The following is a 55,138-nucleotide window of genomic DNA, read 5'->3' as shown; positions in this document are numbered from 1 at the left end:
AATGGCGCCACTAACTAAAGGGTTGATAATTATTGCTAGATTAAATAAGTTTTCATAGAAAATGATAAATTTAATATTAAAATTTATATATTGTAGTGTTAGAAAGCAAAGAATCATATTAATTATGCATTGATATGAATAATTGATTAAAATGTTTCTGTGGCGCCATCTTACAGAAACGTCGGAAATTATTTTCGCTAGAAAGTTGGGCGTTTTCCCATCGATGGCGCGATCGGTACTAAAACCCGCTCAACGAGCGGCTTAGCGAGCGGTGATCTTTTTGAATGGACTCGTTGTTGTTAGAAGTCTCGTAGCGATGTAATCGAGGAACGTCGTCGCAAAGATCAGAGAAGTTGTACCATCTATTGTTTCTGGGTCGCCGCGACGAATGTAGTCACGAGCAAAAACAGCAAAAAGGCAATGGCGGCTATTCTTTAGACGGTCACCGAATTTATTATGAAAAATTTTGGAAAAATGTGATCTACGCGTCGTATTCAACGAAAAGAAATTCGAGGTACGTGTCGGTCGGTCCCTTGTGAAATGTGGTTTTGTTTAACGTTGCACTTGGTACATTCCGACGGATGTCACATGCAACCACATGTGGATTTAGAATTAACGGACACTTTATTAGAAAAAATATAAGTAACTATGGATTATGGTTTTATTTACTTTCACGTGTGTTTTATGCAATTGGTATCGTATGTACAATTGACAGCTTGGTGGAAAATCTTCTCGTTAATTTTGCTTCAGTTGTATTCAATTTTTTTTCCTGATCGAACAATGATATGTTACGTGTATAATTACTTACAGTTCGTTTATCATTTATATTTATAATAATACTCCAATTTAGTTTATTATACATTCGTGTACGCATATTTATTTTAAATTAATAGCGTAGCTAAGAATGAATGTTTCTAGGCATACATCACGAAATTTATGTTAGTACCGGAAAAATTCTTTCACCTTTTACAAAACACAATTGATATTTACAAATGTATATTATACACGTATGGAGTAGGTTAAATATGCACTTCGTGATTATTTATACGCACCAATTTATATTTTCTGTAATTTCTCAAGTTCATGCGTTTATGTTATCGCTAATATGTTAAATTATAATTTTTATTTATTTTAAGCAACAGTTTTATTTTTAGTTTAATCAAGTTTACTTTTATTTATCACTTTGTTGTTATGTTATTATGCAAAATAAATTATTTTTATTTACAACTGTATTCGTTTGTTTATTTGATTTAAACATTTAATCCCTATTCTTATGTACGCATGCCATAGCATCGAAGAACCTACAATTGTATGCAATTCTTTGCGTCGTATTGTTGTTAGACAACATTAAATTGATTCCTGTAGGTGTGGTGCGAAGGTGGAGGGGTGGTATTGGCTGCAGGAACAGAATGGCACACAGTATGTGCACACAATGGCTAACAAACAAATGGAGCAACTATTAAGTTCGATGAGTAATGAATGGTGGTTAATAGTGGAGCAAATAGAGAAGATTGTCGGCAGGCAGGAAGGAGTAAACAATCGAGTGTGCCTAAGTAATGAACGAGACTCGGCATCATCTTCACTCGGTCTCGGACTTATATGCAGCCGACGAGATAGAGGTGCTTCTCTTAGAGGAGATTCGTGACCTGGAATTACCACCCTCTGCGTATTCTAGACCTGAGGATATTCAAGACTTTGAAATCGGTACGATAACAATGAAAAGTAAATGATAGTTAATAGATTTTGATTTGTTGCTAATAACAGTTGTCGAAAACGTTTTAAAGCGATATGAATGTGTACATTGTTCGATATTGTATTAATAGCAGGCAGTAGGACAGGGGGGCAAATTAGCTCCCAACCTTTGGAGCTGGATTCACCAGGGGTCCATTCGACAGTCCATTCATGGGACTCGCATGCTAATTATCATGGTCAATACGACTATGGCGATCACCATGGCTCTTCCTCTAATCCTTTGGCTTGGCCAAGAGCAAGCCACTTGGTTCTTTATTGCGACATACAGGGACACTTTAAAACAGCTATCGGTGTTGTTAGACTCTTACTACTTGTAAGTAACATTGCAGTTAACGATTCGTCGTTTATCGATCTCTAGAATAATATTAAAGTAAATTGTTTGCGTAGATATCATCTGCAGCGTGTTTGGCAACGTTATGCAGCTCCGGCACTGCCAAGGTCAGCTTATTTATGTTGCCTTTAGTCGGACGGCTGCGTTTCATGATCTTTGTAGCAGTTTTCTGTTTTTTGGTCACTGCGTTGCTCCTCTTCCTTGATATTTCGCACGTTGTCTATGTTTTCCCTCTTAATTGGGCTAAATTGGTGAGTAGCAGATAATATGCATAATATATATTTTATTTTTTTTTGCAATGTTAATACCGTACAACTAAACGTATACATTTTTTAATTGGTATTATTAGCTATCTCGTATCTTGACTGATGTATCTGATAGAATCCACCTCTTATAGAATGCTTGGGTATTCACTGGTATAGGCTTATCTTATGCCTTGAGTAGTGCGTTATTGGCATGCTCTATATGGGAATACCACAGTGGAGGCTGGGTGCCAAAACGCACTCGTTCTCAGTTATCTGCTGCGGCAGCACTCGGTCTGTCATGTGCTATTTTAGCATTCTTACTTTCATGGATACACGGTCGCAGCGGCTCTAGTTGTAGGAGTCCGGATAGTCGTAATCATACACCAACGCAACTTTACAAACCTGTTGATAATTCTTCCTCTTCTGGAGTAAGTAGTTTCAATTATCCTCAATTGCTTGTAAATAGATTTGGAATCGTTGCTAACAATTTGCATTCTGACAGGTAACTCTGAAAGAACGTAGCCCTAAGAGGCCTACTTCGTGGGTGGTGAAAAATCAACAGTCAAAGAAACAAAATGCGGATAGTGATACAAATACGAATAACGGTCATCACGACAATGATAATCACGCAAAATATAAACAAGGTGTTAATAGGAAAGATCATTGGGCTTCTGCGAGGCAACATTTTTTACCTTCCGAGGAGAATACAGAAGATAATCAAAGGGACGATGTTGACATTGAAAGGAGAAGAAGAAGGCGAAGAAGAGATGGTGATACTAGTTCGACGGGCGATGGGAATTTAATAAGTACCAAAACTGATAGTGGTCATATTACGGACGATAATAAAACTAGACGGGTACCGCGAAAATTACCTCTGCAATCGGTGGAGCAATCTAGGCCTTGGCCTGGCGCCGAGCATAGAGGCAGTGGTTCTATGCAAGTTAGGAATAAAAGTTCGCAAATGCCAGTTTACGGTAACGTACAGGGCTATTGCGGCATAAATGAATCTAGTTCGATGCAAGTGACTCAAAATGGTTTCCACTGGGAGATGGAATGCACGTCCACTAACAGCATTGAAAAAGCGGAAACAACCATGGCTCGTACAGCCATGTGGTCTGGACAATGGCAACCACCACCCGACGACGTTCAACCTTGTTCTAGCAAAACTATCGATCCTTACGACTTTGCCTGACTGAATTTGAAACTGTGCGTATACATCTTAGAAAATATTGGACTCATCGCAGCGGACAACCTTTGGGAACAGTTATATAATATAGAAGCTTTCCTGGCAACAATAGTTTTGCAATATCACACTGAATATTTTTTCTCTTTTTACGTTAGAATGGAGAACATCTTGTTCTCCAAATGAGAACTATTAGGCCGAACTATTGATCGAGTGAATTATTATGTTTTCGTATCGTTCTAATAACAATAAAATCACATTTATTTCATTATTTTACGTCCCGAGCAAAACTAGAAATTATCGATTTATTTCGCATTTGAAGTTGCACCGACGTCAAAGTAATGCACAATAAGTATGGAAAACTATCTGTGTCCCTGTTCTATCATCTTGTATGTATATGATCTTGTCCCCGTGCATAAAACTGAATGAAATTTGAAATTAAATCATTGAACGATTACTCAACGCATAGAGAGTACATGTAATGATCGAGTTTGCGGAACAAAATCGTCATGTCCAAACATTTAGGAATTCTGTATAAAGTTATTGCTGCCTTGTATATTATGCTGCCAAAAAGATGATTTCTCCTTAGTTGTTTGGGTCCTGACGGTTTGCACGGTGAAACCAGACTGCCCGACTTCGACGTACGGACAACATTGTCTCATTCCAATTACTATATACAAAATAATATATCTAAGTAAGTTTTAATGGGGTTGTTTGTAAGCGTAAGACCACTAGCACGTAAACATTGAAATATTTGTTTACCAAAGATTCTTAACGACAACATCAGCATTACGTTGCTCAGATTATTACTCTTTACTCTTGTTGCACAGAGATGGACCTAGAAATGAATTTCACAAATTTAGAATATGGTCATTAACATTATTTCTCATAATTCGCACTAATAAAGCATTTTTGAAACTAGAGATACATAATGTTTAATTAGTTTTTTTTATGCATTAATAATTAAGTTTTAAATGTACATTCGATCGAATAGTTTAGGGAAAGTCCATCTCTATTTTTGTAAAAGATATATGCACCATTTTCAAATTATCGTATGTAATTTCAAGGTGATTAGACAGGGAATATTAGATATAACAGTGGCGTTGCATTACTTCTTTACTTTCAACGGAAACTTTTAGTCTGTTTTTACTCTAATACTTTTAGACGACATTGTCTCTTTCCTGATCCATCAAATTGAAAAACAAAGTAATTTTTAGTACATACATATCGTGTTAGAGGTACTGCAACTCATCTTGAAAACTATGGAAAGATTGTGTTTATCCGACCAATCGGTCCTTACGAGTCTTTTCTATCGTATAACTGACATACAATGTCAGAGTGGATTACATTGGGACCTCTTGTTTTTTTCAGTTGATTACATTAATAATAAGATACCACTATAATCACACGAATGTGAAGAAGTTAACTATTCTTGATTAGGATCATAAGTAACAGCTACTTTGTCTTTTGATACGATATTAGACACACACATCGGACATTTAATTACAAGTTGGCGTGTGTAACGCGTTAGTTGTCTAATTAATTAATTAGCGTAAGGAAAAAGTGCGTGTTCATATAGGATCGTATAAAAAAAAAAAGAAGAATATATATATTATAGTAGCTTCGTTGTGGCAAATATTGGTGAGGTCGTAATTTTGTTCACCTGAACACAACGAAGAAATAAATGTAATTTTTCTTGTACATGGTATATGCTGTACACCAGCAAAATGTTTGAAAGTGCGAATAGATTTCGTAAGAGTGTTGGATGGAAATGTTATACAGTGTAAGATATTTAGCTTGCGAGTTTAACCAAAATGATAAAAATATGTATGGACACTGCCAGAAGAAATATAACGCTCTTTGAGTGTCATGTATATCGAATGACTTTATTACTTTTCAATAACTTAGTATCTCAAGCTTTACCTCACTACGATCTGCAATACCTCATGGTAAATGAATTGTTAAACTTATATATTTAGTATACGAATTTGCAACATTTGTTAATGTGTTCCTGTATCATTTTTAACTTGAAAACGCTTTAAATTACAGCACAAATATTGACAAAAATTCGAAATTAAGTTTAAAATTAAAAAATTTGGAGAAATTCAAAATTCAGTCAAATTTGAATTGATCAATTTAACGCACAAAACAGTAGTCGCTATTATTATTTCCATTTCTTCATCGGACAGTCATTGACCTTCGTTAATTACTTAAGTTTATTTAGAATGTAATTTAATTTTTTATCAAACTTAAATAACATTTTTGTATTTGTATTAAAATATTTAAATCTTTCCAATGAATACATTACCGTTTCTTTTTATAATTTGAACTTTACGTAGAATATATTATTTATTTGTAAGATACTAGTTTTTAATACAAATAATTTTATTATTATTTACCGAAGAACTAATCGTTTGCGGTATCAGAAATTTATTTCATGATGGACATAGCGCGTACCACTGTATTCAAACAATATGAATAATCTTTGAAGCGGTGTAATTAAATGTATAATCTAAAGAAGCCCCGCTTATGCGCATCTATCTTGTTCGTTAATCATTGCATTGCTGAATAATGACAATCTAAACGAGATATATAAGGTACGCGATGCGAAAATCCTTTGGCCTAACTTTTTGTTAATCGGATAATAATAACAAGGAATGTAAGAATCCTTACAACAAAATATTGGTGGTATGGATCCTTTGGATGTGTTCCAATTCCTAAATAGATATTGATAATGAAATATTGAGAGCATCACTGGTACACAAATACGTTTTTGTGTCTTAGAATGATGTTGTCAATATTAATAATAGCAAATATTAAATATAACAATGTTTCTATCTTAGGCCCGTTATGAGGGTACCATATTGAATGTGTTTTGGGTTGAGAATAAATTATTGTGTGTTGATAAATGTGGTTCGATAAATTACCAAAATTACGTACTCTTTATTCTTTTAACGTGTTGGTAATTTGTCGTGCTTCAGAGCGATTGTTCTGGACAATAACGATCAATGATCCATATAACACCTAAGTTAGCAATTGTCGTTTATTCTTTTAAGTCATTTTGTACACTTAGGGATAAATGATAAACGACTTTTGTATAGAATAGACTGTACAAAGTCGAGAGTGCGTATGACGTTATATGTTAATTATGAATATACCACAAAATGTTAGCAATTAGAAGCAACTTTGTTCTATGTTAATCGAAGAACACGTGTACATTTGTTAGTTAATATGTTGTAAGTATTAAGGTTCGATTGGCGCCGGTAAGAATATCCTGCGTATATACAATTAGAAAAGAAATTGTCACGCAATCGTCCGAAATACAAACGAAATTATTAAAAAAACATTCGCGATTAATATAACATAACACTCACAATTATTATCTTTTACCAGTGCCAAAAGACACGATAGCAAAAACTAAGCGAAAGCAAAACACAACATTGATACGTTACACGTACCAATGTTACGATTAAGTGTCGAGACTGGTGCAAGATAAATAGTAGAATGACAAATTTTACCTGATATGTATTTTCCTAATTCAATTGCCATCACCCACATTCTTTGAGAAACTTCTATTATTTGGTAAATTCATTTTTAACAAATGCTATTATGATTTGCATTTTTTATAGTTATCGATACGATCGATATGCATGCGTAAATATTGTATTTATTTATAGATGAACATATTTCGAACTTCAAAGAACCGAAAGCTTCGCAAAGGTTAGTGAAAATCCTTTAATCGTTTATATTAATGTTTTCTATCTCTTTCAATTTTCCAACTATATCCTCTAGTTTTTTACGTTGTACACATTGCTTCATTTCCTTACTTTTATCTTGCGCGAAACACTGAATATCCACTGTTTTTACATAATGTAGTATAGAATTCCTTTTGACAAAAGGATAAAAGAATAATAAAATATACAACATCGTCAAAAAAAAATACACCTAAAAAACTTACTCTTTGTTCCTTGAATGGTGAAACAGGGACTAAAGAAAGAGAGAGAGCGCGATTAAAATAATGAAAGAAATAGTTAGGAATATTTATATATTCGGGTAATATTCAGCATCTCACTTGTTGTGGGTATTTTAATTGTCTCATTGTTGGATGTCTCCAATCATTATATCTCACCCAGGTGTACGGAGTGTTATGTATGTTTGATAATTTTGATTGAGCCATAGTATGCACTGCAAATTGTGGATTTACAGTTAATTGTTCATGTTGTTGCAACAACTGCTGCTGCTGCTGCTGCTGTTGCTGCTGCTGCTGCTGCTGCTGCTGATGATGATGATGATGATACGAGCGATTTGAATAATACGGATCGTATTTAGTGGAATTTTCCACAGATGATATTGCCAAGGAATTTGCCACTGCCACTATAAAAAAAATATATATATATATATATACATATATACGCAACATCATATTCCAACGAAAATTTTAAAAAATTATATAAGTCCTCGTAAACCTTTAGCTTGTTGAATATTCAGTAGCGTATCGTAGTAACGTTTCTTAAATGTAGCTAATTCTGTAACAGATGCAGTTTGTTGTAAAATATTCACATTATTTCGTTCTGTTTGCTTCGCTGGAGATCTGAAAGTAAATAATTGTTTTAAGTAAATTGTTAATCATTGAATATATATTAAATTTATGCGATAACTTTGGTGGTACTTGTATGGTAAATTTTCCGTATTGTCCTTTCTCTCACATCCCACTGTTTGCGTAATATTTAAACTCTTCTGAAGCATTTGCAATTGAGCTGGTTTTGGATATATATTTGACAATCCTGACGCTTTTTTTCCATTTAATTTCTTTATATCGTTTGATGCATTAGTATCATTTGAATTATTAGTGTTACCGCTTATCGAAGAATCTAATAGATTTTTATTTTCTAGGTCTTTCAGAGTTACAAATTTCCAAAGTTTGGATGCAGCAGAAACTGTTTGCAGTGAATTTGTTTGAGGGACTATTGGAAATATTATATTTAACATTATATTAAAAAAAAAGTAACAATCAACAAATTACATAAATATAATTATACAAATATAAATTCAATTTCATTACCAATCAAAGTTTCTTCTTCTGCACGTTTTAACAAATTTTGCAAACTAGTTTTAAGTCTCTTATCTACTGTAAAAGTGTCCATTGTAAAATTATTTTCCGTCGACAACTAAAATATTATTAAAAGAGTATAGATATACAGCAAATTATCAAAAGAATTAGTATAAATATAAATATTGTTTCTTTTTTACCTGATTATTCATTGTTTTATTAATTTTTTCATTCCAACATACAACATCCATTTTGTATATATCTTCTTGAATTGCTTGTTGTTCAGGTTCCAATGCTAACTTAAAACATTTCTGTGTTTCCATATTGGTAATTTTATTTTCGTTTAGATTACAGTTGTACTTTTTAAAATCTTGTGAAACTTCGCAACAGTTTATTCCTGAGTTTGAAAAGGATGTACCAATATTTATTACTTCCAAATTTGAAATTTCAGTTTTATTTTGTTTATTTGAAATTATTCCAGTTTTACATAATTTCTTTTTGCAACATGTACTTTCCTGTAATATCATTTTCATATTTCAGTTCGAAGAACATCAAACTAAAATAACCAATGATTGTTAATACTACTCAAATATTAACAATTAATTTTTGCAAACCTGGTGTGGGATATGTGACATGTTAGCTACATTCCAATGCTTATAATTATTGACCTTATTAATGGGTAATTGAATACATTTATTGTCCATTGACTTGAGGCAACTTTTTTGACAAGTGGGTGTAGTAACTTGGTAAGTATTATTTTTATATATAGGATGAGGTGTATGAATCCATTTAAATTGTAAGTTTGGCTGATATTTTGGTGATTCTTCTTGTTTGTTAGTTTGCAATGCAAAATTTTGTCTAAGATTGATACATGGTTCTATGCATGGAATATTGGAATCTAATGTATCGTACACATAATTCACATTCCTTATGTGACTATGAATCATAGAAATTTCATTAGGAGGAAAACCTCGAAATACTTCCGGTACCGAAGGTACGAACTGTACAAATGAAAATGACAGTTTAGATATTAAAATTAAATTAATATATTGATAGAAATGTCGAATCGTGGTGTGAATGAACTTTTACATTTTCATCTAGTTCAACATTTTGAGAAGATGCATCAATCAAAACATTCTGATTTAAATGAATCTTCGGTTTCTCAGTTGAAACTTCTGCACCATGCTTGTATTCAGGAACGACAGTAATTCTTTAAAAATATAAAAATGTTGTTACGCCTTAATAATGTATAAAGGAAGAATTTAATAAAACTCGTACTTTTGGCATGTGGTCATGCTATCAGCTGTTCTAATTAAACCAGTAATTTTATACATTATATCTCTAATTGCTTCGTTTGAAGCATAATTTGGCAATGGTACCATAGAAATGATCTGTTGCTGAGTGTTATTATCGAAATTCTCAGATAAAACAAGAAGAGTTTTTAACACATGTTCGTATGCAGCTATACCATCATTGGGATGATACATACTGAATAATCTATTTATCGCATGAATAATATTTGTGCTCTTTGAACATTGTCGTAAAACAGTCCTTGGTAATGGGAAGTTTCCAAATACAGAAGTAGCATTTGTCATGATGTCCTTATTTTCCATAGCAACTAAAATAGCAAAGTTATAAGAAATGACTTTATTTTTTTAATCTATACAAATTCAGAATAAATTTGAATAAAAGATATTCAGTAGATTGATTGATTTCATTAAAGAAAATGTTGAGTAAATTTTATGTGTATTACTTTTGTCGTGGATAGTTATTAAAATAATAAAGTAGTATTGTAATTTTCAATAACGTATTTTAAATATATTGTTACTTACTGTCATTAGACTTCCTTATTTCCATTTAGATATGAACGATAAGCACGAACGTATGTTTGCAAATACAATTAATTGGTAATTGCCAAATAATGAAAACAGCTGCTACAGTGTATTATTATCGACAAACGAATAACGCGTTTCTCGCAGGTTCGTTTGCAAGTCGATTGCAATCGGATTACAAGGTGGATCATGAAATCGTTCCGCTTTCATATTCAGAAGATAAGAAATAATGCAATGATTTTTCCACCAATGAAAATATGAATAACGAAAAAAGTTCAAATACATACATTTAATATGGATAATAATGTTTGAATTAAGCCATTGTAATGTTAAGGTACAATTGGCAGAATGAGAAGGAAATTGCTTTCCTAAGCAATACAATGAAAGCATATTGGCTAATTATAAAACACAAGTGCACCTTCTGTATACGATGGATTATTTAAATGAGAGGATGAGCCCTACACCAATAGTCTTAAAAGATTTGCAAGTATTATTGTCTGGCCATTGCTATAAAAGCAAGAACAGAATGCAGACCGATAACTTGGTGCAAGATGTTTCTTTCAAAAGGTCTCACATTTTTTACGTGTTTAATAGTTTTAACAACTAGTGCAGTTGGTAAAATCCCCCCCGGAGCACCATGGGCAAAGTTTGCTTCCAAACCTGGTAATATAAAATATATAATTTTTTAAATATTTTGTATGATTTTTTTTTCTCTCTGTAATAAATATACGAGGAAATAATGTAAATGTATATAATATATGTATATATTTATTATATACAAAATTTACTTTTAGTTTACTCAAGAGCTATTGTACCACCATTATCAGGAATGAACACCATAACAGTGCCATATATACCAAAATCGCCGCTGTTTCCAAAATTTGTTGATCCCAAAATTATGATTTCGAAGAAGACAGATTTATTATCCAATTTATTTGGAGGTGTGGGGCCATTTGGGCCATATTCATCCCCATACCCGTACCCATATCCGATGGGTTTCAGACCATTTATGCCATACGTTGCAAGTGGATTACCTTTGTACAATGCTGCTGATGAAATACAGTCAGTAAACAGTGTAGGTACAAGTAATAAAGAAGATGGTAGCGCTTCATACAAACGTGGAATCTTTGGACCCTTCAGTTCAAAGCCTTTTGGTTCTATGAGTCCTAAGTTTGGTCCTCTATCACCATTTTCCGAGTTGAATACTGTACCTGACTATACTATGAAAGGTGGTCTTTCTCGTAAAAGGAGAAGTACAGATGAATCATCCATAACAAAGCTTCGATCGATCATGGATGGTGGTAAGCCAGAAACAAAGAGTTTGGGACCACCACCTCCTTACCCTACTCTTGCTCCAATTTCTGAAGAGTCAGAGGATGAGGCTAGTCTATTTCTAAAAAGATTTGGTGGTGCTACTGCACCTAAACAATACATGCCAGGGATGTTTTCACCGTTTGGACCAATGGTGGATCCATCCATGTTCATTGCAAAGAAATCTGCTTTCTTGGATACCTTGTTTAAAAACCTTGCTACTAGTACACCACTGTCAACATCAACGGAAGTCTCAACAACGAAAAGCACCATTGTACCACCTGATTTTTGGTTTCCATCGTCAATGATTCCAAGCCCGATCGAGTACGATGAAAAGGTAGAAAATTTTTTGGATAAATTATTTGAGACTTTAAAGTTGAACAAAACCATGCTCGCGAAGGAAAGTCCAAGTACGAAGAGTGACTTTGCGAGATCTATCGAATCTGACGAGGACGCTACAGAAGCAAAAATTGTAAGATCCATTGATGATCTATCATCAATTAACGCTGCTAAAGATACAATTGTTAGTAGCATACTGTCTGAGTTGGGCGGTTTGAAGAGTAATATGGTGACAACAATGAACGATTTAGTTGCGTATCAAAAAGCTACATCACCAATGTCACCAAAGAAGTCTTTCAAACCCTTTGGACCGGGTATGTGGCCAAAATCCCCTGTCGATGGAATGCTCCCTTTCCAACAAAAAATGGCTATTCTGAGCCAAGTATTCGATATGTTGTCGGATTTGCAGAAAAATATTACTCTGGCAGTTCAAAGTGCAGTGAACGCTAAAATGGCGTCTGCTAATGTTTTCACAGGAGCAATGGGTGCTAATTATCCATCGATGAATAACGATATTCTTTCCACTACTAGTAATATACCCATCGATATGAGTTTTCTAGATGCTATCAAGAGTAAGTTGGGCACATTCGATTACGAAATGCCAGCTTCCTATGGATCGGGTTCTGGTAAATTTGGACCGAAGATGACTCGAACGATGGAAAAGGCTCCAGGATCGTTTTGGGTATCTTATCCTGGTGATGCGGATGCTGCGGAAAAACGACAAATTGACAGTGACACCGAGCTATTAATAAAGGAAGAAAGTAACTCCAGTCCAAAGCAAGAACCGCGTGGAGTTCAAATGCAAATGCATCAGGGATATCAGAGTTTGCCGCCTGGTTCCGTAGAGTCCGTACAGGCAGGAGGAGGTTCTACACCTGGCCAGCAAGGCGGAGGAATTAAATTATTTGTAAGTTTTTAGATACAAAAGAATGATATTAATGAAAAATATCGCAAAACACGAAAATTATAGCTTACACATTTAAAGATAAACTTAATATTTGGTACAAATATGATAGAACAAATGAAGACAACAAGGGGTCTTATGCAACATGATAGCTTCATTTGTTTTCAGATACAAATGCCGGTATTGCCTAATATGCAAGTGCCAGGCTTTCAAAATAATTATTACAAAAACTAGGTATGTGCGATTTATATACCATGAATACCGCGAACATGTTCGTTTGTCACAGGATAACAGCGATTACGAGGATAGTAACAAATGGGCGGACTGGATGGAGTACCTGAGAAACAACCATCAAGGACATAGGCATCACAATCATCATTAGGCTACCGATTCAGCAGGAATATTTCCATCACCTGTAATTACAAACTTTTGCCTTTAAAATGATCACATTCGCATACAATACATAAAGTGTACGCTTGATAATTTCGTTCAATAAAGTGTTTTGCAAAATACATGGACAACACAAAACCATGTGTCAACGAAAGGCACGAACTTTACGAATTTTACTATTTTTTAGTGCATAAGAAGAAAGATACCTGAAAGATATATATATATATATATATAAGATATATATAAGACTAGATTTATTAGATTTTCTATTAGACTTATAATACATACTATAATACAGTTTCATATGCGACAAATGAAAAGGTAACGCACGCTACGACATTTATTTATCCGAATTTACTTAACGATAACGAATATTAAACGGTAAAACTAATACGTACATCGGTCAAGCAGATACCAGCGCACATGGACGCAATCCTGCATCAAGTGCGTTGCTTTGTTCCTCTGTAATCAGCAATGCATTGCACGCAGGGTAGCGTTAGTGTGTTAGGAAGCACCAGAATTAATATTATAGCTTGGTCTTTAACGAACCAAAGGAAAACAATGTTTCATACTCGCGTACTAAGATCTTCGGCGTAACTTCTGTAGTAAATACGTTTAACTGTCTCTTATATAAAGTCATATAAAATTCTGGAAACATTGGCAGTATCGGTGATTGTTGACGTTGAATATCTATTTGTTTGTTCTTCGATAAAAACACGTTTCTAATGTTACGAGTAACGAGCCACCGCACACATTCTTATATTAAAGTTACGTTTGAAAACATTGGTACTTTACTAGTTAACTGTATTATACACCATCGAAAGTGATCACTATCATCTGCCTTTCGTCACTCTGGATATAAGATGTTCCATTTGTTGATCGATTCTGAACACCATATAAAAGGACGCTAGGACGCTGCTTAACGTTACTAACAGTCCCAAGCCTTCGAATATTAACTTTGGCGCGAAGATCTTCCAAACCATTAAATGCCGACAGTGAATCGTCGCGGCAAGCATGCTGCCGAAAGTCTATAACGTATATCAAGTTTGAAAAGAAAAATATTTTAATTCTAATTAATTTTACACTTTAAATCAGCGATTTCCAAACTTTTTAGATGGTACTCCATTAAAAAAGAAAAGCTTTGGAAAACACTGCATCTTAATGGTATTCTTTCTAGTATCTCCTTGATAGTATTTTTAGCGTTTACGATTTTATACTTTTCAAAATATGTAACTAATTACTTTGAAATATTAAAAATGATAATAACTTACTCTAATTCCGTGAAGAAGTGTATACTTTCCTGCGACCGAGAAAATTGCAGTATGAAATACAGAGTCTTGTTCAAACAGAAGTAGTTCTCCTCTTTTCATGTCGTTTTCCAAAAATTTTACTTTAACTAACTTTGGAAATACAAGGTACAAAGTAAATGGTACGATCACCAATAATGGTAACGTTGCACCTAATATAATGTGCGATCCAAACGTGTTTATCCCTGTCGTTAAGAGAAGTTATACATCGGATACATTAATGTAACATTAATATAATTATAATCACGCATACCTATTAGGATTGCTGGTAGGAAGCTTCCATAGAAATGTCCACCTGTGCCTACAAAAGCAGCATCCCAATGAATGGTAGGAAAAGTTGGTTGATGCCCGGTTCCATAAAAGAAATATTCGGCTATCAAAAACCAACATATCAAGGCAGGCGTAGATACTTCTACAAGCTCTGCTGTTTTGGAAATAATAGTATTGAAAGTACATTATACGATACAGATTACAAATTATCCGTGTATTAATCACTTATTAAAGATACTTACATATACTGTTAGCATTCTTGTATCGTTCTATCGCAGATACGCCCAAAACAGAGGCACAAGATATAAACATCAAGAAAGTACTAGGCGATAAAATATCCCCTAATAATAAAGAATATAACAGCATAAGAAATACGCTCAACGAGATAAATGCAGCACTATAAGCAGTGCCCAAGCCGTAAACAACTGGTGTTTCATCTGTGTCTATTTTCTTACGATAAATCGACTCCTTTATTTTCTCAAATAATCGGGGTACAATATTCTCGTCATCGTATATATTAATCGATTCTTTCTTCTTTGGCAGTAGAAATATACTGAGCGGACGGTAGTAAAGAACAAAAATTGCAAACACACACAACGCATACACTATGTTGGGCAATGTACTTACTTGCCAAGACAATGCGAATTTTATTTTGACAAATTTAGGTAACCGCTGAAGGACCCAATAACAACCCATGCAAACACCAATTACAACAGGACAATATTGTCCTACCAGAACACCAGGAGAAAAACCGGTAAGATTCCCACAATTTTGTAACCACAGTCTTACTATCGTAATGTATAATGCAAGTACAATCAAGGTGATGGCAAGTAAAACACGTTCTATATTGTTTGTTGTTATAGAACCTGCTTTTCCAGTTACAAAGAGAGAACACACGCGTTGTTCCTGCTCCTCTCGACAACGCCAAAAATAATGAGACAGTCTTATAGAAATGCATGCTATTAAACCGATGACAATTATAATTGCCTTTAAATTTGACTTTGTTGGCGATTTAAAGAATGGCTTTGCTTTCCTATCCGAAATTTCGTTAGAATTTTCTTTTCTTATATTAAATGTAAGTAACCAAACAAGAGTAACAAGTAGAAAGGATAGTACATTATCTTCCTCGACAATGTAACTGTTAGAGAAAAGACTGCATACCGTTAAAAGGAGTATCACTCTAGCAATGTAAATCAATTTCCTAATCTTACGATAATCGTACCATCTCATCGAAATTACATCCCAATTCTTAGCGATTAATACTACTAATAATATTATGGACACCGCACCGGTAGCAAAGAACGTGGTATTTTTTAGTTCCTCTAAAATATCGAAGAAGAATAAGAAAAAGATTACCAGTGCGGTAATTAAATTTGCTAACACGGAACATTGTAAAAATGCCGATTGAAATATCTTCGACATACGGCTTTCCGGAATGCCTGTAATAAAAAGGTAATAGAAAAATAATGTGCAAAACATTAAAAGTAGGCCTTTCGACATTAGGCTAGAATCAAATTGAACCCAGACTTTGGAACATGTATCTTTAAGTAGTTTGAAATAGCTGTTACTATCCTGAATGAATAATTCAAATTCTTCGTTGGTATGTACATGCTTTATCCGTTTGAATAGATGATTATATACATTTTCTAAATTCTCGAGTTGGTCTTCAGAAAACAGATAGTTATCCATAGAATACGTGTCTATATATTTTTTTGTTTGTACAATATTTCTCCATACCGAATGCAACGAATACCATAAACCTTGTTCCGAATCTCTAATTCTCGTCAAACTTGGCAGCGAACCGAGTATGACGGATCCTAAGTTGGAAAAAGGTATAGGCGTCCCAAGAATGGATGCCAACGTAGGAACCAGATCGATTTGATTCACGGTATCGCGAGCTAAATCATGTTTTAGAAGAGGAAGCATAGAATAAACGAACATGGCAGCTTCGACTTCGTTTAAACTATCGCCGCCGTGATCGCCGCTCTCCGTCATTCCATGATCGCCCACAACAAAAAGTACCATATCTTCTTCCAAAGATTCAATGATTTCTTTTATCAGAGTATTGGTATCGTTTAATTTTCTTGTCATTTCAGGATGATTGGCGCCGTGTTTGTGTCCGCAATGATCGATTCCAAGAACATGCGCTATGAGTAGGGACCAATCTCTCTTTTTCATTTCAAAGAATATACGATATCGAACGTCTCTATCGACGGTATCGAGATCCCAAACATTAAAAGACGGCGATGGAAATTGACGTTTGAATTTGCCAGGAAATAAATTTGTCCAAGTATCATCGCCCATGAAAACAATACCTTTGGCAATATTTTGATCGATAATGTTATCTTCGTCTATGCTTTCGGATGCAAAATTTGATCCAACGTCAATGAAAGTAGGTAAAGATCCGGTAGTGAAACCTTTCAACCTTTGCATAGTCGTGGTTGGTGGATCCGCTATGAATTTATACAAACGTGAATTCATAGGTTGATTTTGCAACAGCTCGTGGATTATTGGCAGCTTATTGTGGTAATACAATGAGGCAGAACTGTTATCGTTATACCAGTGTACAAAATCATATTTCAAGGCGTCAACGACTAACAACACGACGCGAGTATTCCTTTCGAGACAAGTACTTGCAGCGACTTTGGGATCTTGAAGGAGCTCTTCGATGTTGCATCCACCAGGATTTGTGCAATATTTGCATTCTGCGCGCTCCGATCTGGAAACGCGAGTAAGTAGGAAGCCGCTCGTGAAAATAAGCAAGCCGGCTGCCATTAAATACGATATCCATCCTTGAAATATTAGATAGTTCCATAGTTTGCTCATTTTTCTCAACTAGGACGTTATTCTCTCGTGTCAATTAAAAAGAATGCAACGTTAAAAGAACTTTGAAAGAATCTTAACCTATCTCTTAATGTGAATTTGTTTTTCACCATTGTCACATTGTCGTACGAGCAATTCGATTGTACGTTTAATAGTTATCTTGGAAGGACGAATCGTTAGGAGTACAAGATGATTGGCCAGTTATTCATGTTTCACAAAAAAATGTGTAAAATATAACCTTAAATAGGTTGCGATAGGTTGTAAGAACGCAACAATACAATTTCGTTCTTATCTGTATGGCGGTAAATTTTAAGCGTGTACAGTATCGCCACGACGACGTGATTGCGAACATACTTGGTTTTCGTATGTATGATAATGTATTTACTTGTCGCGTAACTATATAAATATAACTCTTAATATATTTTATGGCGATGAAAAATTTCGCGAAACTGTGTCCTCGAATGGTTGTACAAAGACACAATGACTATTATTTAAAACCTTGGATTATTCAATGATAAAATATTTTAGGTTATAGAGAAAGTTGTCGGTTTACCGCTAGATGACGCCACCTCGTTCTAGACTGTGTCGACCTCTTCGAAGAGGTTAAGTAATCGCCAGATGATAATTTAGGAAAGTTAGAGAATAAGTTATCATTTTCGGCAAATTATCGACCATCGATGTAGAATTGATACACTAGAAGAGCGTACGTCCGTAATTTGTTCGTATCTCGTTTGTAGTCGCGAAGAAAGACGCGTACGATCGATTCTTTTGTTTGTTCCTTTAGGTCACATTCCGATTATTGAAATCATGCAAAATTTAATGAAGTGCATCAAGTATTTTAGTTTCTTTAGTCTTGTTAACTTAGCAGATCAAATGATAGGAAATAGTCTCACTGCTACCGAACACTCGAAATTGGAAAGCAACTTTGACCGAGCGTTCAAATGGACGGATTTTCACATTGCAATCGAGCAGTTTAATACAAGTTAAAAATTTATAAATTATACGTTTGATGATAAAGTTAGAGCAGGAGAAGCACGGTTACCTAAAAGAGCAAGAGCTCGAACCCGATGGAAGATACGTGTCAAGAATTTTCTTCTTTACGCCAGACGGCAATTTTATCGAGGATGCATATAACAAACACGAGAAGGCCGACAATGAACACAAATACTTTTATGGTAGTCCCTCGCACATCGCGGAAACCCAGTTATTCGTTTTGAGAGAATGTTGCGAGAAACCAACGTCCGTAACCTTCGATCACGAACAGTCGGAGTTGGAAGATTGGGATACGAAAAACGAAATTCTCGCTCCAACTTTGTTGTCTTCGACTTGTGATATGTACCATAATATTATCTTGTAATGTCGTTAATCAACGCTACAGAGTTGTTCCTAAGCCACGATAATTCACGTTTTCAGAATTACAATTTTTACTACCGTTAGTTTCAAATTCTTTGATTGATTAATAGAGCGTCAGAAAAGGTAAACAGGAAAAAGGAAGAAATGTAAATTATTTTTCTGGAATTGTTCGTATCGTACAATGGATGGTGAAAGTAGCAAGTCGTAACGTTGGACTGTTGCAATAAAATAGAGACGAAAGGGAAGAAGACGGAATGGTTAGAGGCAAGTGACGCAAATCTCTCGGCAGAGAGTGGGTTAATTTGGTAACCAATCTGAACGCGAGCTCGAGGCAGGCGTAGCCATTTGAACACTGTTCCCGATGTCCCGAGTCTGCGCCCGTACATTAAACACCCGTGCACACCAACCTATCGCCAGCTCGCTGCGGCAATCCTGACGGCGCTTGCGTTTGCAACTGTTGCCACATCGAGCAATGGTACCGTATTGGTCCATACTGTCTCACCTAGGGCTCGTAGGTCACGCCCATTTCACCCTCTTCAAGTGTCCCGTTCATACGCGTAGCTGTAACCAGCGGTCTCCATTTCTCTTTTTACAAGTTCGCCGCGTTAGAATCGTAATAGGAACGTTATATTACGGTGACAAAGCAAAAAACTTGACAACCGTTCCAAGTAGCGTCGCTATGGGAAAGAGATAGTTGCGTGGCAGCGACACGTGTCGTAGAATCGACGCACAACGACTGAAAAATAGACGAAGACGATGGCGGTTACGCACCGGACTTGTAAGCAGAGAAACGGCGCACAGACAAGCCTCACGCACATGGTTTATGTATGGATCTCGGGCGTGTTCTGTGTTTGAAGGGTTGCAGATAATATATAGCCCGTTTCGGCGGAGAGAGCTTTTTAGCTTTGACCGTTTCATCTGGCATCGGTCGGTTGGTCTGCGCTATTGCGCTGCCCCGTAATATCGACGTATACCTATATCTTTGAGTCCGTCACGTTTTTTTTTGTTTTTTTTTTTTATCCCATCCACCTCGGGGCTCGCTCGCAGCCCTGGTCCCTGACTCTTTCTCCTCCTCCTCTCTCTCTCTCTCTCTCTCTCTCTCTCTCTCTCTCTCTCTCTCTCTGCGGGGTTTTTAAAAAATGAGCTAGGACATTATTTTTACGCGATCCTTCACCCTCGACGCCCTCCGACCCATCCCCTTGCGACGACCCGGTGGATTCGAGTGACCGTTCCAGTTTAGCTTCGTCGTCGTTTCCGCCGGCGCGGCTTGCAATGTGCCGCATCAGCGAATGTGCAAAAATTGAAGGGAGAAGAACGGAACGAGGACGGGAGGAGGAGAAGGGGTGAAAAGAGGAAAAATCGGCGACCGTTTCGAGGGAGAGAGACAGAACGCGTGGGAGAGAGAGAGGCGGATCGGTCGACGAGACGAAAGGGACGAAGAGAAAAAAATTGCGGCGAGGTGTGAAGAAGTGAGAGAGCGGGAGAGGAAGGGAGACAGAAGAGAAAGATTATATATCTCATCTCCCGCGTCTGTCCGTTCGTACAGTCGTTTCCAGGGTATGGATGTGGTCCCGTGGATATATATATATATATATGTATATATCGAAGCCCGGGGAAGCCATTTTCAATTCAATCTGTTAAAAGCACGTCAAAAAGTCATACGGTATTTCACCGGCGCGGTAGATCGCGACGATGCCGCAGGATCCGTACGGTGACGGTGCCACCGGTGAATGGCACGTATGTACATGTGTTAGGTATGGATCCGTCGAAATATATGCCTCTGCCCTTTGCACGGGGCTCGATCCCTGTCGCGAGCGAACGCTTTTCGGTACCTAGGTCTTCGCGAAATTTTCGTTCAGATCCGTTTAAGATTCAGATCGTCAGTCGAAACTGACGATGGAGGATTCCGAATTGGGAATCGGATGGCAAATTTCAAATCGACCACTTACGGGATTGGGAATATTCAACGTCCTCCCCTCCTATCCTACGATTTCTTGACGTTATTTTATTTGACCTGTTTACAATTCAAGGATAAAGTATCAGCGCGTGCGATTGGAAACCCCACCAACGATGAAACGTCAAAGTATACGGCGATTATTAGCTCCTACACGTCGAAACAGCAACGTAATCAAACGACCACGTGCAACTCGAGCAACACGCTTTCCGTGTCAGTTCTCTTGTCCCTGTGTTTGCCAGTTGACCGACAAACAGGTCGCACAATGTTCAGCCACGCGGTTATCGTGGGGATCATCGGCGCAACCGCTTCGTACCTGCTCTCTCTTCTTTCGATCTTTCACCGTACCGACCTGTGGCCTAATCTCCCTTATCCGATCAGCGCCGATTTGATCAGCTGTTTCCGCGAAATTGACGACCGGGCGTTATGTTGGCAAACATTGTAACTCGATACAGACTCGATCTTGATCCCGATCTCCGTTCCCCCCAGTGCAAACAGCCCAAGGGGAGGATCCCCTGTGTACGCGTTGTTACACGAGGTACCTGCCACCGGCAAGATAAATCGGAAACTTTAAGAAACTTTCGAAGGTTAAGAATCGTGGGAGAGTCCAAGTATAGGAATCGACTGTTTCTTTCGATTTTTGAGAACGCCTTGCGAAAGTTTACGATGCGGAGTGGGCCGCTTCGAGGAGATTTTCAGGCAGGATAATACAAGTTCGAGGTGTCGAGTACGGAACGGTGCTTAAAATAATTTTATTGGAACTATATCGATTACCGTATAAACTGGTACATTCTATAACGTACAAGGTACACGGTGTGCTTCGTTCATCAACGATCCGATATCGTCAATTTTGCATAGTCTTTCCAACTACGATACTTATATCGTATAACGATCGTTGAAGTCGTTAATCGAATTAGTTGGTAGTTCGTAGAGAACATTTTTCTTAGATTTGCATCTCCCACATCGCGTAAACAGAGCTGCGGAGGGATTGGTCGCTACTTTGAAAGCAGGTGTGCATTGCCATAGCTATCGGTTTATTGATTTATCCATCGGCGCGTACGTACGGTTTGAGTGGCTGATATGCCAGAGTAAAAAATGGTCCGTGTCGGTGTGGCTACACCAATCCCGTCGAATGCCCCGTTTTCACGCATACTTTCAATGTTGCTCAAATCGTCATTGCGTTTTACAAATGATCGATAAACGCGTCGAAACATGCAATTCCGTGAAAAGCGTAGTCGAACGCTTTTGCGCTCGTGACGAGTGAATGATTCTGAATTAGAGAAAAATCGAAACTGAATATACACTGCCTTTTTAAGTGTTAACCGCGGCGCGTAGTACCTCGGACTGATTGACACGCCATTCGTCGCGATGACGAAAACCATTCAATTTTATTTACAGAATTTCGCGTAATAGACTGGTCGATAGACTGCGGCTTTTCTGCACTCGCGTTACGTATACGAAAACACACAAACTATTTTAATATTACGATATCGACACTTTTCAATCGAAGCTACTTTTGTTAATAATTTGTTTGTTTGATAATCACGAATATCGCGAGTAATATTACTATTATTTTAAAAAGCTTTGTCAAAGTGGTGGGCATCGGTGATGAAAGCGGCACTCGACGCATCGATAATACGTAATATTAGATTCCTCGGTGGCAAGTATTCGCGTACAGCCGGCGGCGATAAGTACCTACGACTAATGATATTTAAATGCAAATACCGGTTCCTTCGAATCGCAGAGATATAGTTACTTTGGTTCACATAGTACGCTAACAATAAGTCAAAAGTAATAGTACCATTGTTAGGGTAGCGTGGTACACGGGCTGGTAGGTATTGTGCGCAACGCGTCGACAGGCAGGAGTAGGTAGGCAAGCAGAGATATACAGGATCCAAATCGTAGAATGCTTTTAATACATAGAATGCTTTTATTCCATTCTCATTGCCGGGTAAATAACATCTGTACATTAGATCACTATAAAATCGGTCGCCATTGGCGAACGACAATAGGGCTTCACCCCATTGAAACCTCATTGTAGAATATGATTCAAGAAAGGCTCGTCGCTATGGCGGTGTGCCCGTGTGGTTTACAGTGAGCGAGCTCGATGGACTGAAAAAGGAGAAAAAAAAACACAGAAGAGAGACGGACGACCACAAGCAACCGTGACCGAGCGAGCGACCGGCGAAAAAGAAAATAAAGCAAAACGAACGAACGAACGAACGAACGAACGAAAGAAAGAAAGAAAGAAAGAAGGGACACATTCTTCTCCGAAGGGGACGAAGAAGGCGTGCATGGTTTAAAAACAGTCCCGGCCGAAACAAAAGGCGGAGCATAGAGAGAAACGTCTGAGCATCGCTCGCATTGTGTTTTACGTTGGAACGGGTTTTTAAATAAAAGAGTAATGTGTTTGTCCGTTTTGCCTCCACCAGCACAGGATAGGGATAATACACGCGTCTGATACGGCGGCGTCTGTACGCATAGTTTATCGAGGGTGAGTAGGTAGGTGGGTACGCGGTTAGGTATGTCCCCCTTTCACCCCAGTCAGATATAAACTCTTAACAACTTGGTGGAACAGCGTGCTCGGCCAATCGGGTGAGTGCGCGGGCGTGGCCGCGCCAAAGCGCGGCTTTGCGTTTGGCCGAAGCCCCGGGGTGGAACACTGTGGCACAGTGTTTTATTTCGCGCAACTGTGGAGGGGTCGTTAGTTTCTGCCCTATCCCTCCCCGCTGAATTCCTCCTCCCTCCGCTCCAGGGTGTTCCTTCTTTCTCTTTTCATCGCGTCTCTCTCTCTCTCTCTCTCTCTCTCTCTCTCTCTCTCTCTCGGCACTCGTATAACTATAGCATATACCCGTGCTGCCCGTCTCTTTCACACCGCCACTCGTTTCTTTTCGCAATTCTTTTTCCCTCTCGCAGTCCTTCCCGGCTCACTTTTCCACGTTCTTTCACGCTTTTCCACCGCACTCTCCGCTTTTCCCTTCGTCTCTTTCCCTGCCTTCGCTTCCAGGACTCCGTTGCGACATTTCGAATCCCCCAAGCTCCCCTCCCTCTCCACGATCCCTGTCCTTCCCTGCTCCGCGCCTAGAATTGCTCCCCACCTCCTCGACCGTCCGCCTTCGGCTCCCTCTTTGCTGCCGACACCGCCACCGCTTCTCTGTCTCTCCGCGCTACCTGAATCGACTCTCCCGGGATGCTGCAATTGTTGACAATGCCGGAGAGCGAGAGAGAGTGCTGCTAGAGAGGAGTCGGGGCGACTCCGCATTTCGTACCCCGACACCCGTACGAGCGGTGGTGTGCCGCCGCTGTTCTCCCGTCGGCATCGGCGAATTCTCGTCAAGTGTGGGCGCGTGCGCGTGTGGACTCGGCTGCTCCAAGCTTTCTCTGTTGGTCGCGCAACGTCGCCACTAGTCGTGCGACCTCGCGCTCCTTCTCTCTCGCTCTACGCGTTGCTGCCGGTTCGAGAGTTTCCATCCAACAGCGTTAAATGTGATTTCTTCGGTTGAAGTAAGAAGAGCCCGTTGCGACCGTGGCCTGACCGTTGAATCTCGCGGCCCGCTTTTCTTCTTAACGAGCCAACGATCGAGCCTCGAGGATTCACGCGATCCCGAGACCCCGCGACCAGCAGCGTGCCCCTTGGAAACACGGCAGACGGAAAGGAACCGCACGAAATCGCACGCGGGAAAACTCATCGTTACGAGGGAGCCGTGGTAGTGATCGGTCTTGTCGGAGAATGAAAGCAGCGCGTGTCAGTGAATACTGGGCTTTGTGCTTGGTGAAAAGCGACTATTATCGGTGATCGTTCTCTCGTGCGTGCGATCGACGATGTTGTCTGGCCAGTCTGGGGATCTTCCGTGACCGTGTTTCGCGATTATCGTCGCCCGTTCCCAGTGATTCACGGTTTTCTGGTTCGTCTAATTGGTCCGATCGTTCCGATACCATCGTTCCGTCGCTCGATATACGATGTCGTTGCCGCGAGGTGTCGGTCTCGGTGTCGACGTGGGCCAATTGATGCAACACCAGCAACAACAGCAGCAACATCACGTGCTACCAGCCGCGTTCTTCCTTCGTGCCAGTGCCGAGAGATACCAAAGGACACCAAAGTGCGCGAGATGCCGAAACCATGGTGTCGTTTCCGCGTTGAAGGGACACAAACGTTACTGCCGTTGGCGCGATTGCGTGTGTGCGAAATGTACCCTGATCGCCGAGAGACAGCGGGTGATGGCTGCTCAGGTAACTGTCATTTTACATTCGATTTCAACGTAGTAGCTACACGTTTTTACCTATTACCATTTTACGTTTTACCATTTTATCGGATCGAAGGTTAGGTTACCGCAACGAAACTACGTATACTTAGAATTAGTTAACGTATGACATCGTTAAGCACGTATTAATGAAATTTTGTTGATCTTTGTCGACTAGAAAAATAATTCAAACGATTACCAAGTAATCGCTGCTCGACTCTGGTTCTCGCGTCCGGCCGTCGGCCCTTTGATATATCGATAATACTTTATGGTTTATCTGAATTAAAGAATCGTTAAAATAAAAGCTTAATCGCCACTGTCAAATACACGTGTCTTGTTCGTTATACCTGCAAGAGCTGTTAGCAGTCGTTGCAACCAGAAATTCTCTTTCTTTATTAACACCGTTCGATATATGTATTTTCCAGTTTCAAGTAGCGTTCAAAGGTTCGTCGGCGTGTAGTCACCTTGAATCCTCGAAAGTACAAATGAATCAAGAATATTTTATGTTTACCGTTGGCTAATGTTAGTTAACCGTTTTAATTCGGAAGTAGAGGGGAATTCCTGTAACAAACACTATGTAAGCATTCTTCTGTAGCGCGCGTCAGGGGTGCCGTTTCCTTTTCCGTGGTCTCGTGAAATGAATCAAGGAAGTGTGAACTGATTCAATTAGAATCAGTGAGAGGGTCTCTTGAAACATGCGAGACTCTCGTTCCTCATTGTATCGCGTTTTTCAAGGTGGCAGGAAACTGTGATCCGTTACGTCCTCGGATAGTCGAGTTTTATTTTGTCTACCTAATTTAAAATGCGACAACAATTTGTTTTCGATGTTTCTTAGAGCGTTTAATATGGTATCGTCAACAGCAATTCGCACGGTCGATATAACGATCTCGTCCGAGTTTGAAAATGAGAACATTGAAATGTCACTGCCGTCGCGTACCTCTCATTTGAGTGTTTCGAGTTTCAATGTACGTATTGTTCGCATCTTCAGCTGCGGATGAAGTTACGAACATTGTTCTTTGATCCTGGCCGAGTCGTAACGCTATACCCACTTGAGCTTTTGAATCACCAGTCTTCCTACCCTCTCATTGGATCATCTTGATATCTCGACGACTTGGTGATTGCACCTGTATCATATCTCGCGAGATATCTTGGAACGATACACGGGGGACAAATTAGCAAAGTTTAATGGAAGGAAAATGCAAGTTTCGAAACTTGTAGTTGGCGATAGAAACATAAATGGACACGTTAAAGATGCATCGAAAATAGTCTGATCAGGATACTAGCGATATAATTATTTAAGGAAATTATTGTGCCAAGCATTAGATACATGTTAAATCCACCAAGGATGCATCACATGCAGCGGCCCCCACGTTAATTCGCATACATGGGCAGCCTTTAAGGGCTGTAGCATGCGAATATGCAGCTACGGTACTGGCTCGGTTAGCGATCCCGAATAGCTATCTATCTGTTGGTAGATATAACGTAAAAGCGTTTCGCAGGTCGCGTTGCGGAGGCAGCAGGCCCAGGAGGAGAGCGAGGCCCGCGAGTTGGGCCTGCAACTGCAGTACAATACGGGCAGCTGCACCACCGCCCCCGTAATGCCTGGTGCGGCGAGCGCTACCACGCCAGCTGGGAGTCCGCCCCCGCACCCTGCCCATGTCTCGAGTCCCGCTGGCCTGGCGATTCCAGCGGCGGCGGCAGCCGCTGCCGCGGCGGCGGCCGCACATATTCAAACGCAACTTCAGCACCAGCAGCCCGAGTGTGGCCTCCTGCAACGCAAGAGGCTCCCGCAGGATGAGTATCGGCAACCCAAAATCGAGAAACAGGACTCCATCGTCGGTGGACTGACAGGTGAGTCGAGGTGTCCCCTAATAATTAGCGTAAGTCGAATACCGCTCAAGAGTTAGCCTTCGAGGCTATAAGCCCTTCAGCCTATCGAACAGCGTCCTTCTCCCACGCTCCGCCGATCACTCGGACGATCGCGATACTCGGCCCTCTTATCTTTCTACGATTCATCGAGGGTGGCTACTCGAACATTTGCGTTCAAGTCTAGCCTGTTGAAGTTCAACGGTGATAACGGGACCGTCCAGCGTATTCCGCGTTAGTTGTCAACGATCGAAGCGCGACGTAGGATTGCGTTGCTCCGTAAACGGTGGCGTCAACGCGATTCTGACCAAACAGGTGGCGGGTTTCCATCCGTCGGCGTCGGAAGCCCATAAGAACGAGAGCACTCGCGGTCCGTTCTTATGGGAGCGTACGACATGGCACGCGTGTGTACTTCACGGAGGGCGAGAATGAGGCGGTAAGGAGAAGAAGTCTAGAAAGGAGCGAAGGGTTGAGCGACGCCGACGGAGAGAATTAAAAGCCGCCACTAACGAGTACGACTTCTGGTTTGAGTGGTATAATAAGGGGCCAGGAGTTTGGCCATTATTTACTTAACGTTATGGTCTCTGGCCACTTGCCCTATTTAACCGCGTATGTTCACGCACGCTCCTAATGGGCACTCGTACGCAACTCATGCGTGCCAAACGCATGCGCTTTCTCTCTCTGTTGGTCGCGTGCCACATTCATCGCGCTGCTCGTATCGCGGTTTCGCGGAATGCCGAGAGAAAAAAATGACGATCCTTTAAAAATCCTCGTTACGGACGAGTATCGTAGCCACGTGGCTGTTATTTTCAAAAGATTAGCTTTGCTCCGTCTTCCTTATTTTCTCAAACAAAGTTCGCGCTCGTTTAGTTCTTCTTGCTAAATGTCCGAGTGTTTTACCGCGGAGGGTTAACGAGGTATCCGAAAAGGGGCTTTGCATCGGACAGAAATCACTTTCCATCCCCGTTTGAGGACGCGAGAGGTAGGGATGGAAACTTCGATTTCGCTCGGTTTCAATTACACCTACGCTTCTCTTCTTCGCGTTGCTGGGCAGAGGTAGAGGCAGAGGCAGAGGCAGAGACAGAGGTCTCCTCTCCTCTCTTCCTCACCTCCGGAAGAGTCGAGGGTCGCGAGTGCAGAAGATGTCTCTCCGTTCGATCTTGGAAACAGAGTGCTTACAGTAGTGTACAGAGGAGGCGCGTCTTCAGTCGAGAAGTTTTAGCCGTAATTGAATTTCTCGGGCCAGTGCCTACCACCGCGGGGGATTCTCGACTGGTTTGTCGGGTGGTCGGTCTCTGTATTATTGCTAGATTGGAGATCCCGAGGTTGCCAGGAGAGGGTTGACGGGCTCTCGCTCTCTTCCTCGACCCGACGAAACAGAGACCCACCGCGATACGGTATCGTACATCTTCTGGATGCGATGCCGTTGTGTTCCGCGCTAGCTGGAAACCCCATCGCCCTTTCAATTGGCCAACTTTCCTTCCGATTCGAGATACGATCCAAGGACGAGAATTTTTCTTAAAACGATTATCGGTGTCTTATTTCGAATGTTTATTACGTAGGAATGATTATGGATATGTCGTAATCAGCGTAGCCCGTTGACAGATATTCCGCCGTTATTAACAACCGCCAGTTAGTCGAGTAGGAAAAGCCGCAATGAACGCTCGACTTGCACAAAATAAATCGTTTAATCGCCCTTAATACAATTACAACTTGGGTATTGTGCGAAATCGGGCTGTCTGAGGTAACGATTTACAAACGATTACCTACCTAGCTGTGATGGAAGCCACGAAATCTACGACAAAGAACAATACCCTGAAAAGTCTTGAACGATTCCGATAGCGTCCGGGAAACGTCGATCCCGATCGTAGAGCTCAGTCGTCGATATTCAGACTTCCTTTCTCTTCCCTTTAGCCCGCCTCCACTTCTCCGTGACCACTGCGAGTCTCGGCTTTCTTCCCCTCTTTTTCCCTTTTTTTTCTCGGGGGCAGCTCTCGATAACTTGCTTTTCTTCGCGCCCCCGAGCCAGCGAAGCGGCGATTTTCCCCGCGTGATTTTTCCCGCCGCCAGACCGATTCCAGGGGGCCGCTGCTATTTTCCGGGCGTATCGATACGTAATAATGAGAGTCCTTTCTCTCGTTCTCTTCCTGCGGGCGTCGCGTGCACACCGAAGCGCACCGATTCCGAGAAGCCTCGTAACTGGAATATTTCCCAGCGGCCTCGGCTGCCGCTTTTCACGCCGTCGTCCCATCGGATTAATTAATCTCACGGCGATCGGGCCTGGAATGTTTTCCGCGGTAGCGACCGATCGGAAGGAAGAGGGGCGACGAAAGAAACGAGAGCTCTGTATTTTGCCAACGGAGCCCCGTTAACGTGAGGCCAACGGAACCAACGATGTAGACACAGGAACACAAGGACCGCGTATGTTCGCTTTCGAAACTAAATCGATCCGTGCTGACTTTGCGATGAAATTGCTTTTTCCTGTTCTCTAGAGGTCAGCTGGTTCCTTCCTTCTATGTATAAAGCTACTTGAAACTTCAAATCGCGCGAATATCAGCCTCTAATTTACGCGCCAAGTTTCGTGAAAATTCTTCCACGAGTTATTCGTAATCTGTCCCCCATGTTGGATCTCTGAATATTCCAACCGGTTGCTTGAGATTTCACGGTTATATTTCGCGGACCGAGTTGCAGAAACGAAGAGAGAGAGACAGAGACAGAGAGAAAGAGAGAGAGAGAGAGGACGAGGACTCCGTTGAACCGAAGTCGCAAACAGCCGGTTATTTTACGATCTTCCGAACAATAGGAAATGATAATTCATAGCGAACGTCTCTCCGCGACCCTCGCCATTACCCCGGGGCTCGAAAGGCCAGCCACAGGCTCCGAGGCATCGCGGGGTTATACGGCCGAACCGACACTGCTGCTGATAACTGTAACGCCTCGAAGGGTTATTTATTGCGAGAATTACGCGGTTACACGCGACCCTTTTTTCCCGACTCTCGATGGAATACGCAATAACGCTGTGTCATCGTATTCTGTTAAACCCCTTTTTCGCGCTACCACGATTCGGGGGAACGAGCCTGGATCGAAGTCGAATCGCGAGAACTGGCAAGAATTTTTGGAGCTGTTTGGAAAGAATCGATACTCCTCGAAGACGGAAACGATATTCTTCGAGCACAGGTATATATCGAAAGACGAAGCGGCCGATAAAGGGATGCGGAACAAGGACGAAGAAAGACGAAGCGGAAACGAAGGAGAGAAAGTCCTCCAGTGAGCCGCCCGCTCCGCGCCGTGCCGTGCCGCACCGCGCCGTGGCGACAGCAACAGCGAGCAACAGCCCGATCAGTCATTAAATCGTCGCGATTCCCTTTTGTTTCCGGGGGGTGGCTGGAATGTGTGGGCGCCGGTTAAACCGTCCGTGTGTTTTCGTGTCGCACCGGTGAAAGGGGTGAAAACGAGCCGTAGGAAGGGATGTATATACTCGACGGATTCGATGGGGCCGTGGGATGGTTAAAAGGGTTCGGGAGCGAGCAAGATGCCGCGAGGGAGGATCGCTGGGGCACGGGGACGGCCATGGGCATCGGGGGAAAGGAGGCAAGAGGGAGAAAAAAAAAATCGAGGGGAAAGGGAGAACGGTGGAGAGCGATCGGGCGTAACGTTTTTAATTGTTTCGCGCCCAGCCGCCTTTTGTTTCGGCGTTTATGCCTCGTAAACGGTTGCTGAACGCCAACGGGGCTACGGGGGAGGGCACGGGGTTCGACCTCTGACTCTTTTCACTTCTTCCTCCTACTCCTCGCTCCCCGACGTCCCACCTCCTCTATTTTTTCCAGCTCTCTCGCACCTCGTTGCGGCGATCCCGTGGAAAAACCGAGACGACGCCGACGTCGACGTCTCCTCGTCGCGAATTCTTACGCTTCGCGGCACCCTACTCACGGCCAGAATTTCTTGTTACGCTGCCGCGAATTTGTCCTGCGATCTCTTTTTTCTCCCGTAGAGTTCAACGAATCGAATAAGACGTTCGAGGAGCTCGCGTTCGCGATCTCGATAGGTGCGTCTCCTAGAGTAGAACCTCGACGGTTGCTGGCAAACCGACCGAAAGGACCTGCAACTATTTGGGTACGCGAAATAATGAAACGACGAACGGATAGTCGGCGAAAAACTTGGTTAAACGAGCAACGAAATTGACGAAACACTCGATGCAAGGTAATCGCATCTTTGCATCACGGGTTCCAAAGAATCCCCTTGCCAGCTGTCGATGAACGACTAATTGTACGCAAAGAAAAGAGGCGAGAGGGTAGGAGAAGATACGAATTAAAAAACGAGTTGGTTGCAATTTAAAAATATCATTCGGAAGCCATAGTAAAACCTCCCCCCTCCCTTTCTCTCTCTCCCTCTGAAAACAGAGAAAAAAGAAGCGACGGTTAATCAAATATGTACTTGAGCCGCGAAAGGGCTTCTTCTTTCTTCCGTTACATCCCTCTGGAAGAACAGTTACGCGAGTCTCGCTCTTTAATTGAGTCGAAAGGTATCGCTCGTCGCAATATTTGCCGACTCTTTGCCAGCTTCGAGATAGCAGCGTTTCATCGGGAAATTTCGTGGCACGGTGGCGGACGAAATCTTTGTTGCTTTGGCTCCGAGAAGAAGAGTCGCGAGATCCCGTTGTCGGATAAAGACGAGACCCTTTCGTCGGATAACGTGGAATTAGAGGACGATCGAAAGATAAATACTTGTCGTTTCCAGTCTGTAGTTAATTCAACAACAAACAGACGAGCAATAATAACGATGACCGGATAGCGGTGGAAAGTGTGACTCGTAGGATTTCCAAGGAGAGTTGGCGAGGATCGCGAGCACGAATCCTCCGCGATCGCTTACGAGCAAACGTTCTTAGAGGTTAGAAAAGGGTACGCTGGCAGGAGTTTTGTTCAAACACACTTAGAAACGTGCTTCCACGGCGGCGTTGCACGTGTACATGCATTCGAAGGAGCGGCTACACCTATGCAAATAGGTAGAGCCGGCTCTAAGCTGTCCTGCTCGTCGCTCTCCGTGGTTCGCCAAGCCGTGCTGACTCTTTGCAAACAATGTTGCCAGGCACGTCGCGAAAACATGAGTAGCCGTGCGCGAGCGCAAGCGACGGAGTTTGGCGGAATTATCATCTGAATAGAAAATTTCAAAAATACAAAGAAGACGAGATGTATCAAAAGTCACTCGCTTTCGATTCGTCAAACAAATTTCAATATTCGAACCGCGTTGGCGAGTCCTCGCGTCAGCGAACACGGCAAACTCGCGCGCTAAACGGAAAGTTGCTTCGAGTTACGAGAGCCTCGAGTCGCGTCGCCTTGACCCTTTGGCCACGGCTATATCGATGTATATTTTCGCTAAAATTCTCGAGAGCCACGGCGAACGCGTGTGCGGCGAACGATACTGAAAGACGTTTTGCAAATAAGAAGCTGTGTATCGTAATTGTAATTACGAAACTGCGAAGAGCAAGAATTTTAATGAGATTCGATAGACGCGGGAGAAAAGGAAATTCTTTGAAATGGAACTTTAGTTATCGTATCCGATATTAGCCGTATCGAGAAGATTCGATCGGGACGAACCGCGCGACAGTAAATCTCGCTCGATTCGAACCATTTTCCGCGAGACGTTTGCGCGGAGACTTTTCGGTCCGTTCGTTGGGCGAACGGGCGAAATTCCGAAAAAGTTTCATCTCTGTCGCGAGAAGCCTCGATTCCCCGAGTCACGACTCACGACTGTTGTAAGCGACGCGATAGCATCGCTCGTGCGGGGGTGGAGTCGGAAGAGCGGAGGGCGAACGTACACAGTCGAGTGAAATAATTTCCTGGTGTCCTCCGCAGCCACGAAAGAGGAAGAACGGAAGCGGACCGGTCTTTCACAAAGTTTCTTGGACACTCGAAGAAGCTTCTACTGTGAGAAACTGCCGGATAATGGTCCCCGTAGACGAAGGAGCACCGGAGTGATCCTTTCGGGATAAAGGGTGCGCCGCACACGCACACACAAAGGAGACGGTTCTTCCCCGCTTCGCGTATGTACGAGGCCTCTACAAAGCGTATCCTCCCTACTTCAGGGAATCCACTGGAAAGACCAAATCTCCGCGTCCTCCTTTTCCACGTAATGACTGCCGGTGCACGTCGTCGTCCTTTGATACGCGATACAGACGTGCGTGCCATTCAAATTGGCCCTGGGTATCCGCGTACCTCGGAACGAAACGTCCATGGAAAGCCGAGATTCGTTTCCTTGCGTAATTGAGAGAAACGGCAAATTGTGATTCGATTAACTTTGGATTTAAACGGCAGATTTAAAGGAGATCTGGTTTAAACATTGAAACTTACCGTACTCGGACGATACTAGACTTAATTAGTGGAATTGTACACGGACGGAAGGCACCGTTAAGAAGAGGTTGTATCGAGGAGCGAACGGTTGCACGGCGGGGGGTGGCAGCGGCTCAGGCTAAGCCTAATTTATAGGGATGTTTCGTGTCCTCCACAGTTGCCCTGCAGCCTGTGTCCTATTACTCCTATTCTCTATTATGCAGCGCCGCCGTAGGCCGGAAGCTCCCGATATCTATATGCCATTCTAAATTATTCGGCATTGTCCTCGCATGATTCCATTGTCCGCGTCTGTCTCCACCGTACGCTGATACGCCGCGGCGCGGGTTAGGGCGTAGACCTACAACAACGCGGACGTGTGCACACGTTCCAGCCCGTGTGTATCTGCTTGCTTCGAGTGCGTCTTGTCATCGGTCAAGAGTGGCTGCGGACTCGCTCGTACACCGTGGACGTCTAATTAATCGCGTCGTTACCGTAAGAACACCTTCCCCTCCTACTCCCTTTACGCAAACGGTTCTCCGCGTTCAGCTCTACTACCTATTTCGGTACCGGCACGCTCCACCGAAACTAATCTTCTCCCAGTTTTCTACGCGATTCTCACCTCCGTCGGTATTTCGTATCGAGCACGATATCGAACGAGGGATTTCGTTCGTCTCTGAATCGGTAATAAATCGTCTAACGTTACGGAGGGTTGGCCGACTTGCTCGACGGTGAAACGAGTTTTATTAACTTTCTCGGTCGTCTCAAAGTACATAGACCGGTGCGTAGGGATACGTTACACCGTACACACCGAGGAGAAGTTAGGTTTCCCCGTGTGCACGTGTGCGTTCCTGACAGACGTAAGAGCGAGGGAGAAAAGGAGAGATTACAATAAATTGCACGCACCCTTCTCGAAATACAAGACAGGCACCGATACGGGAACGGCAAAGAACGGAAAAAAGATTCCTCGCTCGCGATACTGTGTTCCGTGTTTCCTTTTTGTGTAGCGCGTTGCGTTTCAGGGCGTGACCTATCGCAACGGTCTCCGTTTTCACACCTTTTCCGCGCCCTATCGATTAGAGGAGGTACGAAAGCTTTTCGTATACAAAGAGCACAAATGATAATCCGTTCCGGTTGGTGAGTCGCTCGCGAAACGTGAAACGTGAAACGAGCGTTGGTTTCGACCGCGGCGAACTTTGCTCGCATGTACTCGTATTCGTATTCGCGAGTGGACCGTTTCGCGAAAGGAACAGGACAAAGTTGCTCTCGTAATTTACACCTACTCGTCTCGGCCTGGACAAGTTCGCCAAAGTTCGCGACCACCCTTTGATCGTTTCTTTCGAACACGCCCTCGACGCGTCGCGTCGGCCACGGAGCACGCGGGAAGCCTCCCTTCGCTTCAAGGACGCGGTAAACACGCACTTGGTTACGCCAGGACCGTGCAAAGGATACACAGAGGGGGGAGAGGGGGATCGCCACCCACGTCGCGCGAGCACGAACGACTCACCCCTGTTTGCGAGGACGCGTCGAGCGAGAGGGTGATTTCGGGGTCGAGATACGAGGGATCACCGGGAAGAATGATATTTTAATAACTGTCTCATAATCCAGCTGTGGCTGCGGGAAACGCCGCACGCGTGCGTGTCCTGGAGACGACCGACGGGAATTTTCTCAACGTCCAGCGGCTACATTTGCCAGCGATATATACCCGATATTGCATTCCTTTCCTCTGAGACCCTCGATTCTCGTTATCCCCCCTATATACGTACAGCACCCGAAGAGTCGCCAGAGACTTTAACGCGGTCAGTCCAAAGCGCTCTTTAAGTTTCTTCGGTCGTCGTTACCGACCCGCTCGAAACTTGTATTTCTGCGGGGACGATTGGGTTCAAGTGAAACGGAAAACCGCGATTCGGCTCGTTTATTTTTTCCACGGTGGTCGTTACCGGGGCTCGTTATCGGGAATCTTTAGGAAAATATTGAAACCCGGGAACCGTTATCCGCGCTTCTCCGTCGAGTCATTTCGAACGTTTTCTGCTTTTTTTCTTTCCGACGGAAACAGTAATCTTTTACAAAATATGCGTTCTTGTATGTACAGCTGAAAATTTGAAAGAGCCCAGGCTTTCGCGAAAGTCTCTGGAATATCTTTTCGTAACGGTTTATTCGCTCTAGTCTGAAAGTTAATCGCTACGGTTACTCGTGGTATCGCAGAGAAGAATCGCGCGGTCGAAATGCAAATATTTAAAAACTTGCCACGCTACGAGTACGGTTTTAAAAAACATTTCAGGCTACCGCGACAGTAATTAACTTTCGAGGAAACGCGCGCGCTTTAATTGCTCTCTAAACACAGCTCGGTTGCGCAACGCTCGGTTTTCGCTCGTTCGTGTGTCTTATTTGAAGCGCTCCATCGCTGGCGGAACAACTCGGACAGCGTTGCTTTAAACGAGCTTCAACTGGGAACGTTTTGCAAGAGATTAAATACGAATTCGACTCGAAGAACGTGCGTATAAATTGAACCGTGTTGAAAATTACCTGTACGATGGCTGTAAACTCGTCGCTTCGAGTTGCTCGCTTTCACCGATCCTACCGCGGGGGTCTAAACCTCAGGATTTCTGCGGGCACCCTCGACCCCAAGCACCAACCAAGAAATGGAGCAACGCTGCCTCGGCAACAGCCAGCCAGCAATTAACTTAAACACCGAGACACTTGTTATATAGTTGCTCGCGGGCCTAACCAGCCTCCCTGGAGTAGCACTCGAAGCAGCCTTGTTATCGGAAGCGTGCGCGTCAAGACTTAACCCGGGCGAAGGGGTGTGGGAAGGGGGTGAGGTGAAGTGAAAAGAAGGTACGCGGAGTACGGGGATCGGCGAAAAGGTAGGGTGGAAGGCTACATTTCCTCGCCCTACATCCCGCTCTCTGTTCCGCTAATAAACGGCCGGTTAAACTTTTTAACGAGCGGTCAGCCGGAGCAGACTTTCTCGAGCGGTCGACGCACCCCCGTCTCCGTCCCCGTCCAGGACTGGCTCGAGGATTCTTTCACGCATTGCCGAGGGCTCGATGGCCGTGCACGCGTATACGCACTACGCCTCGGCACGTTATAACGGCACTCTCGAACCCGGTATTGCTCTCAGCACCGACGGGGAGGCTGTGCGTACGCGGTTTCTCGCAATTATTTCCAACAACCTCGAGATCCCGGACCGAGGCTGCACGTTCTTCCTCGGTAGATCGAACGATTATTTTAGAAATGCTCGAATAATAGGCAGGACAAACTTATCCGTAAAGTTTGCCAATGAAACGAGAAAAGTGTCCAACGCCGTAATTATTCCTAATTCGACGGTAGAGTAGGAACGAAATCGTCGCACGCTTTGCACCGATCCCACAAACTGTCCAACGAGGGCACGGTGCTTCGGAGGACCCCATGAGCGGTAAATTCCGGGCGGTCCACGGCAAATAAAAGATGCACAACGTTTTTTCAAGGGTGTCGAGGATCCGTAAGAGTCAATTCGGCGTGCGTCGTAGAACAATACAGAGTGTTTGCTCGCTGGAGAATTTCATAGGTATTGTGCGTATTAACGCGTGCTTTTTCTTTCTCGCTTTGTTTTCTTTTCTCTTTTCTTTTCTTTTTTTCTTTCTTTTTTTTTTCAAGCGAACGATACGCTCTGTTTTGTTCCAGGCACAAAGAGGTCGAGAATCTCTGAGAGCACTACGGGAACAATGCTTTCCACGAGCGACACCGGTAACGAAGACGACCGTGACTCCGACTCTGGTGGAGAACTCCTCGCTGACCGTACGTTGGGTAAGACGTTTTCTCCGATTACCGTTTCCGGAATAAAAAGTCGTAACAGACTACCCTGTAATCAACGACTCTGTATCGTTTGCGCGACAGGAGTGCCAACGTCGATCGGATTGACGGACAACGAGGCGCCAAGGAAACGATCCAGTAGCCTGAACGATTCCGAGGAAGGAAGCCCGGAACCCGGTTCTCAGAGTCCGACGCACACGCCGCCTCTGACGCCAGCGCTGACACCTCAGAGAGAGGACACACCGGCGCCAGAGAATCTCAGCCTTCGCAAAAGCGGTAGCCCACAGCAAACGCAACAGACCCTTCAACCGGTGGATCTTGTGCAACCTAGACCCAGTCCACCGCTACCTTCGCTGGCGGTGAGTCGAATCCCTACAGTCCGGGGCTAACAAATACCCTATCTACCATTCCTAGGTCGATTACGTTACTCGACCGCTGTCGAGGAAACGTAACGCGATTGTTTGCAGTCGTACTACGACGCTTCGAATAGTTTGGCTCGCAATCGATAGCGTAGAATTTTCGCCAGGCGTTGTACCTTTTCCCTTTTCGCTATTTTAGACCATGGAAAGATGGAAGTCGTTTCTTCCGTTCCAGGCTGCAGCGACGGCGGTGCACTTTCCACCGTACGCCCCTCTCTACGGGCCAGCGGCCAGTTCCCTCTACTGTTCGCCAGCCCTCTACCAGCATCAGCACCATCATCACATGCCGGAGCCCCGGGAAATCCAGATGCAGATGCAAATGCAGATGCAAAACATCCAGCAGTCGTGCGGGCTGCAGTTGCAGCAGCAACAGCAACAGCAACAGCAGCAGCAACAACAACAACAGCAGCAGCAGCAACGGTCCCCGGTGGACGTTCTGCTTCGAGTCTTTCCAGGAAGGCGTCGCGCGGATGTGGAGGCTCTGCTGCACCGGTGCAAAGGTAGGACCGAGCAATCCGATATCCCGTGGCTTTCATCCGCGAACAGAACTCGATATGTTCTTAGAACAGTCCCTTTTGAGATCGTGCCACCGATTTAAGGGCCATTGCTAACGACGCCAGTCGTTCTCGAGTTTCAATTCGAACCCGCAAAGTAGCTTCAACCCTTTACGTGGCATGGTTAAGGATTGGGTTGGTTTTTTTATTGATCTACACGAAACGACCCATTTAAATCTTTTCTAAATTATTAACGACGATTTTAAGCGAGTCCATCTTCCGGCTGAATTAAAAGTATTCGAGAAAATAGTGACACTTTCGGGGGATGAAATGAGTTTTATTAAAAAAAGTTTCGTAGCTTCCTCGCGCATTAACCTCTGTGCATCAAACATCTATCGATAAACGAAACAAAGCGATTCGAACCATTGCCGCCTCCTGTTTGACAAACTATCCCTTGACAAAAGGTTAAGAAGCACTGCCGTACAAAAATCCCCCAGCTCCCTGTCCTGGTAGAAGGGTTACGTTGACCAAGATCCCGAAACTCCCGACAGTGTCGCCATCAGAAAGAAAGCAAGCTGTCTGTGTCGCAGGCGACGTAGTCTCCGCCATGGAGGTGCTGGTCTGCGAGGACAGTCTTCAACCAAAGTCGGCGTTCTCACCGCTCGCAGGCGCTTTGGCGTCGGCCGCCGCGGCGTCCGCCTCGGTCTCAGCCGCGTACGCGACTCGCGCCGCGTACTGCACCACTCCCATCCCCTCGACGAGACACAGGTTCCTGGCTGCGCCGTACGCCGGCACCGGTTACCTGCCCACGGTGATCAAGCCGCCCAATCAGAGCCTTCACGCGAACGGGACCGGCGACGCCTATAGGGAAACCAGTCCCGACGACGCCAGCGACAAGACCAGCTATTCCGAGTGACCTGACGACGCGCAGGCCGCCACCTGGTCTTACCTGCAATAGTCGTGGGACGACGACGACGTGCTGCTAGGGAGGAGGAGGGACTTCTAGCGGGCCAATGGCGACGTTTCGAGGTCTTTGGGCGATCGCCGCGGCGCGACGCGGCCTGGCTCGGTTTCTGGGCTTCGAGGAAAAAGGCGCGACGAGTTGGACGCTTTTCAGACCGATCGAGAGCTAAGACTTTGGGGAATCGACGATGGATGGGCCAAGACTGGACAATGCTCTCGCGGGAGCGAGCCAGAGGTCGAGATTTCAGGTCGTAGCGACGTCGACTGTCCTCTGGGCCTAAGACGGAAAACAGGCCTGTACAGAATCCGAACAACTACCAACCGTTCCACCGGAATGCTCCGGAACGTGAGTATAAGAAACCCGTGGAATCGGTCGAGGAACTCTAATCTTTCGCGGTCGTATGTCGGGCGAGACTCGTACTCGAGACGAAAACGTACTCGTTTCCTTCCCTGCGTGCGCGCGAACAATTTAATAATCGAAAAGATCGCAAAGAGCAGGGAAAAGAAGAGATTCGCTGACGCTGTTAGACCGCGACGGGAAAGGGCCAGGCTCGAGCCACAAAGTATCCTCGGATGTAACGTTATAGTTCGACATTCGTACTAATAAAACGTCTTATACGTACCTTACTTACCTCGAGTCGAAAAAGTGTCAAAGTTTGCCAAAAGAAACGCCGCAGAGCGATGGTTGGGGTCGACGTTTCGTAGTAACCGAAGTAACCGGAAGACCCGAAGAACGCGCCAAAGAGGCGTCGCGAGCAGCTTCGGGTACTCGAAGATAACTTTCCGAGAGTACACTTCGTACTAATCCGTTTCTTCCATTCCGTTGTTTCGAAGAGAGCGGGCAAAACGTATATTAAAAAGAAAAAAAAAAGCTGCGTCGTTTGTTCGCAACGATATACCTTTATACATGTGTAGATAAATCGATACGATAACTAAGAAGTATGTGTGTAGGTAAAAAAAAAAATTGTATCGTCAGAGTAAAGGTGAAAGCGGAACTGTAAATATGCGTGAACCGCTTTAGTTATCCCGCCAATTGTATTAATCGAAAGCTGCTATCACACGAGGTATGTTGGATTGTTAACATCGTATGCAAGGAAAGAAAGAAAGAAAATAGGAGAGTGTTTTTTCAGAAATTTGTTCCAGGAACGTGTGCATATAACGACGATTATACATAAGTGTTTGGCTGTAAGTATAACGGCTCTAAGATGTCTAGATTTGTCGACGACCTGACGTGTCGTCCTTTGTAGTTACCATATGTTATCCGAAGAAATGTATAGACGGAATATAAGAACAATAAATAAGATATTGATACTCCATACGCTGACTCCATATACGACTCTCTCTACGTCTACAGCATGGTCGTCCATCGTCCGTCTGCTCGCAACGTCGAATTCAGCACAAGGACCGATCGACGAATCACGGTCGAGCGATCCGTTTCGAGGTCTCCGCCGCTGCAAATATAGTAAGTAACGATCCACAGCAGCGAACCATACCGAACGTTACCGTCCTAGAGCCTCGACAACGGAGCAGTAAGTAGCACGAAAGATTGCTCGATAAACAGGGACCCCGCGTTTAGAAAGCGCAAAGATCCTGTGATTCTCCTCTTCCCCGCGAGAGTCTACGACGAGCTCAAGTATCGAACTAGGATCCCGACAAACGGAGGGACTTGATCGTTTGTGAAACTTGTGGCTTCTTTCGAGACATCGGAGAGTCTCGAACAGAGGTCTATAAAACGATCCATCGTTAAGTGGCAGAGTTTGGGATACTTGTCCGTTCAAGCCCCAAAACCACAAATTACTCGAGCGAGCGAATTCGGTAAAAGTCGCCTCGTCCGTCGCATCGGAGTTTCCCATGTGACGGGCAACTCCGATCGCGCGTTCCCAAGGCGATTTTCGGGTCTCTATCAATCGAAAGGAGACACTTGTCCCGGGGACCCCTTTTATTCGGTTGCAGTCGATCCCGACAGATGCCTCGGACAATGAGACCCGTCCAAGGGACGCAGTTAATTTGTCGATGCACGGAAATCGTCTAGCAGGATTTACCAGCGACGGGCAATGGCCTCCTACAACAATGTCCCGTCGTCGAATCGAGGATAATGCGCGATGGCAGGCGAAACGAGGGCAAAGAAACGAGGGACAAGTTCCAGTTGGCTGGAAAATTTTAGGCGAATCTGGAAAAGAAAAAGGTATCGGATGTCGGATACAGTTTGGCGGTCGAGGTAGGTTGCGCGGCGCCAGGCCACGGGGGCATCCGAGAATCTTTAAAATCGGATCGGTTTCACGCTCGACGAGCCTAGGCCCCACGAGGGATCCCTGAGCAGTCGATTTCCTGCCAATGGATTCCCGTCGACGCGGCTAATCGATTTTACCACTCGATTTACGATCTCGGGTCACGGAAATTATCGACCACCGTTGGCTCGCGTCTTCGCTGGCTTCGTTCGTTCTTAGAGAAGAACCTCTTCCTTCTTTTACGGATCGACACCTTGGTTCGTTAAAGGGTCCCTCTAATTTCGAGGTAAAGAATCGGTTCTTTCGCGTTTTCTTAAAGCGTTAGGTCTCGTATCGAGAGGTTACCTCGAACGATGTCGTTTTCCTTCGGTTTCGCCCTTTTCAAATTTTATTATTTTAAAGTAGGCACACGAACGGGACTCGGTTAACGTTCCGTCGCCGATCCACGTAAAACTAAATCTTCCGCATCTAGCTTTCGCTCTTTGCTCGTATCCGACTAAAATTCCGGCCACTTTGGTAGCGTACTTTCCTGGCCGCGTACTGCGTCCCCGTACAGTGAATTTTTTCTCTCGCCAATGTCTCTTCAGGTAAAAAACCTACGTGTACCAACGATTAATCTCGCGTCTCTGGAAAACGGGCCAAAAATCTTTGCTCGACACCGAGCGTTCCGATTTGCTCCGTTTTAAAATTGCGCCCTCATCGACGACTCGAAAAAGAGAAGGCGAGGGAGGAGGGGAAAAAGGCAGAAAAGTACAGAAATGATTCGGCGAGCCGCGCGGCGCGGCAGGTGCGCCACGAGGCGAGGCAAGGCGAGGGCTCGAGACTCTCCGCGAAGCGAAATCACTTTTCCCCAGGGCATACCGATACTCGAATAATCGCGAAGCGGAGCGGCGGGCCGGGGGGCTGCCTCTGGTACACGTATCGATGAAATACCGATAATCGATTGGCCTCTACAAGGCGCATATCCGATAGGTCGATGCCTGAACACGCGCCCGACGTTATATACCCGGCAATTTGTACCCGACGGTGGTGGTGCACGCCGGTGCATTATAATGCCCCGCTTATTATTTACGAGCCGTGGCTGGCTGGCTCCAGGGGTGGCAATATATCGACACCCCGCGGAGTTTCCTCCTTTGGCTACTGGTTACCATTCATAATGGAGCATAATGGGCACTCCCCTCCGCCCTGCCTCCTCAGAACCAACCCCCTCTCTCCAGCCGGTTGGGGGTTTAATCCGCAGTCAGGGTGCAACAACCCCCCATCGGTACGCGTACCAACCAATGCGCTACCTCTCTCGCTTCTCGCTAATTTCTCTCTCTCTCTCTCTCTCTCTCTCCCTCGATCCGCGGAGTGGAATTTTAAGAGACTCGGAAACCGATCCCGTTTCAAAACGAAACGCGGGTGTTGCGAAACGAAACGCGTCACGGACCCCGAGAGGAACGACTTTTGTCTTTCCATGTTTTAACAAAGGAGCAAGGTGCGAAAACGCGTAAACTGTAGACAATCGGGGAATGTAACAGGGATATATAGCGTGGGATCGACTCCTTTCGACAGTTTCGATAAAATTTCCACGAAAGGCGTGCGAAAAGGTGCATCTCGAACGGGATGAAAAGAGAGAGCGCGCTGGACGAATCGAAAATCAACGGAAACATCGATATTTGTCGAATACTTAAAATCTCGATCCGCGGGAACGCCTCGGTTACCCGAAACGCAACGAAGCCGAGCATCGGTGGGACGGCTTTTAACATTTTTTCGACTTCCATCAATATTTGCTCTGCCGACTCTCCGTCTTCAGGCTGTGAACGACGAGAGCATCACTCTCTGCTTCAGTGATCGTCAACCTTCAAAACCACGAGAGCTACTATTATATATACGTTTCATAATTTTCCGTGAGAACAGCACGCTGGAATCTTGCGATTGGTATGCGTATCGCGTATCTTCCCGTTCGATTGTCTGTAAATTTTAGCGACGCTTCGACGATGCCTCGGTAACGCGTCGTCGAGAACCACGAAAGAAACGAGACGAGCTCGAGAGGCTCCGAATTCGATCCGCGAGCTCTCTCGCAATCGGTCGGAGTCGAGCGATGAGTTGACGATCACTGTTCTACCTGTATCGACTGCGTGGTGTGCACGTGTGCACCCACGTATTTGCTCGCACCGCGCACAAGTACGCATGGAAGCCAATCGAGAGAAGAGAGTCCTTCGTGCCTCGTTCCCGTGGATCAGGGACGAGTGTACAGTGTATAGTGTTGCCGAACATCGACAAACAAGCCCGATCCGCGGTTTGCTCTCGTCGCTCCTCCAGAGGACCGTAACTCACGAATGCGCGCGCGTTGGAAACGTGGTCATTCGTAACGGGAATCTCTTGTTCTCGAGCGACGAATACTCTGTTGGCTTCGGTACGTATCATAGTTTCGGCAGCTTTAGATCCAATAGGATCCATCGATGGTTCGCGTAACGCGATACTCGAAAGAAAGTAACGAAACGCGAGATATCCGGTCAGATTTTGAGAAAGGAATGCCAAGCCTGAGTGTTTCGCCTTATTCGAGTTAACGGTTTAGGGGATGCGGGGGTGAAATCGTAGCGAGAAAATGGAAAATGTCGTTACATTCTCGGAATTCTCGCGAGTTTATCGTCGGGAATGGGAAACGCGGCGCGTTTCTTTGTCGATGGTTTTCACCTGTCTATATCCGGCCCGGTATATCGAGGTATTTCATTGAGCAATACTTTATTATCTTGCTCTGGGAAGAGAAGGCAATGGGTGGTCTGATCGACGAGAGAGCTCTGGATGAAACGGCCGCGAGAAAGGGAACCGCGGGGGTTGTCGAGGGTGCAAGGGGTCGACGGGAGGATGAGAGAAACAGAGTAATAAGACCAGGCGCGATGACGGCGCGGCGCGGTGCCCACGGACACAGCGTTCGTGCGGATCGCAAGGGGGCGTCACGAAACAATTCCCAACTGAATAATATTAGTATCTAACAATGGACGTGCTAAATTGAAATACAGAGAGGACCTCGTCATCCCGCATTCTCCGTGCGTCTCTCTGTCTCTGTCTCTGTCTCTGTCTCTGAGCACGGCTGAGCGCGTTTGTGAATTTCTCTACGCGTACAAGAGATTATCCTGCCGGTCTCTCAGCTACCGAATGCTCCGCACCTTTTTCATCCCCGTATTGGTGCAAACTGCGTCTGATTCCGTGCGCGCACGAGCTTCTACGATCGCACAGTTGCGGAGGAGAATGGGACGCTCGGCAAGGGTGAGAGATAGCATGCAAGTGAAATATTAATTAAATCTATTAAAATTTTCCGTCTCTCCGCTACCTCTTCTCTCGTCTGTTACCACCGTTCTCCATTTCCCGTTGTCTTCTCGCTTCTTCACGGAACCGTTCTCTCCGCCGCGTCTCCTCGGTCGAGCGAATTCTTTTTTTATTTTCTCTAGAACCTCGTTCGAAACATCACATTTCCACCGATTCGATGCCTTTTTCGAAACGTTATCGTCGCTTTAGTTAGTCGGTAGTTTACCGCTACATCATCGACCATTCGTTATATCGTAATTCCTCTAATCGTCGCTTCTCTAACCGTTACGGTCAACTTTACAGCCCTTTTATCTTTCGAATGTCCGAGTTTACAGTTTAAGCGAAACATTCCGCTCTAACCGAAAGATAAATTATTCGACGGCGTCGGTGAAATTAGACGACGAGTGTTGATTGCGTCCGGGGGTATTCGAGTGTAAAAAGAGAATCGAGTGTGATTCACTGTTCCCAGCCGCGACAAGGCCGCGCCACCGTCGAATTCATTCTATCGCTTCTGGCATATTCCATTAATTACTTTCACTTTGCGTCAATGGCATTTCCATTTCAATGATCGTCCGCGCCCCTCGCGCAGGCGCCCAGCCGAGCCGCGCCGTTTCCACCGCGAACACCGTCGGCCGCGCCACCCCCGCGGGGATCCCCCTACCGATGGAATCCGCTGCTCCCATTCAAACGCGTCTCGTATTGTAAGTGAAATACAACGGCCTATACCCAACTTCTGTCCAACTTGTACCACGAGCTCGATCTTCTCCCCGATTCCGAGCTCGTCGATCCTTCTGGCTAAAATTTCTTTCATTTTATCCATCTTCTTTCGTTCTTTCTTTTTTATTATTATTTACCGAGTAGCGCGTAATAGTTGTTTCTTCCGTTGTCGTTTCAAGTTGCACGCGAAGAAACGGTTACGAGCGATACTCGTTCGACGCGGAGGATCGCATCCGTTCCTCGAGCGGTCGGTCCAACACGCGAAGCCTCGTCCTCGAGAATCTCGAGTGAACGAGGACGAGAGGGGGTTGGACGAACGCTGTTTAAAGGAGAATAGGGTCAACACGGTGTATACCGATCGCCGTGGACTGTTACGAGCACCGAGAGATGAAAGAAACGTGGGAGGCCGGTAAAAGGAGCTGATGGAGCGGACGGTCCTTGTTATTGTAGCCATAATGGATGGGCAAACAGGACGACACGATTGAAACCGTGGCAGGTAAAACGTGCTCCGCGAAGAGTCCACACGACCCAACAGAGCCTGTACCTGCGTAAAAGCCGTGTCACGAGTCAAGCGTTACATAAGGAATCCGATCCGACTAGCGTTACGCGACTCCGGTTGACCGACCATTCGAACACAAGGCAAATGACCAGTCCGAGTTTACCGTGAGTTAAACGAGGATCGTAACGTTTTTTTTGATCGAGTAACGCTGAAAGAATAAGGATACGACGACCTGACACGAAGCCCCTCTATTAATCGGTCGTGAAATTGCATCTCGATTCGAGAACGAAGGCAAGGGTGCGATTCCCGTCGGGACTGTTGCGTGCGTCACGCGGTGTGCTCGATCGTCGAATTAAAAGGAAGCTGTCCCGTCGACAGAGCTTCGTCGATCCCCGATATCGAGCGTCCCCACAAAAGCTCGCAGGGGCGCAGTTAATTCTAAAGCGATTAGACGCACGCGACGGGGCAAAGGTGTCGACCTGCAATTGACAACGGGTCGAGGGTCACGGCGAAGATCGCGAGAAGGGGAGTCGAAAAATTAAATTAGTCGCACGTTCGAAAGTAATCCGGGATTAATAGACGCGGTGCACTCGGTGCGTTAACGCGCGACAGTTCAGATTGGGACAATCGAGCTCGTTTTCAATGGGCCAACAAGGATTCCGTATCGTCTCGAATATCCTTTCAAATTCAATTTAAAGCACTCTTTGTTTGTCTAATTATTTCGTTTACAAGAGTGGGTGAAACACACGGTAAACAAAGTTGGCGAACGTGTGCGGTTCCCAGGCGGTCCATATTCGCTGTATGTATATTTCAACGACTGTAAGCTACGGTTAGTTTCGTACCTTCTCGACGTCGCATGTAAATTAATTTCTATCTACTCGAGAATTCCTTGCCATCTGCTCCGAGAACCGCCCAAGTCCTGTCTCAGGTGCGCGCTCCGAAACATCCCTGGCCGCAGATGGATGGAATACTAGGTCGAACGAAGACGTCGAAAACGCGTCGGTACTTCCAAACAGGCTGCCCCGGAAATTATTCAAGCCGCGGCTCCATTACAGAAGACAATTTTAATATCGTCGAATAATAGAGGGTCGTCGATGAGAGCACGCGAAACGAACGGAGGGACGGGTAACGGGTGCCCTGAAAACACGACGAGCGTTAAGGTCACCGCGATGCCCTCCTCCGGATAGAGACTCTCCCTCTCTCTCTCTTTCTTTCTTTCTCCGGAGCGATCGTGATCCACGCGATCTGGCTACGTGGTGGGCATGTGAAACGGTATTCAATATCTTTGCCCCTGGGAAGAAAGCTGGCAGAGTAGGAGTAGGTATGCTCATTGTCGCCGCGAAACTATTCCGAGCGAATTCGAGATCACGTGGCCCGTAAAAAGGACAATGGCGAAAGGAGGGGGGAGAGGGTTGAGTGTCTCGGGGAATCCCGAGTCGAGATCGACGCGATATTAGAGCGGAGTTACACTGCCCTTTAAAGAACCAAGGTCGTTTATTTTCTCGCGTTTCTTTCCGGTTTAAATTGCCGATCTAGGAAGAAAAATCTGTTAGGATTTCCAGCGAGAATCGATTCAGCTCCGTTTCCATTTGCCGACTCGTGCGGGCGTATTCACGCACAGGACGCCAGAGAAACGACGAAAAACCTCCGCCGAAACCGTGGCTGGCCTCCGCGCCGCGGCGAGCCGAGCCGCGTCGGCTGGCTGCCATTTGGTACAATTTTTCTCCGCGAAGTTAATGTTAATCAGTGGCGGACGTGACGTGGACGAAGGGTACTCGACTGGATTTCATGTCGGTCGCTGCCAGGCTTGTACAGCTGTACGCCGTAAACGTGCTTGCCATAAGTACTTTGGCAATATACGCGCGCACACATCTCCCGGCCAGGACTCATCCATTACAACGGGCTAGCGCGATCCGGCGGCCCACTCGTGGCCGTGCCGCTGGGAATTTATTTTATACGCACCGTTCATTTCGGAAACACCGCTCAAAGTTTCCCGTTTTCAACGATTCTTTTTCGAAACCGCGAAAAATGACGTTTTATTGGACCAATAAAACCGCGGTCCGGCGCCGATGTCATTCGAGTGGTGGACGCAGATTTTCGATATTTCCATGACTCGATCATTGTTACCGTTTGTTGCGTTTTCGACTCTTGTGCGGATAACGAGATGGCCCTATACCAATTTCCATAAAAACATTGCGCGTAAAGCGGATAAAACCGACGTTTATAACCTTTTAATACTCGTTGGCGTATTTATCTCGTATCCTACGCGTACGCGCTACCGATACTCTTCCCTTGAATCGGTTCGGAATTCGACCGAGTTTACCCTGACCGCCGACCTTGGCCGGTAATTATCGTAACAGCGAATCGCCCTAACAGAGATCGTATAGAAGCGAAAGCACTCGTGAGCATCTCTCGCGGTACATAAAATTTTTTCTCGTTATTCACTCATCCGTCGTTTGTCCGACACACCGGGGCGACGACGATACCCTCCCGAGGATCTTTGTTCGCGGCGATTCTACAGGCAACGAGAGATCGTTGCACAATGAAACCCGCATAAGAGGCATTAGGAGCGCGCGTTTCAATACACAGCCAGCGGTTCTCCAGAATGGAATAAGTAAGCTCGAGATTAACTCCTTTATCCGTCCCGATTCGCGACGCCACCCCTCGCGGTTCGACCAAACGTCCAAAACAAAACCCAAAGCGTTCCTTCTTGAAGAAAAACACTGCCTTTTTTGTCTCCATCGTGAACGCGATCGTTGCGTCATTCGAACAGTATAATCCGACGGTAACACCTACCGTATCGGTCTCGCGTTTCTTCCTTCTTTACGTTCGTTTAATTTTTCTTTTTTGCATTTGTACTTGGTTATTCTTCCATTATCGATGCCAGGAGTGGACCCCCTACAAACTGGGTACCTCGAGCCTCGAGATTGCCAAGCTTGTACCGTAGCTAGTTGATCTTCGAAAACAGGAACCGATCGACACGATTAGGATCCCCGTGGTGCGTTAAGGGACAAGGAAACGGTACCATTAAAAGGCGGACGGGGCTATTAACATCGGCGCTATCAATCGACCGTTCACAAAACAACTCTCTTTAACCTCCGCTCTTTCAAACGGACCCCTCTGCTCCCTCTCTCGCAGGCTGTACGAAAATCGCGCGCTTTCAGGTGGTGGGGGACCAAAGCGAAATGCACACGCGCTCGCACGTCCCGTCCTAACCGCGATTCGCCCCATTCATTCGCGTTATGTAGTGTACAGTGCCATAGTAAGTATAATAAATAAGAACGCTCGAGTGCCCATTGTACCGATTGTTTTCGATGGCCTCGTCGAAAACGACGAGGCATGCTCGGCGGGGTGCACGCCACGGGGCACGCACACGTACTCTTTCACCGAGCTCGTACCCTCCATTTTCTTTCGGTTTCTTCCTCCCCCCTTTCGAGCTCCGATTCCTTCTTACTCGACTCTGTGTCTCTCCTTTCCGTCTGGCGCGGTTTCGATTTTTTTTCCTCCGCGTACTTGTTCCCTTCCCCTGCCGGTTTTGTTTCCGCGAAAGTCTCTTAAATACTCTTTTAAACGGACCAACGAAGAAAGAGTCCCAGCGGGATCTCCCGTAGCCAACCGCGTGGCTGGATACTCGGTCGCAGTAATACGCTGCGGCGCGGCGTGGCGCGGCGTGTACGTACGTGTTCATCGTCCGTGCACGAGTAGGTACTCGCAGCTTTTCCCTGGCTCCAAGACGAAGTTCTCGGTTCTCGAGCGTTTCTCGTGGGGCTTCCGGTCCATCGAGCAACCGTAGCGGTACCCCTGCCTCTTGTCCGCTAGCCAGGTTACTATTATTTTTATACGATTTCGCTTTTACGCGGTATTCGGAATATAACGGGTATCCGAAATGAAACGATATCCACGTGAAATTAAGTGGAAAATCGCGTGTAAAATCGCGACCCCCGGGAGGAGCGTATCGTTAATCGCGGCCAGGACGTTAAGGACACCGAGAGAGAAAAAAGTGGAGAAGGAGGATGGGGCGTTGCGTTCTGCAAGATATAGTAATATTACCATAAGACGACGATAAAGAACAAGCGAGCAAGGGCGAAAGAAAAGACTATATATAATTTAACGACGGGAAAGCAAGGGACCTGGTGTCATTTTTTCCCTACCAACGTGGCCCGAGCACGATATGGGTGGGTTCGTTTTCGCCATCCGTACACAACCGCCGTCCGATTCGAGCATTACCGTAGGCGATAGCAACGTGGAAAATATAACGCGGTTATAGGCAACCTTAGGTACCTACTCGTGTCACCCGTTCAGGGCATTACGGTGCCATTTCTGTGGCTATTATTATCCCGACTCGGATCTTAAATGCGTCTGCCGGATATTGCCTCTTCGGCCGTGCCGATAAAAATTTCCATGCAAATTATCGCGAGTTACGCCCACGACCTTTTCTCACCCCGTCGCCTCCGCCGCATCACCGGCTTCTTTTTTTTTCTCTCACTCTCTCCACCGTTCCACCGCTTTATAATTTGATTCTAATTCGATGCCGTCTATATCTAACACGCGCGACGCTGGCAACGAGTATCAAACGCGTCGACGATTTCGGCGATATCAAGTGCCGATACACTTTGGAGAAACGTTACTTAAAAATATGTCAATTTTAGTTTAGGAGATTTAACTCGACTTTAATTTTTCAAAGATCCTTGCCAGACGAGCCCCGACAGCGTAAGAATCGACTTGTTCCATAAATAATTATCGGTAATTCGGGACACGACGTATTCGATAAGAAAACGAGCCCGAGAACGGAATAAACCGAGGTTGGTTTGATATTCCACAATTTGATCCGATCATAACGGCATCGATTGAAGCGCATCCTGATTTATGGCAAAGTACATAACAAAGATTTCGATGGCAAATCCAGAGGCGACACGTCCTTCATTCTGACAGGATTGAAAGCCGTAAAAATCCTTGTCGGACGAAAGGGTAGCCCGATCTAGGTACGCATGCGTTTGACAGAGTAGATATATTTCGATCATGGATTTTCGATAGGCTGCAAGGATTAGGGGGTTCCCCCTGGCTCACGTGTTTGTTCGAAACAATACTCGACTTAACTGATTGGCCGACGCTCGGTTATGGCGTTGCGCGTATTCACCGTTTAATTCGACGTATACAGAGTAACGACGCGCGTTGGGAATTACCACAATAATCTCGGCTAACGAGTATTGTCTGGTTAATTGAAAAGTCGGTTGCTTCCTCGACCAGCCCTTCGTTGGAAATGAAATTCCTGCTCTTGGAAATGAAATTCTTCGATGTGAAAGACATTTTAAACCGAACAGCGTACGTTCGTCCTACTACGAGGTAACACTTTTTCAGGAAACTCAACTTTGCCATGGTGCCGTTTAGAACTCCGATCTCGCTCTTTTTCGCTTCCGCCGATCGAACAAAATTAGGTATGGCGTTTTCGAGCAATCCGAGCGAGCGGTTCACGGCGGGACACGGTCGAAAAATGAAAAGAAAAAAAGGAGTAAACGGTGGACCGAGTCGAAAGGATATTAATGGGTAGGAGGGCTTGACGTTGCGTCTCCTCGTTTTCATGGCTGAAGATCTCCAGCGTGGTTTTCAGCCCCTTGCCCCTTGTCCCGGGTGCGGGTCACGTGCCGCGATGGGAGAACTATCGTCCGCGGTCGGGTAACGTGGGATTACCCGTGGCCAATAATTTCGCGGGGTCGAATTTGTTTGATATACTATATCCATTGTGTGATCCATAGAAAGAGGCTTCCCACTCTCTATTGTGGCCACGACGGTCGAGGGGTGGAGCGAAACAGAGACAGGAAATACCGTGAAAAGGGAGTTGGAGCGCGAGAAGGACGGAGACCGACTGCCGGTTGAGGTGAGGGGGGCAGAGGAGGAGACAGTGAACGCAAAAGGGTGGTTTCGCCCGACTCACAAGTGGCAGCTTTTAATCTCTTTCTGGGATAACTCAACTCGAGCCTGAAATGTGCCTCGTTACCAGCGGTTTAATTGCTTGTTAATGGATAATCGAAGTGTTTTACGGCTCGCTACGGGAATACTGACCGCGTCGCGATGCCGATGAAACGCTTCCACCTTGCCAGTATTTCGCAACTTGGACACCGGTCCAATGGAATCACGAGTAGCTAATTAATTTGTCCAAGGATCGTTCGGGATTAACCTCGGCCTCGAACGTGCGAGCATACGAGAATTCGACGGTGAGCGTTTAACGCCGAAACGCTAAGCACGTAAAGCTACAAAAACGTGAGGCAGGAAGCGGATCGCGACTCTCCTAAATAACAGACGGAGACACAGGTTGGGAGGTACGGTGCTAATTGAACGATCAATCTTCATTAGAAAACGGCTTAATTACTGTACAAGCTCTCTTGGAAACTCCTCCGGTCGTGGCCATCTTTCCTTCGCCTCCTTTCTTCCGGTGTTCCGGGAAACTTTAATAATTCCGAAACCTTGGGCGAGATATAAATCACGGAAGGTCCTCTCCCGGCCGCGGCGTCCTCCTTTCTTCCGTCTTTCTCTCCGCGCCACGAGCCATAATTCGAAAAACTTTCGAGGGAACAAAAGTGAGGACTTTTGTTCCAAGTTTTAGTTCTCCGTTCTCCCTGCCCCCGTCGGCGTCGACGGTGGCGCTGTGTTTGCGGAGCGACGCCCCGACAGTGTTTTGTTCGCTTTGTCTCTCTCTTCCTGTTGGGTATACATATAATGCCCTAACTGCCCGAGCCATCTCCAGCAAACAACTCTCCGCAAAACCCCAACATTACTTCGATAGCCTACCCACGCTTTCATCGTGTCGCTTCTACGAGCTTTTCCAACATTTTTAACCTATCGCTGTCCCTCTCCCCGCTCTCGAATCAAATAGGGGTTTGCGCCAACGTTTTCGTCGATGAAAAAATGTTGGGTGAAGGTTACGACTCTTCTTTGTTCGCTCGTTTCTACGAGCGTCCCGGAATAACGAAACATCTCCGTACAAAGAAATTGTCTCGGAGACAAATTTCCGACGCCGAACGGCCAACGACTTATCTCCGAAAGTAATGGAATTTCGCTGAGCGCAAAGGGAGGGGGTTATTTTGAACCGTCCATGGAATGTCACGCTGGACGTTTAGGGAGAGAAAAAGAGAAATACGAGGTAACCAGTATCCTTGTCGATCACGGCGTCCCGTCTCTCTCGTGTCTCTTTCCTTCTCGCAACAAGAGCGGTCCTCGATCATCCTCCATCTCTCGTCAATGCATCGCAGGGGACTTCCGCGATTTCTGAATAGAAATCTCGAATGGCGGCTGACAATGCAATACGTGGACAATTGCATAGTCTAATGGATCGTGGTTCCACATCATCGTAACTTATACGTACGTGTCGTTCGTGAAAAAACAGATATCGACAACGTCCATTCCGCGTGTCTTCCCACCGTTCGCATAAACGAGATCGACATACTCTCAATGGCGGACATGTCTTTCCGCTGTCATCGTACTCTACCGCGTCTCTCCCGTTCTTCTTCCTTCCGCCGTCGGCGTCCCGTCGTTTCATCCCCGCCGAAAAACGAAAAAAGAAAAAACAACGCTGAAAAAACGATCCTGTCGCGTCTGAGTGGGCCCAGCGCGCGCGTTCGCGGTGGAAATTATTCCGCTGGTTCCCCGCGGCATCGGTTGCATCAATCAATACGATGCGTTCGTCGAATAAATTAATTAGGTCGGGACGTTCCCGAGTCTCCGACTCGATGCGACGCGAGCTACCCGACACCGAGTTGATTAGACAAATTTCGATTGAATTTCGTGAGATTGGTTATTCCACTCTCCCATCCGAATATTTCTACTTTTCCCTCGGGACTTGGGGCTTCTCGAGAATCTCGTTCGACGACCATTGCCCGTTGCAAGAAACTGTTACAGCTTCCGTTGATTAATCCACTTGGAAGATCGGTGTTGGCCTAAACGAATCTTTGTTACCTCTTCGTACCCTCGATGGAAGCGCACACTCGCGCGCAGCTCGATCGAGGGTGAACCCTGGTCCGAATAAAGCCTTTTTACATGGGCACAGAAAAATAAAGCTCCGACAGGGATGGCGTGGGGGCTCGCGAGAGGAAAGGAAAGGAAGAAAAATCTCGGATTTCCTCGTTCGTCCGCGCCCTTGTCTTTCGCCCTCTCGAGTTTCCTGGATCGTTCTCACCACGCCCAGCAATTTGCCTTGTGCTACAACTTTGCTATCGATTATTCCTCGATTACGGTGTAACGAGATATTCCAGTCCGTGGCACGGCAGTACCTTCGCGGGCCATTGTTCGAATCGAGAAACCGACCGAGTCCGTTCCTCGCGCTAATGCGCGGCTAGCGTATCCCGAGGGGGTGGGATACCTGTCGCGAAACAATTATACCCTGCGAGCCTCTCCGTTGCATTCATTTCAAATTACACAATGTGTAATTCGCCGTCGCAGCCATTGTTGGGCCCTACGGGTCTGATCGACAGAGAAAGGATACGGAGAATCGAGGAGAGCACAATGAGGGAATCCAGTGTCTAAGGATTTCTCGGAGGAAGTCTTCCAAATCAGATTCGCGTCGAGACATCTTGAATTAGGGACCTTAAGGATTCGAGAAACGTCCCAACTCAACTAATACGAAACAAAACTCAAATACAAAAGATATTAATAACTGTATATTTTCTATAATAAAATTCTTACCTTAATATTTGATTATGATTTTTAATAAAAAGAAGTAGTACTTGATACAATTACAATTGCAATTAGTTTTTCAAGTATTATTTTATCCAACGCAATAGTTGTGAAATCGAACATGCGACACCTTCGGAGTGACAATCGAATTGACAAAAATCGGCTAGTAATGGCTGCCGCACACCGGGGACATCGCTGCGCCTACTGGAAGGCAACCGTACCGACAAACTGGCTAGCTTAGGTTGCACTCTAAAAGGAGCATACTCCGCGCTTACTTGGTGACAACTACATTTTCGTTCACTTTTCGTCCACTTTTCGACGCCTGAGACCTCTTAACACCTTCTAACATCTCCTAACACTTCCTAACACTTCCGGAATTCTTCTACCATCTCCTAACACCCTCTAACATCTCCTAACGTCTCCTAACATCCTCTAACATACTCCCAACAACCCTCTAACATCTCCTAATGCCCTGTAACATCTCCTAACATCCTCTAACATACTCCCAACAACCCTCTAACATCTCCTAACATCTCCTAACGTCTCCTAACGTCTCCTAACATCCTCTAACATACTCCCAACAACCCTCTA

The 55,138-nt window shown here is 44.7% G+C and overlaps 6 protein-coding genes across 17 annotated transcripts; 4 read left to right on the top strand and 2 right to left on the bottom strand.

The window, feature by feature from the left end:
- The first annotated feature begins 295 nt into the window (after positions 1-295).
- Positions 296-3,522, top strand: LOC128884941 (uncharacterized). Of its 3 annotated transcripts, none has more exons than XM_054138650.1 (6): positions 296-514; positions 1,366-1,704; positions 1,827-2,065; positions 2,140-2,334; positions 2,481-2,756; positions 2,831-3,522. In XM_054138650.1, exons 2-6 carry the CDS (start codon positions 1,557-1,559, stop codon positions 3,518-3,520), a joined length of 1,548 nt encoding a protein of 515 aa, XP_053994625.1. In that variant the 5' UTR covers positions 296-514; positions 1,366-1,556; the 3' UTR covers positions 3,521-3,522. The 3 variants fall into 3 exon arrangements, with proteins under 3 accessions (XP_053994625.1, XP_053994624.1, XP_053994623.1); XM_054138649.1 differs by having other exon boundaries at positions 1,824-2,065; XM_054138648.1 differs by having other exon boundaries at positions 1,366-1,722; positions 1,824-2,065.
- Positions 3,523-7,241: 3,719 nt separating this feature from the next.
- LOC128884939 (putative uncharacterized protein DDB_G0282129) lies at positions 7,242-10,514 on the bottom strand. Its single transcript, XM_054138645.1, has 11 exons — positions 10,394-10,514; positions 9,840-10,179; positions 9,651-9,771; positions 9,176-9,562; positions 8,762-9,076; positions 8,574-8,679; positions 8,181-8,475; positions 7,978-8,102; positions 7,584-7,885; positions 7,470-7,498; positions 7,242-7,397 (listed from the first exon to the last, which is right to left on the bottom strand). The coding sequence occupies exons 1-11, from the start codon at positions 10,416-10,418 to the stop codon at positions 7,247-7,249; spliced, it is 2,196 nt and encodes a 731-aa protein (XP_053994620.1). The 5' UTR covers positions 10,419-10,514; the 3' UTR covers positions 7,242-7,246.
- A 417-nt stretch (positions 10,515-10,931) lies between these two features.
- On the top strand, positions 10,932-13,372 carry LOC128884940 (uncharacterized). 2 transcript variants are annotated; one of them, XM_054138646.1, is made up of 3 exons: positions 10,932-11,056; positions 11,188-12,950; positions 13,234-13,372. In XM_054138646.1, the coding sequence occupies exons 1-3, from the start codon at positions 10,945-10,947 to the stop codon at positions 13,327-13,329; spliced, it is 1,971 nt and encodes a 656-aa protein (XP_053994621.1). In that variant the 5' UTR covers positions 10,932-10,944; the 3' UTR covers positions 13,330-13,372. The 2 variants fall into 2 exon arrangements, with proteins under 2 accessions (XP_053994621.1, XP_053994622.1); XM_054138647.1 differs by having other exon boundaries at positions 13,116-13,332.
- LOC128884938 (GPI ethanolamine phosphate transferase 3) lies at positions 13,219-18,223 on the bottom strand. Of its 4 annotated transcripts, none has more exons than XR_008459503.1 (5): positions 15,157-18,219; positions 14,898-15,068; positions 14,609-14,829; positions 13,736-14,365; positions 13,219-13,360 (listed from the first exon to the last, which is right to left on the bottom strand). XR_008459503.1 is itself a non-coding variant. In XM_054138642.1 (4 exons), the coding sequence occupies exons 1-4, from the start codon at positions 17,738-17,740 to the stop codon at positions 14,171-14,173; spliced, it is 3,171 nt and encodes a 1,056-aa protein (XP_053994617.1). In that variant the 5' UTR covers positions 17,741-18,219; the 3' UTR covers positions 13,570-14,170. The 4 variants fall into 4 exon arrangements, 2 of the variants coding, with proteins under 2 accessions (XP_053994617.1, XP_053994618.1); XR_008459504.1 differs by lacking the exon at positions 13,219-13,360 and adding an exon at positions 13,371-13,543; XM_054138642.1 differs by lacking the exon at positions 13,219-13,360 and having other exon boundaries at positions 13,570-14,365.
- Positions 18,224-18,544: 321 nt separating this feature from the next.
- On the top strand, positions 18,545-19,094 carry LOC128885093 (uncharacterized). The gene is made up of 2 exons (XM_054138863.1): positions 18,545-18,697; positions 18,756-19,094. Exons 1-2 carry the CDS (start codon positions 18,545-18,547, stop codon positions 19,092-19,094), a joined length of 492 nt encoding a protein of 163 aa, XP_053994838.1.
- Positions 19,095-24,344: 5,250 nt separating this feature from the next.
- Positions 24,345-39,557, top strand: LOC128884775 (doublesex- and mab-3-related transcription factor A2). 6 transcript variants are annotated; one of them, XM_054138399.1, is made up of 6 exons: positions 24,345-25,274; positions 26,785-27,136; positions 37,141-37,263; positions 37,354-37,628; positions 37,864-38,188; positions 38,773-39,557. In XM_054138399.1, exons 1-6 carry the CDS (start codon positions 25,005-25,007, stop codon positions 39,096-39,098), a joined length of 1,671 nt encoding a protein of 556 aa, XP_053994374.1. In that variant the 5' UTR covers positions 24,345-25,004; the 3' UTR covers positions 39,099-39,557. The 6 variants fall into 6 exon arrangements, with proteins under 6 accessions (XP_053994374.1, XP_053994372.1, XP_053994370.1 ...); XM_054138397.1 differs by having other exon boundaries at positions 37,828-38,188; positions 38,734-39,557; XM_054138395.1 differs by having other exon boundaries at positions 37,141-37,628; positions 38,734-39,557.
- The last annotated feature ends 15,581 nt before the right edge of the window (positions 39,558-55,138 follow it).

This window comes from Hylaeus volcanicus, chromosome 2 (assembly GCF_026283585.1).
Source record: "Hylaeus volcanicus isolate JK05 chromosome 2, UHH_iyHylVolc1.0_haploid, whole genome shotgun sequence".
Taxonomy (NCBI): domain Eukaryota; kingdom Metazoa; phylum Arthropoda; class Insecta; order Hymenoptera; family Colletidae; genus Hylaeus; species Hylaeus volcanicus.
Note: the sequence above shows the minus strand (reverse complement) of the source record. Positions and strands in the feature narration are given on the sequence as shown.

Excerpts from the sequence above, each read along its gene's own strand:
- LOC128884941 (XM_054138648.1), top strand. The coding sequence starts at position 1,557 with ATGAACGAGACTCGGCATCATCTTCACTCGGTCTCGGACTTATATGCA. Across the intron at positions 2,335-2,480 it reads CTCTTAATTGGGCTAAATTG|AATGCTTGGGTATTCACTGG; the intron begins GTGAGTAGCAGA and ends CACCTCTTATAG. Across the intron at positions 2,757-2,830 it reads ATAATTCTTCCTCTTCTGGA|GTAACTCTGAAAGAACGTAG; the intron begins GTAAGTAGTTTC and ends GCATTCTGACAG.
- LOC128884939 (XM_054138645.1), bottom strand. The coding sequence starts at position 10,418 with ATGGAAATAAGGAAGTCTAATGACA. Across the intron at positions 8,476-8,573 it reads AGAAGAAGAAACTTTGATTG|TCCCTCAAACAAATTCACTG; the intron begins GTAATGAAATTG and ends TATTTCCAATAG. Across the intron at positions 7,499-7,583 it reads AATTAAAATACCCACAACAA|TCCCTGTTTCACCATTCAAG; the intron begins GTGAGATGCTGA and ends CTCTTTCTTTAG.
- LOC128884940 (XM_054138646.1), top strand. The coding sequence starts at position 10,945 with ATGTTTCTTTCAAAAGGTCTCACATTTTTTACGTGTTTAATAGTTTTA. Across the intron at positions 11,057-11,187 it reads AAAGTTTGCTTCCAAACCTG|TTTACTCAAGAGCTATTGTA; the intron begins GTAATATAAAAT and ends ATTTACTTTTAG. Across the intron at positions 12,951-13,233 it reads GCGGAGGAATTAAATTATTT|GATAACAGCGATTACGAGGA; the intron begins GTAAGTTTTTAG and ends CGTTTGTCACAG.
- LOC128884938 (XM_054138642.1), bottom strand. The coding sequence starts at position 17,740 with ATGAGCAAACTATGGAACTATCTAATATTTCAAGGATGGATATCGTAT. Across the intron at positions 14,830-14,897 it reads CCTACCAGCAATCCTAATAG|GGATAAACACGTTTGGATCG; the intron begins GTATGCGTGATT and ends TCTTAACGACAG. Across the intron at positions 14,366-14,608 it reads CACTTCTTCACGGAATTAGA|ACTTTCGGCAGCATGCTTGC; the intron begins GTAAGTTATTAT and ends TATACGTTATAG.
- LOC128885093 (XM_054138863.1), top strand. The coding sequence starts at position 18,545 with ATGCAAAATTTAATGAAGTGCATCAAGTATTTTAGTTTCTTTAGTCTT. Across the intron at positions 18,698-18,755 it reads AATGGACGGATTTTCACATT|TTAGAGCAGGAGAAGCACGG; the intron begins GCAATCGAGCAG and ends TTGATGATAAAG.
- LOC128884775 (XM_054138394.1), top strand. The coding sequence starts at position 25,005 with ATGTCGTTGCCGCGAGGTGTCGGTCTCGGTGTCGACGTGGGCCAATTG. Across the intron at positions 27,137-37,140 it reads CATCGTCGGTGGACTGACAG|GCACAAAGAGGTCGAGAATC; the intron begins GTGAGTCGAGGT and ends GTTTTGTTCCAG. Across the intron at positions 38,189-38,733 it reads TCTGCTGCACCGGTGCAAAG|TGTCGCCATCAGAAAGAAAG; the intron begins GTAGGACCGAGC and ends AACTCCCGACAG.